We start from the raw sequence: 64435 nt of genomic DNA on the forward strand, positions 1-64435 counted from the left end.
CCTCTGCGTCGCCTCCGCCGCCGCGGGTGCTGGTGGTTTCGATCGAGTCGGACGGCCTGTTTGCGCCGCCAGAGCAGAAGCTGATCCACGCGCTCATCGAGGGGAGCGAGTTTGTCAACATCGTCTCGCCCGACGGCCACGACGGCTTCCTGCTCGAGTTTGAGCAGATCAACCACCGCGTCGGCGACTTTCTGCGGCGCAACCTGCACGACCTCTACCGCGGCGACGGCGTCGGCAAGGCCGAGTGGGGTCGGTGGTCGGTCGGCTGTCCCGCGCCGGGCAGCGAGGAGGAGAAGAGGGCGGCGGCGGGCGGTGGTGGTGATGGTGCGGCTTTGGGGGGTGCGAATGGCGTCAAGGAGAGCGTGTTTGGCGAGGTCGAGGACGTGACGCGGTGGTGAGCGCCGTGTCGGTCCGTGGCGACGGCCCCACCTGCTCGTTTGGTCGTCGGAGCGTCTGCGATATGTCTCTAGACCCGAGGCAGAGGAGTAGAGCAGCAATGGCAACCCTTAGGGCGTCGATGGACCATGCCTTCAACGATCCCTCCTCGGTCTGACCAAGGCGAGGCGAGGAGAGGGACGCTTCTCCAGCAGGGAGCGAGGCGAGCAAGGGGCGCGTACGAGGGGGGGGGGGGGGGGGGAGGCAGCAGCGAGGGACCGGCAACCTCGCAGCGCCCCCCTCCTCTCGTCCTATACCCATCTCGATTTCTTGTCCCACTCACCACCCGACGGACGATGCATCGAACGTCCGTTGAGAAAGAAGGTAAGTTAGACGTCGGCACTGCGCAGTCTTGAGGGCAAGGAGGTAGGGCGACGATCACGGGAAAGGGGAGAGTGAGAAACAGACCGAGTTCCCACATCGCGTCCACCGCGTCGGTGCGTCGGTCGGTCGGTCGGGATGTGTCTTCCGCCTTTTGGACGGCGGCCATCCTTCTCTTCTCTTCTCATCATGGCGTGGTACCGGTACCAGTATGGATGTCGCGCTAACTACCGCCTTCGCCGCTCGATCCTTCTTGCCCTGCCCTGCCCTGCCCTGCCAGGCGCGCACGCCCGGGTTTGGCAGATGCACCTGCGCGTTCCGACGGCACCAATCGGCCGAAGCACACGCACGGCTCGCCGGCCGGGGCATGAGATGATGATGGCGAGTGCCCCTAGGCGGTGTACATACGGTACGCTACAAGCGAGGGCGACGCGATCCCAGCAGCCATGTACAGGACAGAGCAGGGGCGTGCTGAAGCGTCCTCGAGAAGGTCGAAACGCATGTAGTTATGGCCATGGGCGGCGGTAGGGCGTAGACGCGAGCAGGATGGGGTGGGGGCGAAGCGGCTGTCTTTCGGGGCAGCATGATCCGCGTCGCCGCCTGGCCTGACCTGGCCTGGCCATGCTGCGGGATCCAAGGCGAGGCGAGGCAAGGTGCGACATGGCATGGCATGGCAGGTCCACGTATGGCTTCCGACGGTGCGACGACGATGTCGGGATCTCGGTCTCAGCAGCCCCCCACGATGCAGCCTTCGACGACCGCGCCAACCCCAGAGAGACAGGAGAGGAAGATGCGATGGGCACTGACCTTTTGCCAACTTGCATCCGTAGGGCAGCGCGGCGCGTTGGGGACGGTACGTACGTACGCGTTCGTCGTCGAGCGGCTGGCCACGGCTGCCTGGCGCTGATGCTCCGACGGCAGGCTGCCTGTTGCGATGGCCGCCTGGCTGCGCTGCGCTGCGCTGGGTCTGCAGCAGCGTCGTCGTCGCCCACGCCGGCCGCGGTCGAGGCACCGTCTCGGGTTCCTGGTGCCTGCCTTTTGTCCACGCTGATTATTCGGAGCTGCACCTCTCTGGCTGGCGGACTGGCGGGCTGGCGGGCTGGCGAGCAGACGAGCAGGCAGCGGACCTCGTCGAGCGAGCCACGCACGCCCAATGACCGACCGACCGACCGACCGACGTCTGACCGGCGAACCCCTCGCTGCCCACCGCTGTCGTCGTCGTCGTCGTCCATCGCCCCCTTCTTCTTCTTCTCTGGTCAACACAGCAAACCGGGCTCACGACTGCCGGGGCCCCGTTGCCGCGCACAGAGCGAATGGGGAAGCCACCGTCATCGTGGCGCCTGCGATCTTCGCTTCGGCACCGAGGTTCAGGTACCGGTGACCGCAACGCAGCGCGCTTGACGAGGCCAGAGAAGGGAGGGCAGGCCTGGCAGCGGGTTGGCCGGTAAAGTGGTGTGGCGTCTTTGGGTGGCACTCGACCGAACCGACCCCACCCGCCTCTGGGCTGCGCCATCGTCCAGAGCGGTACCGATATCGATATCGGTACTCCCTCCCCCTCTTCCCCCGCCAGCCTCGTCAGGCGAGACCTGCTTGGTCGTTTGCCGTCGAGGGAGGTCCAGTTGCTTGATCCATCGCGACGCGGCGGGGCGCAGGGAAACACGATGGTCGTCTTTCTCCCATCCCCTCGCCTGCTTGCTCGCTTACGGACGGTCATTTCCCTGATTTGCCTTGCCATCCGATCCCGACCCGGCCCGGCCCTCTTCTGCGTCTCAGAGTGAGTTGAGGCCGTGAGAAAAAGGAGCACGGAGCGAACTGAAGATCGTCGTCGTCTCGTCCTCGTTCACTCGCGACGTCGCTTGCCTGCTTGCCTGTCTGCTCTTTGTTTCCATCCGCCATGCATGCCGTTGTCCATCGACCTCGTAGCCGAAAGCATGCCGCTTCAGTACCAACAAACGGCACCTGGTCAGGTGCAATACGAGAGCGGCTAGCGTACCTCGTGTGTATCGCTGCTGGTCACATGTGAGTGCTCCAGAGGGGGGAATGAGGGAACGGGGGGGCGTGGCCGTGGCAGTGGCCTGCCTACCACCACCTTTTGTTCGCGCAATGCAGCGCTGCGGCCGGCATTTGGATCCTCCAACCACGTACTGACCATCCCCGCCCACCGCACCTGTGAGCGGCGTGGGGTATATCCGGAGCCAGCAGGCGCCCCCCTCTGTCGCTCCTTTCCATCTCTTGGCACGTCGACGCTGCGACCTGAGTTCGTGTCGAAACAATCGACTCCGAAGCGACGATCAGAGCAAAGCCGTGTGCGGAGTACGGACAGGTCGGACACGTCGCTCTTCGCTCTTCGCCTGCCCGTCCGCCCGCTCGCCCGACCTCTGGCTGGCTTTCCATCTGAACACCTCGGATCCTGTTGCATTTCATCCTCCGTCTACTTCGGCAAGCTCAAAGGGGCAGGCAAGGCAAGGCAAGGCGAGGCCGTCGCGACCTTCCCATGGTCGGTACGGTACGCTGTGGTTGATGAAAACACGGCGACCGGATCGCTCCTCGGTCTGATCTGGTGAGCAGCGACGAGGCGGCGGAGGGCAAGCGACCGGTCGAGCTGCCTTGGTCTGCGGGGTCGGTGAAAAGCGACATGCATGCTACCTACACAGGCCGGCGACTGGCGCCATATAGCGGCGAGGACAGATAGAGACATCGGCTCCAGATGGCGAGTGCTCGTCTCGATGCGGCAGGGTGGACGTGGTGTATGCGGCGCACCGCACCACGGCACAGCACGCCGCCATCTCACTTGTTTGTCTGGCGGACACAGGTGGTGACGATGCTCGCTCCTCCTGACCGACGACGGAGATACAGGTTGGGCCGATCTGGCAGGGCGTAGACCAAGAGGTTGCACCAGACAGGCTGCTTTCGAGCAACGGAGATCTTGGTCGATCTGTCTCCGTCGCAGCCGTGACAACCCGACCGAGACAGAAAGAAGCAAGGCAAGGCAAGCCACGGCGCCTCCGCCGCTGTCGTCGTCGTCGTCGTCGTCGTCGGATCAAGAAGCACGGACGAATAGATGTTGCTGTGGCTGCGGCATCCTCGGCGGAGACAGTCGAGAGGGAGAAAGAGGGGTCAAGCCGCCGTCGACCTTGACCGGACTTGATCTCTTGCTCGGCATGAGCCTGCCTCTATCTCGCTCGCCCACGCCCGCACGCACGCACGCCGGCGCGCCTACGGACCGACCTGCCGGGCATCTACGGTAGACGTCCACGCCCCACCGCAGCGTCTCGAGCTGGCAGGCAAAGCATGAACGATATGTGTGGCCTCTGGGTTGGGGCGGCGATAGGACGTCCGAAGCGGGAGCGGTTGGGTCGCGCCGACGCGGGCGCTCGGCGAAGGAGCAGCCAAGGGAAGCGGGCCAGCTCAGCTCTGGCATACGGCATTGCGACTGTGCTGCGCTGCGCTCGTTTCTCGTTTGGAGCCCGACGCAGGGCAGCGCAGCCGCGCAGCAGCGGCAGCGGGCGGTACGAGGCTAGGGCCAGGGGCCAGGGCCGAGGCCCCAGTAGTTGCTTCGGCTTCCGCTCTTGCTATGTCCGCTGCCCCGAACCTCCATCGCAACCAACCGGTCCATTCGTTTTGGCGGTACGGTAGAAGATCGATGTTCTCCATTGACATAGGAGGCGTGAGCAGCCGTCTGCTCTGAACCACGCTTGCAATTGGGCGTGCGAGAGAGAGAGAGAGCGCACGTACGGGGCGAGGGTGAAGCGTGGGGGAGCGGGGCGGTGAGCAGCGGGTAACTGGCCGCGTGTCGAAGCAAGGCGTTTGGCGGCGGCGGCGTCGTTGCTTCACCGCCCGCAGGCCCGTACCCGGCGCCTCCGTCAGGCGCCCCCGCCTCGCCTCGTCGGCCCGCGTACAGCTACAGGTAGGCCAACTTAGGTGTGCTGCTATTGCGTACCCGCCTTCTTAGCTTGGACTCCGGGCGTACGGTTGGCGCTCACGTACTTTGCATCTCACCGAACAAACGGACTGCGGACGCGGACCGGAGGCAGGCTTCGACCGGACAGGGAAGGGTACCCTTCCTGTAGCTACGCCATCCACAGGCAGGCTAGGGTGCCGACTGGGAGCTCGCGTGCCATGGAGCCGACTGCCGGACGCCTCTTTTTCCCCCCCTCTTCGTCCTGGCTTGCCACAGAGGGGGAGCAAGGAGGCAGGCCCACAGGCAGGCCAGGCACGGGCAGGCAGGGCAGAGCCAGGCCCGGCCAGGCCAGGCCAGACCGGCCACACAGAGCAGGCAGGCGGCTCGGCTGGCTTCCCGTCCCGTTTTCGCTTGCCTGCCCTTTGGCTGCCTGCCCTAGCCGGCCTGCTGCTTGCTTGCCCTGCCCGCTTCGTCACAGGGCAGCCAGCCACGGCGTGGCATGGCATGGCATGGCCTGGCCTGCATGGCACGCGTTGCATCGGCAGGCAGACGGCGGCTTGCTTGCCTGCCTGCCTCTGGCCTGCTGCTGCTTGCTTGCTTGCTTGCTTGCTTGCTGCTTGCCGCCGTCGGCCTGACTGAACCCTGGTTGCCTCCCCTGCGGCCTCGCCTCCTGCCCCCCGGCCGACGTCTGATTTTTTTTTGTTTCCCGCGTCGACGTTTGCAAAGGGCAGGCGGGCGAGCGGGCGGGATCCGTCGGCGACCGCCGCTTCCCTTCGACGTTGGTTGTCGTTCTTCGCTCGCTCGCTCGCCCGCCCGCTCTCTCTCTCTCTCTCTCTCTCTCTGAGCTGCAGGCTGCCCGCCTGCCTGTCCCCAAATGTCGCCGACGTTGCCGTGACACCTCCTCGCTCTTCTCCGCTCTCGCCCAGGCCCTGGCGCGGCAACCCCTTCCACCCCCCCCCCCCCTTCGGCCATTCCCTCACTCCCCGCTTCCCCCCTTCCTCGTCCTCGTCGTCGTTCTCGTCGTCGTCGTCGTCCTCGTCCTCGCCATCACCGCCACCGCCACCCGTACCACATTCTCGCCCCTCGACGTCGTATTCGTCGTGCAACATCATCGTCGACCACCCATCATCATCCCCATCTCTATTACGCTTCTCGCTCGCCATCGCGCCCTTCGACGCCTTCGCCTCTCCCGACCCTCGTCCCCTAGCCTGCTGTCGATCCGCGCCGGCAACTATGCAACAGCCTCTCAACCTCTGTTAGCCGCCCTCTAGCGCTATACCCACCGTGCACCAGCCCGCACAAATCGCCACTACTCTCCGACCAACGACAAAGGGACCAACCACGCACGCACGCACGCACGCCGGCCACATCCATCAGCGCCCTGGCCGCCTCGCACTGACCCCGCCTTTGCGCCCGCCGATCCCCTGGCCCTCCGCGCGCGACTGCGACTGTCACATATCGCGCATCTAGTCACCATCTCGCCGCTCCAACCGCCCCTTGACCCTCCAGCCAGCAGGGTAGAGGGCACCGCCACGTGCACTCGATCTAGTCTCGTCGCAGCAGCAGCAGCAGCGGGCGACTTCCAGCATAGACAACTTCACGGAGCTCGTCTAACGGACCTTCCACCTCTGCCCTTCCCGGCTCCCCTTGTCCGTCTCCTCGGCGGCTGCTGTATACCAGACTCACTCTCTGCCTCGAGCAGTGATCACCGACCGTCGTCACGACCATCGCCGCCGCATCTCCCTTTCCGACATCATCTTGCCTCACGCCCTCCTCGGCGCCTGACTTATTCCAGCTCTTTCTCCGACCCCGACCAAGAAGAGCAACCGACACCGCTCTCGACGCTCCTCGACATCCCTATTGATTGACCACAGCTGGCCACCCAACGCGGCGACCCATCGGCGGACCATCGCCTCCCTCTCCCCCCTTTCCTCCGCAGATCCTGGCTGGATGACGCCATCACCACGGCCCTCCGCCCTCTCCTTGATCTAGCCCGGCGACAAAGACGCTTTGCCGGCCACCGATCAAACAGTCTCCTCCGGCTCTCGCTCTGCTCGTGGTGGCCAGCAGCCGACGACGCCATTCTCCGGCACAGGCGCCGCCCGTCAGCCGCCATGCGGTTGCCCCCGGATCTGACGGCATCGCTGTCCGTGGGGTCCGCCGCAGCCGCTAGGGATGCGACGCACACCTTTTCTCCTGCCACCGACACCCCCGCCCTGGTCCGCAGGACTTCGGTCTTTGCCATCCAGGGCATCGGCAATGCTGGCAACATTGTCGACCTTGTCATCTGCCTGCTCTCGTTTTTCGGCGCCCTCGTCATTATTCTCCCCTTTCTGCTGAGCAAGAGCTCGAGGAAGCTCCGCCACGCTCTTATCGTCGGCCTGGCTACGAGCGACCTAGCGGCAAGGTGAGATTAGGACATCATGTTCCTCCCGAATCTTGGCTCCGTACCGCGAGCCGGCCGGAAGCAATCACTGACCCTCGTCCCCTTCACGGGTGGTCGCACCTTCCGTCTCTTCTCTCGCCTCTCTCACCTGCAGCATCGTTGTCATCGTCAGCACCGCCTGCCTCTTGGCCGGCGTGGATCTGGCCGAGACGACGGCGCTCTGCAGCTTTCTCGGCTATTCGCTCAGCGTCTCGGTGTTTGCCCAGCACCTCTGGAACCTCGCGTGAGCACCCACGGTCCTGTCAAGCCCATTGCATTCGGGACTCCTTCTTGCACGCTCGCTAACATCCCTCCCTATGCACCCGGCCACTGCATCTTCCGCCCACGCTACCGCCCACAGGATCGCGCTGGTCACCTACATGATCCTCGTGCACCCGCTCTCGTCGTTCACGTTGACGGTCGAGCGCCGCCTGGTGTGGCTCTGGCCGCTCTTCTGGGGCATCGCCTTTTTCGCCCACGGCATCGCCTGGATCTGGGCTGACTACGGCTACGTCGGCGGCTACTGCACGCTCAAGAGCGACACCTCGTTCGGCGCCGTCTTCCTCTTTGTCCCGCGGGCCGTCGTCACCGTCCTCATCATCGTCCTCTACACGCACCTCTTCTTCTTCCTCCGGAGAACCAACCTCTTCAAGGCGGTCTCGAACGTCTCCGGGTCACGGCAACGCTCCGGCTCCAAGTCGTCTAGCGGGCAGGCATCTTCGCCCGCAGACGCCGGCGCGCGGAGCGGACACGCTCGGTTGGTCGCCAACGGCGCCACGGCAAGCGGCGGGACCGTGGGCGACGGCAACTCGTTTGCCACCGCACCTTTTCTCGCCGCATCCTCGGACTCGTCGACGACCGAGGGCGTCTCTGGGTCGTCGAGCAGCAAGCGATCACTGCGGACACGTTTCCTGTCTGCGGCGTCCGGCAAAAAGTCCGGCGCCGCTGCGAATGGAGGCGGAGACGGCGAGGTCGAGGTGATTTCGGACGCAGCGAGGCGGACATCGCCACGTCCCGCCACGATCGAGCTGCAGGAGTTTGCTAGCAGCAGCACGCTCAACCAGCGTCACGCGGCTCAGCAGATGGAGCACGAGAGCGCCGCCGCTGCGAAGCGAGCAGCTGCCGCAGTCCAGGGTGAAGACCTCGAGGATGCGGCCCGAGAGGCAAGGCGAGCTGAAGCCGGTGCCGCCGACTTCGCACTGCCAGGGCAGAGCACGGACCAAGACGTTGGGTGGAGCAACCTCCGCCGCGGCTCGGCGACACGGGCAGATCTGCCGTCGCCGATCGTGGTTGTCGACTCGCCGCGTTCGAGCACGCAAAATCGGCAGTCTCGCGAGTCCCTCTACCGTTCAAGATCAGCATCGGATCCGCCGGCCTCGGCGCCATTGCCATCGGGGCTGGCGACCTGGAGTGGCGCTGCGGAAACCGTTCCGAGTCACGCTGCCGATGGCAAATGCAGCGACGGCAGGCGAGTAGAGCAAAGTGGCATGAGCATGGATGGATCGACGCTAGCATCGGCGCAAGACACTGCCACGTCCTCAGCGGCGCCGCAGAAGAAGTTCGGCGACGGCGCTGGTGCCGACAGCTCGCGATCAACAAAAGCCGACGCTGCCCGGGCAGCACCGCCCCGTGGCCCACCACGGAGCCTTGGCCGCAGCCGAGGCGCTGCCGTTGCATCGAAGAGGCCGTCGACGACCGAGACCTACCAGAAGCGGGAGGTGCGGCCCTCGAGATACCAGGAGACGGGCGAACGGCGCGAAGGATCTTCGTCGCACGCCTACACGGTGGGCGGCAGGGCGGGTCGACGGATGCTGATGCGGCGGGCCTCGTTTGGGGATCTGAGCGAAGGCTCCGACTCTGACGAGGACCTGTACAGCTTCCGACCCATGCGGCCGCGCAAGGACGTGAGCGACTTTGACATGACGAGTGCTCCGCGGGAGCACCTCAAGCACCTCAACGCGCCCAAGATCTGGGCCAACATGGGCGAGATGCTGGCCATGGAGGGCGATGAGCCGCACGCGGGCGGCGAGGCGAGGGCCGAAGACGACGCGCACCGCGCCGTTGCGATCCCGATGCCGCCGACGGCGCAAGACTTTGAGCAGACGTTGGGCGACGACTGGAGCTGGGGCATGGACGTGACGTCGCCGGGCGAGGAGCCTAGGCGGGAGCGGCACGCCGACCGACGCGCTGCTGGGCAGACGGGCGGAAGCCAGCGGAGCCACCGTCTGCTGGCGCACTACCTGCATCGGAGCGAGGGAAGGGCCAGCAAGGGCTCTGGGCATCGCGGCCCGTCGTGCAGCGGCGGGCAGGTGTCGAGCGACACGACGGCGTCGTCTGGGTCCGACGGCCAAGGCGTCGACAGCCTGGGCAGCACGCTCAACCGGCAGGCGAGCCTGCTGATGCTGCTGTACCCTGCGGCCTACGTGCTGCTGTTTTCGCTGTCCATTATCCGGATCATCGACGATCTGGCCAACGACCAGGGGCGCACGCGCTCGCAAGAGGTGCTGCACACGCTGAGCCGCTGGTTCATCTTTGCCCAGGGCCTGCTCGACGCCTTCATCTTCCAATTCATCGAAAAGCAGTTCCGCAAGCGCATGAAGCGGCGGCGTCGGCGCGCCATGGGCGAGCACGTCGACGACCCCTTCTGGACAAAGGTGGGCCGCGACGCGGCGCGCACGCTGCGCCGGTGGCTTGGCCGCGGCGGCGGCGACGAGCGGCCGTCGGCCGAGGCCCAGGAGATGGCCTTTCGGCGCGGGGCGGGTGTCACGTCGACGAGCGGTGCCACGTCGGCCAGCCAGCACGATGGCGGCAGCACCAGCCGGCCGTAGCAGCCGGGGTCGCTGGTAGGTCGATCTGCGATGTTAGGTAGCAGTAGTAGACGCCTGTAGCACCTGGTCACCACCGCCGTCGCCATTGTCCCCCCCTTGTCGCCTCTCGCCTCTCGCCTCTCGCTTCCCGCCTTTGCCCACGCCCTCGATCTGATATCCCCCCCCTCTTCCCCCTGTACAACACCACGTCTAGCCCCCCCCTCTCCTGGCCCCAGCACCATCTGTATTTCGAGGAAAAGAATGGAAAGGGGAAAAGACAACGAGGAGTGCCTACCCTAGCAGATACACAGGAGCGATCGAAAGGGCATGCAATAGCCTGCCTCGGATCATCGACGGTCCAGAAGAGGCGGCGGCCGGGGGTCGGTGGTTCTTGCTGGCTGAGGTCGTGGTTGTGAGCGTGCGTGCGTGCGTGCGTGCGTGCGCTTGGTGGTCAGGCACGAACGCACGGCCAGGCCTCGTCTAGCACGCACGCGCGCAAGTGAGCTGGACGGGCCGGGATGGACCCTGCGTTGGCCCTGCATTTCATCCGCCGGCGGCAGGCAGGCTAGGCAGGCTAGGCGGCGTGGGGCTGGCAAGCCTAGCCAAAGCCAACCAAGGCAAGGCAAGAAGGCAAGGCCAGGTCCACGCCGGCGCTGGCCAGCGTAGGTGGTGCCAGAGAGACAGTCAGCCAGCCAAGCCAAGCAGGCGGCCAAGGGCCAGGCTGGCTGACTGTGCATCAGCATCAGCATCATCATCACCCTGCCTACCTGCCTACCGGCCTAGCAGCCTGCTTGCTCTTGCCCTCAGCCGGGGGTCGCGCCGAGGCCTGGCCTGGTACCGGTAGCCAACCCAACCCGTGCACGGCCCACGACCGGCTCCATCGAGTCGCTTCGCTCTCGACTCTCACCATCGCGCCTCTACCGCCACAACCACGGCAATCACAGCGACCGCAAGACGACCACGATGCCCGAACTACTCGAGACGCTCATCGCGCACAACATCTCGAAGCGCGAATCCCACCGCTCCCAGCAGGCGGCCTCTTCGCACACCCAGTCCGGCGGTGCCGGTCGACGAGGTGAGGCGCAACGAGAGCTCCTCCTCTCTCTCAATGCGTACGTCGCCACCTGGGCCCCCGGGACTCTGCTTGCTGCTACGGTCCAGACTCACACAGACCCGTTTCCCACCCGCCGCTCTGGTACCCCGCCTCCTCTGCAGCGGTTCGTCGAGTCTCAAGTTCAAGGCCTTTGACCGCGCCAAGCTCGCCGGAGCGGGTCGTGTCGCCTCGGCCCTCGTCGTCGCCGGCAGCATCAAGATCAAGGACGACAAGGCCGTACTCCGCGTCGGTAACGATGATCCAGAGGTGAGTATGCCCGCGGGCCCTCGTCTGGTTCGGCACCACACGCCTGTCCATCCGACCAACCTGCCCCCTCCCCACACGGTCTCGCCCCGACGACACCGCAGGAGCTCCCATCAACCGATCTGACCAACGTCGAGACGCTGCACGGCCTGCTGGATCGCATCGCAGCGCACGGGCGCATCACCCACGTCGTACACCGCATCGTCCACGGCGCCTCTCTGCCGCAGTGCATCAGCCTGACGCGCGCCGACGCGTCGGCGCTCGACACCCTCACCTTCCTCTCGTCGTTTGCGCCGCTGCACAACGCCGTGTCCGTCTCCATTATCCGCACCCTCCTCTCGCCGTCGACGACGACGAGGCTCGACGAGGCCGCGGTGCACCTCTGCTGCTTCGACACGACCTTCCACCACGCCATGCCGCCGAGCTCGTACCGCTACCTCGTCGATCCGCAGCTGGCCGGCAAGCACCTCCCCGGTGGGATGGAGATGAGGAAGTGGGGCTTCCACGGCATCTCGTACTCGTCGATCCTCGATTCCCTCTCGCGCCACCTCGGTCCGAGCCTCGGCTGCCGCAGCCGCAGCCGCGACGAGATTAGCGTCATCATCTGCCACCTCGGAAGCGGCAGCAGCATCTGCGCCGTACAGCGCGGAAAGAGCCTCGACACCACCATGGGCCTCACCCCGCTCGAAGGCCTACCCGGCGGTACGAGGAGCGGGAGCGTCGACCCCGTCCTCGCTCTCCACATTTCGCGCGCCGCCTTGTCCTCGTCGTCGGCCTCGACGGCGTCGGACGGTGCCAAGGGCCAGGATCCGTTTTCGAGCGTCGACCTGGGACAGGGGATCAAGGTGTCGCAGGCCGAGCTGGTCCTCAACAAGCACAGCGGCTTCAAGGCCATCTGCGGCACCTCGGACTTCCAACAGGTCGTCGAGAGGCGCAACCAGGGCGACGACGACGCCACCGTGTGCTTTGATGTGTTTGTCGACAAGATCGTCCAGACCCTCGGCGGCTACTACTGTGAGTCCCTCCCTGGCTCCCGCGACGTGATGTGGTATACGGGCGCTAGAGCCTCGGGTCCTCACCTCGCCATCTTCCCGCTCCCGCTCCCGCTCCTTCTACCTCGTTCCGCGTCCTTGCCCCCTCCCCCTTGCGCCAATACCGACAGTCAAGATGGCCAGTACCGGCGTGGACTCCGTCGTCTTTAGCGGCGGGATCGGCGAGGCGTCGGGCGATCTTCACCGCGAGCTCGCACGCCGCCTCGAATCGACGCCGCTCCACGTCGCCGCCGATGCCGATGGCGCAACGACGAACGCAGAGCGCCAAGACGACGACGAAGGCGAAGTGGTGCGCCTCGATCGACGTCGACTTGATCTGCCCGCCGATGTCGAGGTCAATGGCAAGAGAGCGGGCGGTGTGCCCTGGCTCGTCGTCAAGGTACGTCGTCCTGCGTTGCGCTACAGCAAGCAAAAGGGGCAGGACGTAACTAACCCTGGCCGTCTCTCATCTCCGTTGCTCCCAACCCCCACCTCTCCTTGCTGGGCGGTAGACGGACGAGGAGTCGGAAATGGCGCGAGAAGTCAAGTCCTACATGTCCTGGTAACGGGTCGATCGGTCGGTCGGACGCACCATCGGCTCTCCCTCGACACCGACGACAGGAGGGCGGGGGAACCACGAGAGTAAGCGAAAGAAGAAGCGAATGTCCATTCCTTTCGACGAGCGGGGCAAGCTCGGAGAGGGGGTGTGGGAAGAAGCGGGCGAGGATGCGGTCCAGAATACGAGGGAGAGTGGGAGGAGGCCGAAAGCGAAGGTGCTTTGAACGAGACGACACGACGCGAAGATCAAGGAACGTGGTGGTCAAGTCAGGTGAGTGGACGGATGGAAGTGGGCAGAGGAACGAGGAGAGCGAGGGGCGAGTAGAGCCTGCTTATGTTGCTGCGCTGTCGTCTGCTGGCTGGGCACGCGGGCGACGAGGAATGGCGGCGTGCGACCCAAGACGAGCGCGGGGACGAGTCGGAGGCGAACGACGAACGTCGAAACGACGAGGCCGGGGCGGGGGCTGGGGCGGCGGCGGATCACGCCAGAAGCTGGGCGACGACGAGGGAGCGCGCCGAAGCGGCCGCCTGCTGCCCTGCACCGCCGCCGAGTTTGGCGAGGACGAGGAGACGAAAGAGGGCGCGCACCACCTCCTTGATCATGACGAGCTGGTGCAGCGTCCGCCGGTCGGCCTCGTCGTCGGGGCCGTGACCGGGGCCGTCGTCGCGAACCGGCACCAAAGGGGCTCCGAGCGCCGCCGACGTCCAGCTGGCCGCCGACGAAGCCGTGAGCGACGAAACGGCAAGCGAGGCTGCCCAGCCGCCCACGGCCAGCGCCGTCTTGCCCACCAAGCCCCCCAGCCCCGTCCGGCCGCCGCCGCCGCCGCCGCTGCTGGAAACTGTAGCAGCGTTCGACGAGGCCGTTGCTGCCGCCGCCGTCGCGCTGACGCTGGCCCTGGCTCTGGCCTGCCTGGCGGCCACGAGTGCGCCGACCGCCTTTGCGCGCAACAAGAGCAGGCGCCTCAAAAATTCGCCACCACGACCCACAGGGCGCTGCTGCAGCCGGCGAGGACGACGAGGCTGCCAAAGATGGCGGCGATGCGGTTGTAGAGGACGTAGCGCTCCAGCTGGCCCCACTGCCGCACCGCCGCCAGCGGGCCGCGCGCCGTGCCCAGCTGCGCGAGGAGCGCGTGCTGGCTCACCATCGTTTCGGCCGTCCACTGCCGCCGCAGCGGGCGCACAAACGGATGCGTAAACGCTTCGTCGCTGCTCTCCGGCCCGGCCGACGTGGTGGTGGTGGGCGTCGGCGCATCGGTGCGGTGGGCTTGGCCCCCCGCCTCGGTCGAAGCCGCCGTATGGCCACCCTCGGTCGACGAACGCACAGAGTCGGCCGGCGCGTTGCGCGCGGCGCGCGCCTTGGCAACGAGCTCGGCGCGCAACCGCTCGTACTCCTCGCTCTCCTGCGTCGTCTCCTCCATCTCGGCCAGCTGCGCCAGCGGCGTGCCGGCGCGGGAAAAGGAGCGCGACGCCCCGCTCGCCAGGCTAGGCGGGGCCTCGACGACGCGCACCGGCGACTGGTACAGCGCCACCTCGGGCTGCCGGTCGATGAGCGATGCCAGGCTCTTTGTGCGGCTCCGCGGGATCTTGCGCGGGTCGGCGTGGGTCACGTTGGCCGTCGAGGCGGTGCCCGCCGACGAGACAAACGAGGCCGCGTGGTGGCTGTAGTGCGAGTGCAGCGACGCAAACGTGTTCTGGCTGCGCAGCGTGCGCAACGGCGTGTCGGAGCGCTGCGGCGCGCTGCCGTCGTTGCTGCGAGCCTCGAACTCGCCCTGATGCAGCGTGGGCGAGCTGCCAAGGCTCGAGGCGGTCGAGGCGGCAGCGGCGGCCATGCTTGGCTCATGGTGCCAGAACTCGACTCGGTGTTTTGGCTGGCGCGAGACGATGCGGCCATCGGCATCCAGCCACCATCCGCCGATTAGCCAGAGCCACGGCATGCCCAGGAAGCCGGCCCAAAACATGCTCTTGGAAGGCGTCGCGCTGTCGAGGTAGCGGGACGGCGCCGCGAACGTGGCCATCGACGACGCCAGCATGCTGTTGCGTCGCAGCCGGTTGCCGCCGAGGTACGCCGGTCCCTCGCCAAAGGTGTGCAGCCGGCCCGTCGGCGGACGCGTCGCCGCTGCCGAGACGGCCTCTTCGTGCCCGCTGCCTTCCGGCTCGTCGAGGCCTGGGGCCAGCTCATTTGCGAATCGAGCCGTCCTCGAGCGCCGGTGCAGCCCGAAAGTCGGGTCCGGCCGCTGCACCTTGGCCGATGCTGGGCCCTGCTGGTGCAGGGCAGAGAAGCTGGACGGCGCTGAGCGCTCCTGATGCGACGGAGTGGTCTGGTCTGTCCGGTTGGCGAGTAGCCTCAGCCGGGCGCGGCTCCGCTCCACCTCTTCCAACGTCAGGCCCGTGTGCGATGCGTCCATGATGGGAGCCATGGCCTTTGCTGGCTCGGCCAGCGTCGGGCCAGGAGCAGCGGCAGGGACGGCAGCCGCCGTCGAGCCCCAGTCGGTCGGATCGAAGCGCATCCTTGGCGTGAACCCAGACGGGCTCGGCGCGACGCGTGGGCTCTTGAGACCCTCGAGCGGGTTCGACGCCGCAGTCGGCTGCTCTCCAGCCGGGGTCGGATCGACGGCACGCTCCTTGCCTCCGAAGACGGTCATCGAGGTTCGACGGTGGTGAGACGTCTCGACGGCCGGGGGCACAGCCTGGGTAGACATGCGCCGACCATGCGACGGGTCGCTCCAGGGCGAGACGACCTCGCCGTCGTCCTTGATGTAGGCGATGCCGGAGCTGCGCTTCTGCTTGCGCTCAGCCGCGCTCATCCGCCGAGCGGCTTTGGCATTGGTGCTGCCGCCGCTGCTGTTGGCCCTCTGCAGTTTGGTCGCACCCATGTCCGCCATGGCCAACAGAGGCCTGCCAATCTCGGCCCGCGTCAGGCCTTCGAGCTCGAGCTGCCTGAGCGTCGGAGCAGGCGCTGCCTGCGATACGGCGAAGGTGGCCTCGTCGTTGGGCAGCAAGGAGGTCGGAGGGGCAGAGAAGGAACCGTGCGTCACGAGTTGCTCGGTGACGCGCCTCGCGTCTCCGGCCGCCATCTCCCTGCCCTCCGCATCGACCTCGGCGGCCTCGGCGGCGGCGGCGGGGAACGTGGCGTTGGAAGCGCTCGGCCTGCGGCTGAGCAGGGTCAGGGTACGGAAGGGCGGCCGCTTGACGTTGCCCTCCTCCATCGTCTTGATCGAGTGGGCGCGGTTGAGACCAGGCGTGCCCGCCGACCCGACGGCGTTCCACAGCCGGGCTCGCCACCGTCCCTTGCCAGGCTCCTGATGAGACGTTGCGGGCGGGGCGAAGGAGCCCTTGCCCGGGGCCACGTCCAGGTCGAGGTCGACAAAGTTGGAGGGGTGCTCGAACGCATCGACGTACAGCGGCGATGGCGGCGTCGGGTTGTAGATAAACGCAGAGATGTTGGACGCCGTGCTGCCCGACTCGGGCAGGGCCCTGTCGTTGTTGTTCGGACGCAGGTTTGTCACTGCGCGGTGGACGGCCACGTCGCCTTGTGCGCCGATCGACGCACCGATCGCCTTGCCGGTGTTGCCGCTGCCAAGAAGAGCATCGATGCCTCCGGCCGTGTTCGAGCCGTGCTGCTTGCCGCTGACGGTCCTTGGCGACCGGCAATCGTCGGGTAGGACGGGGCTGGCTCCGTCCGCCAAGCCGAGATGGAGCCCGAGCGCTCCAGCAAGGGCCGGACCAGGCAGCGAGGGGTTCTTGTCCGCCATCGAGCTTCGTTGCAGCCGCACCTCGTGCTGTCCGTCCTGGCGCGTCGATGCCGCCGGGTTGGCAAACATGTCGATGGCCAGGTACGGGCTGCCCGTGTTGTCGCCGTCGTACGTCGATCCGGCCAGGCTGGGCCTGCGCGAGCTGTAGGCAAACGCGAGGTCCTGGTCGCTGCGCGCCTTTTGCAGCTTCGTCGCGCCGCCGTCGAGCGACGCCGGATCCAGGGCCAGCCCGAGGCCGAGGCCGAAGCTCAACGGGGGGTGCTCGGCCGGCTTCGGGAGAAGCGCCTGCTCTCCAAAGCTCGTCTGCACCGCCGAGGCCGACTTGACTTCCCGCTGCGACAGCGACGTGCGTCGGCTCTGTGCATCCTCTCTGGGCACGGGGGCCCGCGTCGATCCATGGGAGGCTGGCTCGAACAGCGCCTTGTCTGTGCGCGTCACGTCGACGAGCGGATCCCGCACGTCGATCTGCTCGTCGTCCTCGAGGTGGTGGATGATGGTCGTCCCTGCTGGGCTTGGCGGTGGAAGCGGTGCCGTGATAGTCGCGTCCGGGCTGAGCAGCAGAGGAGACTGGGCCCATGGTCCTGTGGTGCCGCTCCGGTTGCGGACCATGGGAGGCGCGGCCCGCTCGTTGCTGCCATTGCTGGACATGGCGTTCCGATCCATGCTCGCCGAAAGAGGGCAATCATCCCCGGTCGATCCCATCCGGGACGAGGCGGGAACCACAGGGAACGGGTACCGCGGCTGCCCGAACAGGGTATCGCTGGGTGAGCTTGCGGTCGAGATGACGAGCACCTGCTTGGGGCGCGTGTAGTCGTCGCTGCTGCTACCTGCGGTCGACTTGCGGTCCCTCTGCGCCGGTTCAGCGGAATCGCCAAAGCGCTCGAGGTCCAGTGCATCCTTGTCGTCATCCTTGATGGTCGTGCCGGCCCGATTCTGCATCTCGCGATGCTGCAGCTCCGCCCGTCTTTGCCGCTGGGCAAGGATCCACAGCTCGGTCTGGCGCCTCTCCTTCTCCTCTGTCGAGAGGCCGACTACATCGGCCGCAACGGTCGGCCGCCAGTCCGAGGGAGCGACCTCGATAGCAGGAGACGACGGGGGCAGAAAATCCTGCCGAGCGAGGCGTATCGCCTCCGCCGTCAGATTTGAGGATCCGCCAAAGGCCAGCTCCGTGTGCCAGTCAGCAGGATTCGAGACTTGCGGCTTGCCGCTGCCCTGATCGACAAAGAGCGGCGTGAAGGGGGTCATCGGGGAGCAGTGGGATGTCGGGCTGAAGCTCGACTGATCCGAAGAGCTCCCGGACTTGACAGTCGCATCGGAGGCGCTCAGCAGCATCGGCGTCGAGCCAAGCACCGAAGAGCCCTGCCGCGGGCTCAGCTCGTCGCTTCCGACAATGTCTGCGGAAGCGTCGGAAGAGGCAGCGGGGAATGGAAAAGGGTGAGCGCTTGAGACAAGAGGAGCTGTGGCCCTGTATGGAAGGGGCAACTCACGATTTGCTGCGGTCCCCTCGACGGCAAGGGCGGCCTCTGCCTCGTCAACTTCGAGGTCCGAGCTTTCCGCCGTCTGAAAACTCGCCATGCTGCTGCTCTTGTTGGTCAGGTCTGCCAGACTCGGCTGCAGAGCCAGTCCAAACGGGTACGCATGCTGATCGAGCCCGTAGCCTCGGGACAGCGCGGCCGGGCCATCTTGCTTCTCGACCGACGTCCTGCGCGGCCGATCTGGCGCCGCGCCAGCGTCATGGCTCAGGTCCAAAGGCGAAGAAGGAAGAGGCCCCGTCGGCGGGGGCGGGCGAGGCGGACGCGTGGATGCAGAGGTCGAAGCAGTGTTCGATCTCGGCCGTCGGACAGATCTGCTTGGACCGGGCCGTTGCGCCTGGCCGTGCTGCCGGTGCGGTTCGTTCGAAGCCGGTGGAGAGGGGGGAGTGCTGCGTTCGGGAGCGAGATCGCAACCTACCGCCGCCAGGTACGCGTCGAGGTGGCTCGAGGCTGCCGGCTGGTCAAAGTCCTTGGCAGAAGGTTGGAGCCGAGATGCACGACGCGTCGCGCTGAGGGGCGTCAGAGGGAGCACGTCTCCATCGTCAACGAGACCTCTCCCTTCGTCCATGGACGTCGGAGCATCGGGTGTCAGGGGTGAGAAAACACTCTGCCCAAAGAGCTCGCTCGAGTGCGGCGGCAGGCCGATGGTCCTGGATGCCCGTGCGGGGCCTGCCGTGAGTCCGCTGGTCGGCCGCGCGCCAGACCGAGAGCTGCTCGCGTGCGACTGCAGCGGCAACGGAGCTGGAGGAGCCTTCTTGCGCTTCTCCCAGTCTGCGCTTGCCATGCCGCGGATCTGCCTGTGACTTGGCGAAATGGGCTGAGGCGCACGACTGTAGGCGGACTTGGCAACAGGCGGCGGTGATTCGGCGACAGCGTCGGCAGCTGGGACGCCATGGACCTGGATCGCAGGGGTCGTGTCCGGCTCCATCTTGCTGACGTAGTCGAACGAGAGGTCGAGGTCGACCTCGCTCGGCGTGGAATGGATAGAGGTGTCGAGGCCATCGAGTCCAAGCCAGCTCGACATCATCTGTCCGGTCCGCATCGACGATGGTCCTGATCCTGGACGTGCCGGTCCGCCAGCGAGCGTGGCTGGGAAATGGTACATCCTCTGCCCGGCGCGCGGAGGTCCGTCGGACGGCGTAACGCCGCTTGCGTCGGAGGCGCGTTCTTGCGGGCCGCCGTCAGCGGATGGCTTGCGGCTCCCGACCGACGCGCTGCGCCTGGGGCTGCCGGCGAGCCAGAGTCCCGCTCCCGACCCGCTATGGCCGTGGGGCGAACGGTGAGAAACGACGCGTTTGAGGCCGAGGTGTTGGCGGCTGGACGGCTGCGGAGTGTCGCCAGCTTCAGTAGAGTGCGATGGCGGCATTGAGTCCCTGAGGACGCTTGGACCAGCCTGGGGGAGCGGGCCGCCGTCGCGAAGCTCTGCCATCCTGCAGGCCAGCCTCAAGACACGAGCTCAGAACCAAGACCTGAGTGTCTGGAGTCAGCTGTATGGCAAGCCAGCAGTGTCGACGGTGTGTTGATTTGAGAGGTGGACGCGCAACGAACTGATACGGACGGAGCTTCAGGTGCGCCTCAGCATGGCGCGGGTGCTGGTTCCGGCGTGGTGGACGAGCAGAGGGCCGAGGCGCGGCAGTGGTCGATCAGGCCCAGACGAGCCCGCAAAGGATGATCGAGGAAAGGTTGATGGCAAACGAGTGTGTTGACGCGTCGGAAGGAAGCGTTGGTTGGCCAAGTGGACCGTCCGTGGTAGCGAAGGAGAGTATCGGGAGAGAGCGGAAGGCGGATGTCGAGGCTGCTGGGCACTGCGATGCTGGATAAGACGTGGATGGTGGCAGAGAGTGTGTAGCCCTTAGGTCTGAGCAGGTTCGAGTAAGACGGTGGAAAGCTGTCAGGGTCCGGATCACAGAGGGAAGGTGTGGGCCGGTATGGCAAGGAAGGGAGTGGAGTGGGTTGGAGTGGAGCAGTGATAGGGGGGTGGGGTGAGACAGGGAAGAGAGCGTAGGAATGGAGAGGACCTGGATGGAAGAGAGAAGAGAGAGAGAGGATGAGGGCAGGGGCGGGGGCGAGGGAACAAGGAAGGTGGGAGGCGGAGCAGGGAGGAGAGGGGACGGAGGGAGGGGAAAGAGGGACGCGACGAAAACACAGCGCAAAAGCGGCAAAAGCAGGGCTTGTGCCTTGGCGGGGGATGAGACCGACAAACAAGATCAGTCTCGAGTCGAGTGACGCCGAGGCTCCCGTAGTGTGCTGCAGACCAGGAATCCAGACCACCGCCCTTGCCCGCGGTTCCCCGGGGAGCGCTGCGCTAACCTTGACGGTGCTTGAAGCGGAGGCGGTGGCCGGGCTGATATGGCAGTGCCGCTGCACGACGCCGTGTCCACGGGCCGATGTGGCGCTCGTTGGCCGATGGAGCGCTGAGGTGGCCAATGGTCGGTCAGCCGGTCGGTCGGTCGGAACGGCTTCCGGTGCGCTTTAGGCTTCTTGGCGGCACGAGGCTTCCCGATGTTCGGGCGTGTGGCGGGCAGTGGGCAGAGGTGGGGGGTAGGCGACGTGTCCGTCGGGTCGCGTCGAGTGGCTTGGCTCGGGGTGAGGGAGCGACAGGGAGGTTAGGAGGCATGAGGATGAGCTAGAGGTGCACCGTAGGTAGAAGGTGGATGGTCAAGTCAGCGAGTCCTGCATCGAGCGCCACGTAGGGAGAGGATGGGACCATGTGTGTGTGTGTGTGTGTGTGGGCCGAAGCACGAGAATAGGAGAGCGGTCGGGCATGAGGCAGAGTCAGTAGCAGGATGCCATCCTTCGAGGGTCAAGCGCACAGTACGCGACAGGTAGGGCAGGCGTGAGTGACCGGGGCTGAAGCGGACGCCCCGCGCTGTACGGTTCTGGAGCGGGCGCGTGCCTGGTAAGCAGCAGCACGCCAGCAGGGGAGAAATGGAGCAGGCAAGCAGGGCAGGAGTGTGTGGTGCTGGTGGCGATGCAATGACGGAGGCAAGGCATGGGCTGTTTTGGCATTCGCTTTGTCAGGCTGGATCGGGGCTACGGGGGGAAAGGGCCAGCAGAGGGCGGCAGAGGATGCCGCGGAAGAGCAAAGGGACGGACGGCGGCCGAGGTGGTGATGGTGTGCCGGTGCGGGTGTCGGTGGTGCTGCAGGCTGCTCGGCGATGGAATGAAAAGAGGTTCGGAGCGGAGCCAGAGGGGATCGGCGGAATGTGCAGCTTGCGTTGGTGTTGGTGTTGTTGTGGTGTGTTGTTGGTCGTGGTGCGGGGCCAAGAGCCAAAAAGGGTCCCCCGCCTGGAATGAGGCCAGCGCCAACGCCGAGGAACGCGCAGCACCGCGCAGCCCGACAGGCAGGCCAGGCCAGGCTGGGCCAGTGCAGGCCAGGTCAGGTCGGGCTGCACCTCGGCCAGGCCAGGCCAGCTCAGGCTTCTCCGAGCGACAGGTCCTCTCCCGATCCCGGTCCCGATTGCTTGACCCATCCGCTCTCGTCGGTTCCGCACAGCAAGGGCCCCCTTGCCTACTCCACATCCCCGAGACCCTGGACGGTGGTCGGTCCTCGTCCTCGTCCTCACCCTGCCTCCTTCTCGACCTTCTTCCAAGCCCATCTCGCCCGCCCGGCCTACCCGCACCACACACCTGCACGGACACACAAAATGACCTCGATACGCCAACAACAGCAACCAGCCTCGTCATCGTACAACACCGGCGGGCCATCCACCGCCATCAACCCATCCTCCTCCTCCTCCTCCTCCTCGTCCTCATCCACCACCACCTCGGCGACGGCAGCAGCGGCAGCCAACGCCAATGCCAGCGCCAGTGGCCCGTCGTCGCAGCACCCGCAGGTCTCGCTGCTCGGCACCGTCCCGCTCGTCCACCTCGCCGGGCTGCTCGCCCACGTCACCCGCCACCTCACCACCCTCCCGCCCCTCGACCTACTGGAACGCGAAACCCTCCTCGCACGCCACGACGACGTCGCGAGCTCGGTGCGCGAAAAGCACGACAATGCCTGGGCTGCCGTCGTGCGCAGCCGCAGAGGTGTCCGGTTGAGAGTCAAGGAACGCCTGGGCCGCTACGACGTAGGCGTCGACAACGAGGCAGAACACGAGGTAGAGTGCCAACTCGCCCTGCCCCTCCCACCCCTGCCGGAACGCCAATACCCCCGCGTCACCGTACGACCCGCCGTCAACGTCCAGGTCCTCGCGCAACCGACCTCGTCTCGGCTCCACAGCTCATCCAAGGACAGAACGCGGACCACCTCGACCTCGTCGTTCTCCACGCCCTTCCTCCCTCTCCCCCCGTCCTGCCTCGACACCGACGCGACAACGGGCTGGAGGACCCTCACCTCGGCGCTGGGCTGGACGCCCTCCTTTTCCTTTATCCGGTACGGCCTCGAATTCATCCTCGACGACCAGTCGGCACGCGCACGCACCGACAGCGGCGGCGGTGGCTCCTCCAACCCGCTCCAGCCGACGACGGATACGCTGCACATCCTGCGCATCTACCGCATCTTTCGACCCGACCCCACCGGATACCTGCACGGCGACGACGACGACGACGAAGAGGCAGAGTGGGTCCCGCTCGACCCAGACGGCCACACTGTCGTCATCGAACTCACCTCGACCGTTGGGGGAAAGCTGGACGCGACCCACTTTACCCATGCCTCCGTCCTCGCCTCGACGCCCTCGACGGGGCAGGGCAGGTCGGGCGCCAATGCAGCAGCGACGGCGGTGGCGGGTGCACTGGACAAGGACACCAGCCTGGAAGACGCCATCGCCCACATCGAGGCCGTCGCCAAGTCGCTGCGGGGCTTTGTCGACCTCAAGCGGGAAAAGGTGGATTTCTGAGACGGCCGGGCGGGCCCGTGGCATCGAGTCGGCAATCGTCAAGCGCGCCATCAGATGAGGCAGAGGGGAACCACCGACGGGCTACCGACATGCAAGCACCGGCAGGAGGGTATGATGGCGTGTCAGCGCATCCTGGTCGTCTGCTCTCTCTCACCCCTGCAACTCATCGCCTTGGTCTCGGGTGGAAACTCACCGGCCATGGGCACATATGAAAGGGAAGCTGCACTCGGCCAACCTGGCCACCAGCGCCTCGCACTGCTGCCTGTCGAGGGGATCGTTGAACACTGTCGCAATGCGCAGAGACAGGGTCGCAGACGACCCTACGTCAGTCCCCGATCCGACGGTCGAAACAGGAAGACGAGGGAGAGACAAAACGATATGGCCCACTCACTGATAGCGCTCCTGCAAGCTTTGCTCGCGATCCACTCGCGCACCTTCCTCGGAACCCTTTGAGCGATGACAACCGAAGCCGCCTCGTCGTTGGTGGTCGGTCCCTCGCCTAGAGAACCCTCGGGGCGGTGGGACAAGGCGACGAGGTGCGACCGCACAACCTCCCTGACCTCTTCGCGCTCCGCGAGACTGCGACCGTCGCGCTTCAGCACCTTGTCGCTCCAGACCTCGGGTATCGACCGGATCTCGACCGTGACGGTGCGTGCGGCGGACCTCTGACCGGCGGCTCTGCTGTCGATCTTGCCAACTTCGAAGCCCCAAAACGTCAGCTCTTGCTGTATCGTGACGTCGACGTCCTCGAATCGATACGAAAGCGCCTCAACCAGGTCCTGATCGAGGCTTACTAGCACCTCGTCGTCCTGCCGGATCGGCACAGATGCGATGGCGCCGGCCAGGCAGCCCGCAACGTACTCGGCCAGGAAGCGCTCGTACCGCACCCGTTCGTCGGCCGCATGCTGGTCGATGCACACCAGCAGCGGCGAAGCAGCGGTCCGCGACCCATCGCCGCAGCGCATTAGGCCTGGTCGTCCAGCCATGTCGGCGACGCTGTCCTCGGTGGGCAAGGAGAGGTCGAGCAGGCATGCGATGAACTTTTCATCGACCTGGCCGATCACATGGGCTCGTCGCAGCGACGAGTGAGGGATGGCCGACTCGACGTCTGCAAACGTCGATCCGGTCCCCGTCCGTTGCTGCGGGGGCGCGAGGACGGCAGCTGATGCAGCAGATGCAGAAGAGGCGCCGGGCGGCCGCAGACGCCCTGTCCGTGTTCCGCTCTGCTGTCTTGCAATGAAGAACCGGCTTTCCTTCCGGTCACTGCGCTTGCGAGGAGAGGACGAGGGAGAGGGTGCCGCATACACATCTTCGTCGACCCCACCGGCTCGCAACGCCGTGCTTACGGCGTCCATGGTCGAGGCGCCACGGGTCGACGTCGGCCTCCGCGGATGGTCGCGGTTCAACGTGGGCACCTCGCCGCCGTCGTGCCTCGGCAGCGTCGTGTCAAAAGCGGGGTTCGTCCAGCCGCTCAGCGTGGCTCGCAGCCACTGCGGCCGATCGGGCTCGTGACCGATCGCAACAGCCTCTTTGGCCAGGCGTGTCCGATCTGCTGTCGACGGTCTAGAGGACATCGGCCTTTGCCGCCGAGAGGTCGTGTTCGAGGGAGATGAGGATGGGCGCTGCAGCACGGTAGATCGCGGGTAATCGGCCGGATAGCTCGTGCCGGTCCTGCCATCGACGAAGTACCGGCGTTGTGTGAGTGGATCCGTCCAGACGATCATGCCCGCTGGAGCTGGCGGAGCTTCGTAGCGAGCAGATGACCGAGCCGATCCGGCATTCCCGGCAGCGCCTGGACCGATCGTCTTGAGTCTCTTCCTCGACGTGGTGGCGGTGGCATCCAACGGTGATGTTCGCTTGCCCTCATGCGCGGTGTATTTGTCATCGGCCTTGCTAGCAGCGGGCCCAAGGATAGACGCCTCCACAGCCTTGATCAACGCGCCGAAGCTGAGGCGATGCTTTGCCGGAGTGCCAGTCCGGTTCGCACCGACGGGCTCCACGCGGATACGCACCAGGTAGGCCACCTGGTGATCGTCCACGAGCTTTCCAAGTGCCTCGAGCTTCTGCCGAAAGATCGAGGCGAGTGCCTTGTGGGCATCCTGTGGGTTCGCGAACGTCGTCGAGGCCGGCATCGCACCGCTTGTCCTGGGCCTCTTTTCGCCTCGCTCCAGGAGCGGCTGGTGGCTGTCGTCGAGAAGGCCGTACTTGTTCAGCTCTGCGCTCAGGCTCCGTGGCAACGGGCCGAAATGGTCGTCGAAGCCGTCGACGGGCACGTCGCCAATACCCCTGCTTCCTCTTGAAAGCGGAGGCAGGCACTCGTGGTTGAAGAACAAGCGCTGTGCCGAGGGTCCGGCGGCCTCGTACGGCCAAGTCGAGAAGAAGCCGTCGATGACGACGTTGACCTCGCGTCGGCTGCTGACTCGTGAGTTGGCCGCCGCGGTGCTCCCGATGGTCACTGCTGTCTGTGGCCGCCTGTCCTTAACGCCTGCAAGGAGAAAGTTCTGATGGATTTCGATCTCTTGCAAACGTCGCGGGCGGATCAGCTGACTGCCATGGATGTCGCCGAAGCGATCAGCAAGGGAGTTCGTCTGAGTGCGCGAGCGAAGAGCGAATGAAGGCGTCAGCTGCTGCGTCCCTGTGACATGGCTGGCGTTGGCGATATGCATCCTACCTTTGGCAGGCTCAGGACGAGTCTTTCCTCTTCCCTCCTGTCCGTCTGGGCCGGGACGACTGACGTCGGATCGGAGGGCAACGAGGGCATAGCGTAGGTGGCGTGCAGGCGGAATGCGATGCCAGGCTGGAGCAGGCCAAGCTCTTCGATTCGGGCCTTGGTGCGATCAACCTCTTTCTTCTGCGCCGCGAGGGTGCGGAGCGCCTTTCTTCTTACAGGAATCTGTTACGGTGCAAACAAGCTCCTAAATGGTGAGCTCGAGCTAGCGCCTTGCAACGATAGAGAGAGGTGCTCCGAGATAGCGTGAGCGGGGATTCACCTGGCCAAAGATGTCGTGCACGACTACCGTGCTTCCGCCTCGCGTGCTGAGGAGGCGCGGCTGTCCGAGCTCAGCGGCATCTTCTTCGACGCCGTGAATGACATGCGCTCGCGGACTGAGGGTAGGAGTTGGGCCTTCGAACAGGACTACGCCGTCCTTGACCACGCAGCTGATGTCCGTCCTTTGAACGTTCCATGTCGGAGCACCATCCGCGGAGCTGGGCATATAGCGGATGCGGACGAGCCCCAGGAACGATACGAGCTTCAGGGTCGGCCCGTCCGTCGCCGTGTGAGCCCGTGGAGGCGCCAAGGCCAACGCCGAGGTCGAAGGAAAGCCGATGCCGTCGTCTCGGACGGTGATCGACCAGGTCCGAAAGTCGATCGCGACCACTATGGTGCCCGCCACGCTCCTATCGGCCCCTGCAAGGCTCTGATCTGGGCCTGGAGGCTGGCCGCTGCGTCTGGCACATGCGCTGATCGAGTTGCGGACGAGCTCTTCGACGATGCGCGCCGGCGACAGGAGGACGAGGCTGGCCCGAAGACTACCCCTTGTTGGTCCATCTAGCTCTTGGATACGGGAATTGTCCGTCGAGGACATCGTCATCAGGTTCCGGGCGAGGGTTGCGGAGGGGGTGGAGATGAGGCCGAGGTCGAGGTCGAGAAGGTTGGCAGAGTTGAGGGCTCCATCTTGTCGCGCGCGCCTAGTCGTCACTCCTTGCCCGCGTGTGAGCCAGGCTGAGCTCGTGGGCCGGGGCAGATACGGTAGGTGGGCGCTCAGGAGGAGTCGAGAGCATGAGAGAATGAGGCCGTGATGCGGCTTGCTTGCGGCTAAGCTGAGGAGGGGGCGACGAGAGGCGGTGCGGCGAGTCAGCCAGACCTGGCCAGACCAGACCAGGCCAGCAGGATCCTCGCCGGGCGCTCGCTCCACATGGCCGAGTCCCGGACCTCGGGCCAGCCACTGCGGGCGCCCGTCAGCTGCCAATTGCCGCTGGCCAGTCGCGGGGCTCAGATTGCGCCAGAGATGGCCATGCCATCGGCCCCTTTCCCTCTCCGCTTACCCTCACGCCCTGACTGGATCGACGACGGCGACGACGTCGACGACGACGACGAGCGAATGGAAGACGAGGCGAGGTTCAAAGGACGAAAGGGGAAGCCCAGAGTAGTTAATACAAGTCGAGCAAAGAGGGGAGTAGAGGGGGGTCGGGGGGACTGGAGGGACAGTCGAGGCAGCCTGCCACAAGAGGCTGGCCGTCTCGGCCACACGGGTGCCGTCGCGTCGCGATCCAGGTCGCGGGGCCGCGCCGGGCGCCCTCCCCCGCCAGCCTCTCCCGTCCGCTTTCCTCAGTGCTGGTGGAAGGCAAGAGGGGGTCAGGCCGCGACGAGAGACCAGAGGCGGGACAAAGAAGACGAGGCCGGAACGCAAAAGAGAAGCTATGTTGTACAGGAGGGAAGAAGGAGTCGCCCTTGCCTCGGACTCGCCGAGAGTGCCCCAAGCCGGTGGTGAGGACGGTGGTGCGAGCGACCAGGTTGAGAGCGGGAGCCTGGATGCGCATGGCCTCTCAGCGGCAACCGAAGCGAGGGTGGATATACGGCCGAAAGAGCAAGCAGAGACGAAGAGCGCGGGGGACCTCGCGCGTCGTCTAAGCCTTCTTGGCGGCAGCCTTCTTCGCTGCTGGCTTGGCGGCAGCCTGGTTTTTGAGTTGGGTAGGTTGCAGAGGGGCGCGCGCGGTGGGAGAAGCGTCAGCCTTGAGAACGCTGGATTCCAGGGCGGATCGATGCCGGAGGCCGTGGGATGCAGAGGTATCGCAGAGCAACTTCAATGCCTGGACGCAGTCGCAGCGACGGTGCTGCAGCGACCCACGGCCCAAAACAGAGTCTGCAGGGCAAAGCAAGCGCTGCTCGCTTCACGGAACGGGAGCCTCGATGTGCCAAGAACGACAGCGTCAACTCACCTTCTTGGCAGGCGCCTTCGCCGCGGGCTTCTTGGCCTTGGTGGCAGTTGTAGAGGCAGCCTTCTTGGTGCCGGCAGCGGCGGTCTTCTTGGCAGCGGGCTGTAGCAGCCGAGGGTGACGACGGAGGCGACGAAAGAGCGACGGTGGTCAGTTGGCTGTTTCTCCACGGTGAATGATCGCGTCAACGGTGCCGGATTGCAAGGGGCGGCAGCGTCGGAAGCGCTGAGGTCGACGCGTCGGAGAGGGACGCGTCGCCGACCAGCCGTGTTTTTCTCGATGGTGGCGAGCACGACGAAGTGAGATGGTGTCGACGGCGAGCGAGGGCCTCATGAATGATCGCGAGAGCATATGTGCATCGCTGAAATGAGAGACAGTAGAGGCCACAACGATCTTGTCGCGTCTCCGCGCCCGATTGGATCGGGCGGATGCAGGGTGGCGGCGGCGGTGACGGTGGAGGAGCGCTGATGATGACGCCGACGGAGGACACTCACCTTCTTGGCGGCAGGCTTCTTGGCAGCAGCGGCGGCGGGCTTCTTGTCGGCAGCGGGAGTCTTGACCTTCTTCTCAGCGGCGGCCTTCTCCTTGGGGGCGAGCTTGACCTTGCCGCTGGGGCCCTTGGGCAGGACGAAGGTCTTCTTCTCGGCGCCGCGCGTGATGGTCTGGTTGACGCGGGTGTTGAACGAGGCCTCGCTGAGCTTGGCGGTCTCGGGGTAGTGCGACTGCAGGTACTTCTTGATCGTCGATCGGCTGATGCCGGTGCGGGCGTCGGTGGGGTGGGCGGCGATGGCAGCCTTGATCATGGCCTGAGATAAGAAATCGGGAGGGGGGGAGCATGGATCGCGACGGCGGGCAAAACGCGTCAGCGCGCTGCACGACGACCAGAGCGAGGCCGATGGTGTCGACCGAGTGGACGGATGGATGGATTGGCGGGTGGATGGGGTGGTCGACGAAAGGTTCGCCACCGACACCGATACCATCCGCCAATCGCGTCGCGCCAGAGGCTCTGGGCCGAGCTGCCCTGCCCCTGAGACGCGCGTCTTCATTTTTCTCCATCCACCGCCTCGTCGACGGTGGTGGGCCCCAGCGCGCCCGCTGTCGATGGCAGACGGGAGCGATGGGATGGTCGACGCGATCGACGCGAGTCTGTCGAGTGTGTGGCCGAGTACTTACCTCGTAGGTGAGCGAGGTGCCGGACGCGGCCTTCTTGGGGGCGGCCTTCTTGGCGGCGGGCTTGGTGGCGGTGGCGGCGGACATGTTTGCTTGGTGGGCTGGGTTGGGTTGGTGGTGGGTCTGGTTGGAGGCTGTGGGTATGGTGTCGAAGCTTGAAGGTGTTGCTAACGTGAGACTTGGCGAGGTCGATGGTCGGAGGTGGTGGTGATGGTGGGAAGGGAAGGAGAAAGAGAGGGAAAAGGGGGGAGGAGAAGTCAGATGAGGGCAAGGAGGGCTGGACGCCCTCTCCTTTTGGACGCGAGGCTGGGCTCGCCCGCCCTGCCTGCTCGGCCTGGCCCAACCCGGGCTGTCTGGCTGGCCGCCCCCTCTGTCCTCTGCTGCCCGAAAAAGGCGCGCGCCTGCATGGAAACCGGCTGCCCTCTTGGCTGGCAGGCCCTGCGTGCGTGGGTGTTGCTGCTGCTGCTTGCACGCCGTCTCGTCGTTGGTTGCCCGCCTCTGCCTTTCCACCCGGAGGCTCTCGTCTCTCCTCCCGCCGCAACGAGACGCTGCCTTCGTCGTCCTAGCCTGCTGGCCCCTTTGCTCTTTGCCGGCATAGCCTCCAAACACGGCCGCCGCCCAGCCGCAGGGTGTGAGCATCTCTAATTCACGCCGTCGATTTTCCAGGGTCCCCTCGTCCCGGCTTTGCCCCTTTGACCCAGTTGAGCGCGGCGTTGGCAGGGGCCTCGGCCGACTGCTGCCTGCGTGGCATTCTATCTCGAATCTGGGGTCAATGGTCTCGGGCCTTGTTGAACCTTGCCTCTTCACCACCATCATGACCACGTCGTCGTCGCATCCATCGCGCGTCGTTCCGGTGTCGAGTCAGGGAATAGGAAGCCTCCAGTTCGGATTCTCCCTCGTCGCGACCACCACTAAAGGGGCGAGGTCGGGCTATGAAGCGACCGCAGCAGCGAGATGGCATCTGCTCTTCCGTTGCCGTGCCTGTTGAATCGAGAGAGCGTGGTCAGCATGTCCTCGTCAGCTGCCACCTCTGCCCTGGAACGGAGGTTGCGAGGGGCATCGCGAGTGGCAGCAGGCTGGAGAGGCGGCGACGAGACTCCCGGCCGCCGACGACGACGGCCCAGCCCAGCCCAACCAAGCTGAGCCCCGTTGAGTTGGCCCAGGCGCAGTCGAGGGGATGCCTCCACCTGCAGCCGACCCGTTTTTTGACGTGACCCCGGCGTGCCCCACCCAACCGCCCTGCGCCCGTCTGCCTTGAGCCTGGCCTGCTCGAGGCCTGCCTCGTGCTCGCGACCTCCCCCGCCCTGGCTGCCTGCCTGCCTGCTTGGCTCGAGATGGCCGCCCGTCGCGCTCCAGCTCCAGCTCCATCTCTCCCGCCCGTCGGCCTGGCCTCGCTCCTGTACGCTAACAGACAGAAAGGCGGCGGCGAAAGACAGCAGCAGGGATCGGTGCAACGATGGCAAACGGTACGGGGACTGGCCGGATGGGATCGTCGATGCACCCAGGTAGCGAAGGGACGCTCGACGCTCGCTCCTCGCCAGCTCGCGCCAGAAGAGAGGCGCGGGTAGGGCCCACAGGCGAAAAAGGAAAATGCAGGCAGGCAGGTCGCCGCCACGCGTTGAGAAAAAAATAACGGGAGAGCGTCGGATCACAACCAGCGAGCCAGCCTGCGGGGCAAGGGGGGAAAAAAATCACGTTCACCTCGTTTTGATCCGCCATGGCAGATTTCACTCTCCCGTGATTTTTTTTTCCCCCGCCCGCGTCAGTAGTCCTCGCAGAGCGCAGTCAACGAGCCATTGCATCTTCCGACGAGCAGATCGCCCTCGCCGGCGTGCAGCTGGCATCAGCGGCCGGCCAGTACAGCCGCACCTCCGTCTCCCATTTCCGCGCGGATGGAGTCATTCAGAGCAGTACAGAGAATAGCCGGCCCGGGCCGGCAGCGACAGCGATGGAGAGCAGGCGGCGACCGCGAGACGCGAACTCGCCACTCGGCCGGAGCACGACGTTTGCGCGCAGTGGCCTGGCGCAAGGACGCTGCAGATGTCGTTTGCCTTGGTCCCGTCCCCTCGGATGCCCTCGGTAGTAGGCCCTCGTCGCCGACCGCAGCTGTGCGCGGTGCGGCACAGGTGCAGTGCCAGTTTGGTCTTCAGTGGTGGTGCTGCGCTGGTGGTCGTTTGCGACCGTCTTGACGGCCGACCGCGACGGGCAGTGCCGGCGGTCACAGCCTCTTTCTCGCAGTATGGCGGTCGCTGGCGTGGTCAACGTCTCCACTCCTCCCTAGCCTCACTTCACTGCCTTGCGGAACGGCCATCTGAGGGAGGCCAGCTTGCTTCTCCGTTGCAGGCCGTGGCCAGACTGGTCGGATGCTGGCTGAGCTGGTCGACCTCGTTGCTCGGTCGCAGTGACACCGACCTTGGCGGAGGTGGTCTCGGCCAGCTGCCTCTGCTGCTGCCACTCGCGATCGCGTTTGAGCAGCTCTTCGCTGCTCACTCGGAGGCTCGGATCAAGGACCTTTACGCCGCCAGCCGGGACCAGCAACGAGCGCGGCGTACAGGCGCAGCCCTTGCCACTCATGACCGTACCAGGCCAGGGCGGCGGCAACGGACTGAGGCCGCGCCAGTCGGTGCGCAAGCAGTGAGTGCGTGCGTGACCTAGCCTCGCGGGTACGCCCTGGAAAGTGAGGCCGCTGTGCGTTTCAGAGCGGCAGAGTGGCGGACAAAGCAGAGCGATAGACAGCCCAGGGATGACGGCGATGCTGTGGCGTCTAGGCCGATGGGTGATGGAGAGTCGAGGGAAAGCATCGGGACGGATAGAGGTGGAGCTGGCAAGATGCCTTCTTCGGCTCCGTGGTCGTTCCGGCTGGGGATCTTTGCCCTCCCGATTTTTGGAAGGTATCCGAATCGGGAAATGTTGCCAGGCCGATTGGACTGCCCCGCTGGCTGAAGCTTGCTGGCTCTCGAGCCAACTCGCAAAGCCCACAGCAACAGCAACAGAAGCACCGGCGGCCGAGTGCGGGCGGAAAGCGCATCGCCGCTCAGACCTCTTGCAGCTGCTCACCATCTTCTCGCTCGCTATCTCGCAACCTCTCTGGCCCCTCCGGCAACCGGCAGCACCACACTCGCTACCTCATCCAACTCGCCGACAACCCGGTCGACACCGACAGGCGCCGCATTGCGGAGAAGGCCGCGGCTGGACATCTCGCTCACCTCTTCACAGACGCAACATCACTTGCGGTTCCTAGCCCGCCTTTCCACTCACCGCCTCTGAACCAGCGTGGCCGCACAAGATGACGTCCCTTATCGCCATCGTTGACATCAAGGGCAAGTCCCTCATCCAGAGGTCGTATCGCGACGATGTGGCGCCGTCGACCGTGGAAAAGTTCCTGCCGCTGCTGCTCGACATGGAGGAGGAGGCCGGCGGCAGCGCCATCAGCCCCTGCTTCACCTCCGAGGGCGTCAACTACATGTTCATCAGGCACAACAATCTCTACCTCTTGGCGCTCTCGCGGCGCAACAGCAATGCCGCCGAGGTGCTCATCTTCCTCCACAAGCTCGCATCGGTGCTCGAGGAGTACTTCAAGGAGCTCGAGGAGGAGTCGATCCGCGACAACTTTGTCATCATCTACGAGCTCCTCGACGAGATGATGGACTTTGGCTATCCTCAGACGACCGAGAGCAAGATCCTGCAGGAGTGAGTCTCGATCTATCGGCCATGCTCTCGTCGAGGTGCCATGTGTGCGCGCAGGTCGGTGGCCCGCACAACTGACCGCTCCTTGATCACCACCTGTATTCACCTCTGCTGCCGCTGCCGTCACCGCCAGATACATCACGCAAGAATCGCACAAGCTCGAGGTGCAGGTCCGCCCACCTATGGCCGTCACCAACGCTGTGTCGTGGCGATCCGAAGGCATCCGGTACCGCAAGAACGAGGTCTTCCTCGATGTCGTCGAGTCCGTCAACCTGCTGGTCAACGCCAACGGCAACGTCGTCCGGAGTGAGATCCTGGGCGCCATCAAGATGAAGTGCTATCTCAGCGGAATGCCCGAGCTGCGGCTGGGCCTCAACGACAAGGTCATGTTCGAGAACACGGGGCGAGGTGAGTGGACTGCCGAGCCAGTTGGACCTTCGAGGACCTCAACAGGTTCAGCGACTGATCCGCGTCCGACCTGCCTCGCGCGCGCACTCCACAGCGGCAAGGGGCAAGGCGATTGAGATGGAGGACGTCAAGTTCCACCAATGTGTCCGCCTCTCGCGCTTCGAAAACGACCGGACCATCTCGTTCATCCCGCCCGACGGCGAGTTTGAGCTGATGAGCTACCGGTTGAGCACCCAAGTCAAGCCGCTGATCTGGGCCGAGGCCATCATCGAGCGGCACGAGGGCAGCAGAATAGAGTTCATGGTCAAGGTGAGCGCCCCGCCATGAACGAGATGCTCTAGAGTCCGCTACGAGGCTCCCAGCAAACCATCGCTGACACCACAACGCGAACCCACGCCATTCTTCGCTGACCAAACCGACAGGTCAAGGCTCAGTTCAAGCGACGCTCGACTGCCAACAACGTCGAGATCCACATTCCCGTGCCCGACGACGCCGATACGCCAAAGTTCCGCGTAAGTAGCAGCCACGAGCTGCGGTCGTGCGTGGTGCCGCATGCCACAGGCATATCGCGAGCTGGGCTGACGGCTGAACGCTCCTCGCCATTGCTATCTGCCTCTGACACCTGCAGGCGGCGACGGGCTCGGTCAGCTATGCGCCGGAGAAGTCGGCGATGGTTTGGAAGATCAAGCAGCTGGGCGGAGGCAAGGAGTTTCTCATGCGGGCGCACTTTGGCCTGCCAAGCGTCAAGAACGGTGAGTGTCGCTGGCTTTGGCAAAGACGAGATCCTTGCGATGTCCCTCGTTGCTGAACCCTCGTTGCTGAACCCTCGTTGCTGAACCCTCGTTGCTGAACCCTCGTTGCTGAACCCTATCTCGCGCTGCCAAACCCCTGCCGCCCCGCTTCCCCTTCGGACACGGCAGAGGAGATGCTCGACCGCCGGACGCCGATCAGCGTCAAGTTCGAGATCCCCTACTTTACCGTCTCGGGCATCCAGGTGCGGTACCTCAAGATTGTCGAGAAGAGCGGATACCAGGCACTGCGTACGTTCGACCTCGCGCGTTCTCTCTGGCACAGCTCGAGGCTCAGCGCTGATGTCCTTCCTGCCTCTCTCCCTACCACCCTTCTTTGCTCGCCTCCGGAATAGCCTGGGTACGCTACATCACACAGCACGGCGAGTACGATCTGCGCACGCAGAGCGAGAAGGCCTCGGCGCGGCTTGCTCCCTTTTCGGCATGAGGTGAAGTCGACAGTAGCTGGGCGAAGTACGGGTTCGGATGCTCAGTTATCCGGCTTGGCAGCGCGAAGACCGGCAGACGGGGGATGGCGTGTTGCTGGCGAGCTGCTGCGCCACGGCTCTACTTGCAATCGACCGAGCATGACCGATTGCTGCGGCGTAACTGAGCGAGCGGCCTGGAGCCATGGAGCGTTTCGGACGTGTGAGCTGACGGCCGAGGCGAGTGTACCGGCCGAGATTGTCGAAGGGCTGCCGCCTCCACTCGTCGGCGTCTTGCCAGGCCAGGCCAGGCCGGGCCGACCCCTGCAGCGGCGAGGTGAGGCAGATTGACCGGCGGCGGCGGCTTCGAGGGGGTGGGGAGAAGCGGGCCGGCAGAGGAGAACCCTGCCCACCCTAGCCTCTCGCCATCTAGGCGTCATCGTCTCGTCTCGCCTGGCCTAGCTCGTGCCCGGATTGAGGGCAAGCCAAGGTCCAGCGGAAGACCCGGCGTCATCGTGTCTCACGGACGGACACGGACGGACACGGATGCAGCCTCGATGGGGCACCTCCCACCTAGCGGCCAGCTCGGGAAGGGCGGGCTTGATCCCCAATAGCTATATAGATCGGGAGCACTTCTTCGTCTCCCTGGTGCGCCGCTCATCAATCCACCCAACGGCACAGCACAGCACAGCGATCCCCTGTCAAACTGAAACAAGGACATAAGCACGACCGACCGACACGATGATCTGGCCACAGGAATCCCAGCAGACAAAGGAGGCGTTCGAGCGCGACATTGCCAACCGACACCTCGTCTACTTCTACAACGCCAAGAACCCGCAGACGGGCGCAGACGAGAAGTGGAAGTACGAGATGTGGTTCCACTCGCACGACCGTATCGTCTACCACATCCACGGAGGTGAGCGAGCGAGCAGGCGGCGAGCCGAGCCCAGCGGAGGGCGAGCAGATCAGAGCTGCCTGTGCGCCACGTTGGGACCAACGGATCGCTGACAAGTGGGGGCGCGGTCGTTCGTTCCTCGTTGCGTTGCTCGGGCCGCCGCGCTTCAGGTCCCATGGCCGGCCGTATCAACTACCAGAAGGCAGACTACCAGTGCATCCGTGCGGGCGAGCTGTGGCAGTGCAACTGGCTCGAAGGTGTGTACGAACCTCTCCGAACCGACCCGCTGCCGTTCCGGCGCGCGCAGCATCCACGCTCACTGCCGACCCTCCGCTCGCCTCTCGCCCGCCCCGCCTGCGACCCGACAGAGACGGGGACGATCTGCTCGCTCGTGTACGACATCCCCAACAAGAAGATCACGACGCTGCTCGGCTTCTCAAAGGGCCACTGGGAAGAGGCCGAGCAGGCGCACGGCGACAAGCGCAACCCGCACGACCTGGCGCGCTGGCGCAAGCTCGCCGAGATCGGAAAGCAGACCGACCGCCACCTCCTCCACGACCAGGCCGACATCGCCCAAGACTTCCGAGGCAGCGGCGACCTCGAGGACATCAGCTACGACGATCCCGTCCTGTGATCCCGTGCTCGGCCCGCCCCGGGCCCGAGGCCGAGCAAGCCGTTTCGCGACCTCGATACTTCGATCCGTCAGACAGTGCCACGACCTGGGCAGTGTGGGGGGGATCGTGCGCGTGCTTCCATTGCCAATGTCAGTACGAGAGGACGAGGGAGGGGGCGGTGGTGGGGAAGGGGAATGGGGGACGAGACGACTGGGGAATGGGAGAGGGGGGCGAGGGGGGCGAGGTTGTGGGAATGAGGGGAACTGGTGCGGACGGGACGAGGCCAGAAAGGGCCAAAGGGTCAAGAGTCTGGGGATGGTTCGGCTTGGTTTGCGGCGATGCCGGGATGAGAGCGGACGGCTTCGACGATGCTTCAGGCTTCCTGCGAAGACGTCTGGTGCGTCAAAGCGATCCGTGCGCTCCGCAAAGGGGCCGCTCAGGCGTAGGCCTTCTGGCCGCGGGTGATGTCGGCGACGATGGCGTTCTTGAGGGCAATAGCCTTGGCCTTCCTGGCGGCGGGCGTCTTGGCAACGGCGGCGTTGGCAAAGGTGTTGACGGCGGTGGCCATCTTGGAGACGTGGCCCTGAACAAGGCCGAGGACCATGGCCTTCTGGTAGTTGGGCTTGATGGCGATCAGGCGGTTGATGGCGATGGTGGCCGTCCTCTTGGACACCTGCAGCTTGCTGAGCACCTGGTCGGCCTGGGCGACCGAGACGACGCGCATGGCGCCGATGTCCTTGGTGGCCTTGTTGAGCGACGTGACCAGCTTGTCGACGTCGCCGCCCACGGCCAGGTCGGCAATGTAGTTGGTGCCGTCGGAAGACTGCAGGCTCTTGTTGAGGACGGCCAGCTTGGCGTTGACATCGTCGACATCCCTACGGCGCGGCGCGGCGCGTCACGGTCGCGCGGGTCGATGAGAAAAGAGATGGAGCGGAAAGAGGGGAGGACGAGGGTGAGCGGAAGATCTGCCGGTGCGAGCTGCGCAGATCCAAAGGCAAGCGGGCCCTTGCTCCTACACTCACCTGAGGACGGTGGCAATGTCAGCAATGACGAGGCTGACGAGGCAGGCAAGGGCAGCGAGGGTGATGAAGAACTTCATGGTGGGCTGTAGGTTTGGGCTTGGGGTTGTTGGTTTGGCTTTGGGCTTTGGGCTTTGGGCTTTGGGGCTTTGGAGCTTGGTGCTGGTGCTGTAGCTGATAGAGGCTGTGAGAGATGAGTTGGTTGGATGATGATGAGAGAGGGAGGGAAATGGTTCCAGGCCTCGCCCTTCATATACCTCTCCGTCCTGGCCCCATCGTCGCCTTGACATCGCTGGGCAGACACTCGAGGTTGCAACGAGCAGCCGTGGCCCTCCCCCTCACTCTACAGCGGGAGGCGGCTCGCTGTCCTAGGCCGCTTCCAGCAGAGTCGCTGGGCAGCCTGTAGCCAGCGCCGCCACAGAGCACCAAGCTGCGTTGCTGGCGCACCACCGCTAGGCCCCCCCTCGTAGCAGCACTAGCGCAAGAGGGTCGGCAGCAGGTCGCCCTCGGTCGCGGCCAGGGCGGAATCGTCACATCGGTCAAACCTTGGTACAGTGGCGGCATTGGACCAGGGGTCCGGAAGGTCAGAGAAGAGGCAGCGAGAGAGGGGCAGACCATCGTCAAGTCGTCGATATTGTTCCGATACACTCACTCGGCGGCGGGCGACCCCGAGCGAGGCGATGGTCGGGCCCTCGTACGCCCAGTCAAAATGGAGCTAGGGCGAACGTGCCGCCGACCAAGGGGGGGCAAGCGCCTGTAGGACGATGGCCCGCGACTGCTGCCTATGGGATGGCAAAAGGTGCCACTGGCGCCTTGTAGGAGTAGCGCCAGGTATGTACAGTATTCTCCGGTGGCGCCGCAGGTCAAGCCAGGCCCATCCTTGGCGCCAGTCGACGCCCCATGCCCGTACCATTTCTTTGTCACGGGCAGCCGTTGGTCCGCAGGGAGGCCAAGCTGTTTGTCTGCACAAGCTCGAGCTTCCCTGAGTCGGGTAGGCACGAGCTCGATGGACGTCTGGCGGGCCGGCGAAGCCATCAGGGCGTCTGGTGTGCTGGCAAAGTCGGGGCAGGGGCGATGTGAGGTCAAGGCGGTGGACCGACGCGTCGGTCCCAACTACATACGTCCAGCCTAGACGGCTAAGTGCGGGTCGGGGAAGCTGGGAAGGCGGCGGACAATACGCTTGACCGGTGAGGCTACAGGATACCGCTACTGGTAGGCTTGGTGGGCGCTTCCACAGGCACGCCAGCATGCCAAGTCTTCCATGGGGGAGGCAGGGGCGAGCGCACCATGGTATGGAGCGCCAGCCGCGCCGCGCCGCGGTCGGTTTGACAGCTTCGGCTGAGTTGTCGGTCGCATCGTCGAGGCAAAGGCAACGAAAGGCAACGGCGCCGCTGCCTAAGTCCGAGGTTGGGGCGCTTCCCAGCTCCACATTAGATTGGTTGCCCCCCTTCTTCCTGACTCTCGATCTATCCCATTCACCTCTCGACCCTCGCTCTAGAGTAGCCCGCCCACCCCCCGCCACCATCGCCATCACAAGGTCCATATAGTGAACACCCTCCCTTTTCTCACCGACATCGTCACATTCTAGTCGATCACCGAGCACGCACCTCTGCATCCCTTTGGTCTGACCCGTCGTCGCCCGCACTGGACGTCCGCCCACGCCCCCCCCCCCCCCCTTTTCCTTTGCCAGCATGGCGGCCAGCCCTTCGACCCCCGGAGCTGCCACCGCGGGCGTATCGGCTTCGGCCTCGCACCTCGGCGCGGATCCAAGCATCGTCCGCCGCCTCTCGCAGGTGCGCAACATCATCCTCGTCCTCTCGGGCAAAGGGGGCGTCGGCAAGTCTTCAGTCTCGGCCCAGCTCGCCCTCTCTCTCTCCTCGACGCCCATCACCGACGACGATGGTCCCACCACCGGACCCTCGTCGTCCTCCTCACCCTCCTCCTCATCTCCCACTCCCTCCTCAACGCCGCGCACGCCGAGGGTGGGCATCCTCGACATCGACCTGACGGGTCCCTCGATACCGCGCATGCTCGGCCTCGATGGCCAGACGGTCAAGCAGTCGTCCGACGGCTGGGTCCCCGTCTACACCGACGCGTCCCAGTCGCTCGCCGTCATGTCGGTCGGCTTCCTCCTCCGCTCCAAGAACGACTCGGTCGTCTGGCGCGGCCCCAAAAAGAATGCCATGATCAAGCAGTTTCTCGGCGACGTGCGGTGGGGCCCGCTCGACTACCTCGTCATCGACACGCCCCCGGGCACCTCCGACGAGCACATCTCGATCCTCGAGTACCTCCGCACCTTCCAGCCCTCCGCCGTCATGGTCACCACCCCGCAGGCCGTGTCGCTCGCCGACAACCTCCGCTCCCTCGACTTTACGCGCAAGACCAACCTGCCCCTCCTCGGCCTCATTGAAAACATGAGCGGGTACGTCTGCCCGCACTGCGAGGAGTGCACAAACGTCTGGGGCAAAGGCGGAGGAGAGGCCCTGGCGCAGAGGGAGCGCATCCACTTTCTCGGTCGCATCCCCATCGACCCGGGCCTGGTCAGGGTGCTCGACGACGCAAAGGAAGAGGCCCAGGCCAAGGTGCAGACCCAGAACGGCAGCGACGCCTCGGCCGCGGCGGAAATCATCAACCAGCCCCTCGACGCACATGAGACCGCCGCGACGAGCTCGGCACCAGCATCAGCAGCCGCAGCAGCACCAGCACCAGCATCAGCACCGGTACCAGCGTCAGCGGCAGCGGCAGCACCATCGGCATCGGCAGCGGCATCATCGACCGGTCAACACGACGACTCGGCCACCCCAGCGGGCACCATCCTCAGCCGCACCACGATACAGAGGTACCGCGACAGCCAGACGTTCCCCATCTTTCAAAAGATCACCGACCAGATCCGCGACCTGGCGAGGCAGCACCGCAACTCGTCGGCCGCGGGTCAGTGAGCCATCCCGCGTCGGCTGGCCCCTCTGCAGAGCCAGACGGTGGAGACGAGGTCGCGACCAGCAGCAGGCGACACCACACGGAATCGCACAACAGCACAACGTGGCGGCAGCGGTGAACATAGCCCGTGACGTTTGGCTCTCTTGTGATTGGGTCGGCAGGTGCGGAAGAAAACGCAGCAATGGCTAGGTACAGGCATGCGCTTTTGCTGGGCCCCACCGCGTGTGAGAAGGAGGCGGCGGCGGTTGAGGAGGGCGCAGGCATGAGATCGAGGATCGGCAGAGACCCATCTAAACGCGCGGTGTGAGAAGAAACGATGCGAGGCAGAGTGTCCATGTGCGTGTGCGTGTGTGTGTACGGGTGCTGGGGAGGGAGCTCGGCACGGGCGTGCTCGCGCGCCCATGTTTGCTTGGCGGACTCAGCGGCCGCGCCGGTCTAGAGACTATGCAGAGACACAAGGGTTGTGGTTGGCCTTCGGGCGGATCGATGCTGCAGCGGAGCGGGCGAGGCGAGGCAGTGATCTTGGACTGCCAGGGATCCTTCCCCTTTAGATGCGCGCCGGCGACTTGTACGTTTTGCCCGACGACGACAGCAGTCTGCTCTGTGCCGTGATGGCATCGCCCTCGTCGCTGTCGTACGACTTGTTGCGCGGCATGTAGCTGCTGTCGGAGACGCCCATCGCAGACGAGGGACCGCCGATGGGAGTGGCGTAGCCCGTCTGTCGAGGTGACGAGGCGCCGCTGCCGAGCTGGCCGGCCAGCGAGCCCATCGAGCCGTGGCCAAACTGCGGCGAGCTGAGCGGCTGCAGCGGCTTCGACGTGGCGAGGCTGAAGGAGCCCATGCGGCTGTTGGCCATGCTGTCGTTGAAGCTGTGCGCCTCGCTGCTCGTGTTGTCGTAAAGCGAGTACGAAGAGTTGCGCCTGCTGTTCGACAGCGGCACGCCGGTAGGGTCGGTGATGTGCCTGCGCAGGTCATGCGAGTGGTCGAGCGGGTGGCCGTACTCGGCGGTGGCGTAGGTTCTGTCCATGGCGCTCGGATTGACCGGTATGCTGCCGATAACGCTGTTCCTCGACTTGAACAGGTCGGCGCCCAGCCCGACCGAGCTGCTGGTGCGGTAGATGTGCCGTGTCCCGAAACCAGGAGGCCGCCCACCGACGACGGCGCCGCTGCCGCTGCCGCCCGCGACGCCGGTACTGCTGCTGGCTCCGCTGCTGCCGCTCACGCTGCTGCCGTTTGACAGTCCGCGACCCTGGACAGCGAGCGAGCTGGCCCGCTTTCCCGCGACTATGGAGAGTGGCGATCGCGAAGCTTCGCCCGTCTCAAGGTCGTTGGGGCTGATCTGGAACGAGGATCCGCTCGACAGCCCGTCCGTAGCCAGCACCGGCAGGCCGAGCGTGCCGACCTTGGCTTTGCTGCTCCTCTTGCCTGCGTCTGCGAGCGAGAATGACGTGCCACGGTAGCCGCGGCTTTGCCTCCTATCCAGGCCGCCGATTCGCGGCAGTACCGACCCGCCGCCGACCCGCTTGGGCACCTTGTTGGGCGGCAGCTTACGGCCCGCCGAATCGAGACTGCTGCTCGAGCCTGGCGTTGGCGAGCCTCCAGGGCTGAGTGCAGAGCGGGAAGCGCCACGGACGCGCAGGTCTTGCTTTGCTCGGGACCTCTCCTCATTGATCTGCCGGCTGGATCTCGAGAGGCGGCTGGTGCAAAAGAGGTTGATGAGAGCGTACAGCAGCGCCAGCACCGAGAAGCCGAGCGCGCAAAAGATGAGGAGCAGAGGCGTGAGGGGGATGTTGGTCTTGCCGAGCGGTACGAAGTCCTTGCCGCGCATGATGGCCCGCTTCTGGATCCAGTGTGTGCCTCCTTCCGCGTCTGTCGTTGGTAATGCCGACACACCGGCCGTGGCGGCCAGCAGCAGCACGGCACATGCCAACCTTGGCGCCTGTGTCGTTCGGGCCATGGTGGCGATGATGGCGGATGTGGTCGCAGGGATCTCTAGACGGAGAAAAGGCGAGAAGGCCTGTCCAGGGCTCCGAAATGCACGGCCGCGCAGAAGCAGCCAGGCTCGCAGTGGTGGGTTGAAGGGTGGTCTGAAGGGGAGCAGCGCACGTCGGCTACAATCTAGCAGAAACGTTGCGCGAGAGCTGGAGCGGTGTCGCTGGTATAGATTGGGTGCTGATGGGTGCTGAGCTGTCAAAGCATCAGGCGCGGCTGAAGGGGATCGATTTTTACGGGGGGGAGACGTTGTCAAGTCTGGCTCAGGCCGACAAGCAGGGCCAAGAATGGGTCTGATGATGGTGGTGGTCGCTGGTGAATAAGGGCGAGGCCAAATGGCAGGGCAAGATCAGGCGCAGGAGCGGCGGCGGCGGCGTGGGCTTGTGCAGCTGGAAGGGGCGAAACGAGCCTCGATGCTGAAGCTGAGTTCGGGGCGTCTCGGGGCGGGAGCGCGGCCTAGAAGGTTCGCTCTGGCTCTTGACCGCTGAGCTTTGCCCGCTCAAAGTGCTGCTGGGTGGTGCCGCGAGTGCGCTGTCGTGGACCACGGCGTGGGATGGCTTCCTGGCGACTAGAGGGGAGACGAGCGGCGTTTGGACGATAGCAGGTCGTATAACGGACGGCAGCGACGGCGAAGATGTATGGGCGAAGGCGCTGGCGCTGGCGGTGGCGTTGGGCCTTTGTGCGGTGCGGTGGATGGGGCTAGAGAGGGCGACACGGATACGGGCGAGCCAAAGGTAGTTTGGCTGCAAGCTCGACGGAGGAGAGATGACGGCGAGGTTGTCGATGGTGGAGCCGATGCCGATGCAGGAGAGGTGGTGACGAGGGTCGAGCGGTACGTGGTCGTCAGGGAAGGGAAGGTTGAGGTCGGGGCGCAGAGACGGAAGCCGAGATGCCGGGCCCAGGGGGAGGTGAGGCAGGCAGGCAGGCAGGCAGGCAAGCTGATGATGCCAGCGTGCGGGCGTAGCGGTTGTCGAGGCGGCGAGCGGGCGGAGCCAGACCTACGACAAAGCGGCGTGGCTATGTCGACTGGCAGGCGGCTGCAGAGGGGGAAAGGAGAGCGGCGGCGCTAGGCGTGGTTGGTGGTGATGGTCGACCGAGAAGAGGTGGGGCGCTGCTCGACGATGGCGATGGAGCAGGCAGGAAGACGGACGGCGTCTACAGTAGGAGGGGTCAGGCGCTGTCAATCGAGCTGGTGCGCGTGCCCTCTGGTGGCGGTTGCTTGGTGGGATGGGGGGTTGGTTGCCTGCCTGCGCTGCCTCTCTCCTGTCTTTCTCTTCTCTCTGTCTTTGACTCTCTCCAGAGAACAGGCTCTAGGTCAGGTTGTGAAGTGTCCGCCCAGCTACACAACAGTAGGCCGGCAGGCTCTCATGCATATGGCAAGTCGATGGCCCGACAGGCAGGATGATGAAATCCGATTTCGCCTTTTCGTTCGGATCGAGCCATGCTGGGCGAGCGGAGCGGCCGGTCCCCTTCCTGCCTGCCTCGCCATGCCCTGCCTTGCCATGCCCTGCCTTGCTGGCCAGGGTTCTGGTGGCGCGGCGGGACTGTGTGGCCGCAAACCCCCTTTTTGGGATGGACAGCCAGGCCCCGAGCAGCGGCGGCGGCCGGCCGGCCGGCCGGGCGGGCGGGCGGGCGGTGCGGCTGGAAGGGGCACGAAAGCCAGAGACGCACTCGGCAAGCCGAGCGGCGGCTTGCCTAGCCTGCTGAACTTGGCCTGCCCTGCCTCCTGCTGGCTGCCTGCCTGGCGGGCAGAGCCTAGCCTGGGTTGGGCCTCTTCCTCCTTTCGCTTGCCTTGCGCCCCGCCCCGCACCGAGACGGCAGCGGCAGCCGAACCCATCGCCCTCATCGGCTCGTCCGTCAGGTTGGCAGGCTGTGCGGGGCCTGGCCAGGCCGGCCCAGACTAGCTGGCGCTGACCCCACAGCGGTCGTCGGCACTACCATCGCCGCCGCCGCCATCGAGCGAGGCCCCCCAGCCAGAGGGCCGGAGGCGTAGGCCGGACGGCGTGCAGCCTTGCTTGCTGGCTTCGACTCCGTTCAACCCACATGTCATGCTGCCCGGCCTGCCTCTGATCTCGACTGGGGGCCCATCGCCCGCGATGCGTTGCAGTGCGGTGCGTGCCCGCGTGCTGACGCCGATGTGCCGGCCTCTTTCTTGTTTTCTTGGCCCGAAACTTTGGCGGCCGGAGAAAGCAAGCCAGGGCAGGCAGGGCGAAGCAGGGCAACGTTTTGCCAGCCAGGGTTCAGGCCGGCGTGCTGCAACGATCTTCAAATTGCACCCGCCAGCGCCGCCAGAGAGTCTGTAGCTCCGCCCGTTGGCTCTAGCCTGTTGGCCATCGCCATCGCAATCCAACGCTAGAGAGTCGTGTGAGAGCGCACCAGCAAGCAGCCAGGTCGTTAGCGCTCGAGAAGCAGACGCACGGCCGCACCTACCCATCGAGGGCAGAAGACGAATCGGCAGGCCAAGGGCAGCCGACCAGCAGGACGGTGTTGGCCGAGGCAGGATCGTGTCGACGCCAGCCTTACGCCCGGGCTGGGGTGTATGGCAGGCTCGGCGAGAGGCACGATTTCGGCCCGCGACCTTTGCCTGGTCTGCTTGCTTGCGGAACTGTCTGCCGTCTTCGCCGCACTCACATCGCAAGATCACGGCCACGGCTCGACCTCCTGCCTGGCCGTCGAGGGAGCAGGAGTGTGACCGCATACCTGGGCCATTCGCCGCCGCGGCATCCACTCCTCGCCCCGATCGACGACGATGGCGACAACTGCGGCGAGGAAGGCGCCGGAAATGCAGCTCGTGGCGGTGCAGGCGGCGCCAAGCGACGCGACGCTCAGAACCGAGGGTTTCGGGCGCCGCGCGGGGGAGAGAGGCGACGGTGCAACGTCGATGCTACATCTCCTGTCTCGTGTCGACAAAGTTCACAGGGGGCCTAATGTGGCGAGAGCAATGAAATGCAAATCGAGAGGCCCAAGAAAGAAACGCGATGCTACAGAACTAAGGAGGAAGCTGGAGCAGGTGCTCAGCACGCCGCCCCGCTCGCCGCCGTATAGACGTTGCCCTCGATCGTCGCTCGACCTCGCCTCGCGCTCTCGCCTCGTAAAACGTACCCCGGACGTTCGGACGCAGCCGACCCACGCGAGAAAAGGCCAGGCGGGGTCCTTCTCGAAGATGATGGCGGTGCCGGGGAGGAGGCTGGCAGCGCGCGCTGCTGAGCTGGTGGGTTGTGAGCTTGCTTGCGCCACCAAAGGGTAAGGGCGGCGCAGTACGACCTCCCTACCGGTAAGGATGCCGCCATCATCAGCGCCATCGGAACACGCCCAGGAGCACGATTATCATTGTACGATCAACGAAAGCTCTCCTCCGCAGAGCCTGCCTGCTGCGTTGCCTGCGAGGATTGGCACTCTTCCGCTGATTCCGAACCAGGCCTTCGCCGTCTGCCTCGAGCTTCGTCCGCCCATCCGGAACGAAATTGCCGTGCGTGCCACGGCAGCGGCGCGCCCGACCGCAGGCGAAGGCCGGTTGCGACGTTGCTAGACATGGTGCGCGGTGCGCGGTGCGCGCCCGCCTGTTCCGAGTGGGTGCGTGTTCCTCGCTTTGTGTTCAGCGCTGCCGTAGCCGTCGCTGTGAGGCCAGACCAGGCCTAGCAATCTGGAGTGCGCACCGCGGGGCCCTCTCCAGCGTACGTACGTACCTCGCGCTAACTACTGTAGACGGAGCCAGGCGGCCGGATGGGCTACGGGGACAATAGGCCACAGGCACAGAGCTCTCGACTCAAGCTTGTCTATCTCTGCCTCTTCGCCCCGAGCCTGGCGAAGATGGCGTTTTGAGCTGCGCTGGGCTGGCAGGCTGATACGTCCGGTGTGCTCTGATGGATCCCGAGCCATAACATGCCTGCGCGGCGTTGTCTTCCCGTGTGGACTTGCTTGGTGGCGAGCAAGCGTGAGCGGGACCATCAAAGAGTGGCGAGCACCGAACCTCGGTCTGCCGGCGTCGGGTTAGAAGACCGACGCATCGCGGGCTCTTTGTCCATCTGCAGATCGCCGTTTGGCGGGGTCTGAAACCCAGGCCGATCCGCGGGCGCCCAGGAGGGCGAGCAAGGCGTGGCAGACAGGCCAGGCCTGATCAGGGCGTCACGCCTTGGGGAGCGCGCGGAGTCTGGCAGTCGGGTCGGAGCGAGAGAAGTACGTGGTCAGCCGGCTCGCCAGGCTGCTCCAAGACCTCATGGCCCGTCCCCGTCTTCGTCATCTGTTGCCTCTGCCCGCCCAGGCCCGCGCCGCTTCTTGTTTTGATGCCGGCGGTTCGTCGTCGTCGTCGCCGCCCGCCATCCTCTGTCCCGACTTACTTGGCCTCGTTGACATACCGCGTGTGAGGCTGTCGATATCGACCGCGTCCTCCCGTCGTTTGATTGCTACAGAAGCTTCCTATAGCCGCGGAGTCTTTCATCCTTTCGCCCGCTTTGATGCGAGATGAAGAGGACCTCGCGGCCGAGATCAGCGACAGCTCGGGTGCCAAGATCAGTGTAGCGGCTCGGAGCTCCGAGGGCTGACAGACGAAAGCCGAGGCGACCTTGTGGTCCCCATCGCTCGCAAGATGGTCGCTGGGATTACTACCGTACTGTGGGCAGCCCCACTCCGTGTTCGGCACAGCAGGGCGTCGATACCAGACTTCGAGCCATGGGTCGATGTGCCGGATCAGCTCTTCCCCGAGCGCGGCCGCGCGTAATGTCGGCCGCCTGACTTGAAGGGCTACTTCCACGTTGAAGGCGACGTAGGGCCAGGCAGGCTCTTCCGGCGGCTCGGCGGGACTGCTGACCTGCTCGACGGAGCTAGACGCTTCCAAAGCAGGGGCGAGGGAGTTGGGATCACGCTGAGGGTCCGACGGTCAAGGAACGTACCAGGTGGTAGACCCGTGGGTCTCGTCGGAAGCGACGTGTCTCGTCCTTTGGAATGGACGCCACCGCCCCCGACTTGCCGCTGGCCAGCGGTTGCGATCCTGCCGAAAGGGGTGGGTGAGGCTAGATCAGCGTCCAGTCAAATGCAGCGAGCCGGGTCGCTGCGGCGGAGCACGGTACTCTAAGCAGCTCAGGATCAGGGGAGCTGCTCAAGGCCCGGCTCGTCCATCGACCTGTCTCAGCTCGATATCCTGGAGCAGTCGGTCGCCGGTTTCGGCACAAACATGGCGACGGCGACGGTGGATGCCCACTCGGTGTGCTGAAGAACGTGACCGTCCTTTGATGGCCAAGGTACGCCGCGTCTTGCCTTGTTTCGTCCGCCCGGCTCGCCACCTGGGGCCCACATTTGCCTCCAAAACGTAGGTGACCTGCGCCCGTGACCAGGCTTTGCGACCGCGCCGCTGCGACGAGACGGAATGACGGCGAGCTGCGCGGGGCAGCGTGGAGCATCTGATGTGCTGCGGTCCTGCTTGCCCAGCCCGATCTCGCTGCCGGCCGACGGCTTGTCTGGACAACTGCCGATGTCGACCGTACATACGCGTTCGTTCGAATGACGATCCCTCGAACGACGTGACGAAGCATCGTGGGGCGTGGGAGTGCGGGATAAGCACTCGTGCTCTTGCTCGGACGGCGGCGTGGCTCCTGGCGGAGTTCCTTCCGATCTGGGGCGCAGGCAACAGATAGAGAGACAGCGAAGCGCGTGAGACGCGACCTGGCGGCCGAGATCGTTGCCGGAAGCGGCAGCATCGGATGGACGTGTAGACCCGTGGCCTGATGCGCGATGATGCCTCGCCAGAAGCGTCTGTCCTTGCCAGCCATCGGTCCTTGACCAAGGCGACGGGTCCCGCGGCAGCAGCTGGCGTCGCTTCTGGTGCCGAGGAGGCTCCGGAACATGTGCCATCGACCGTCTGCGGCCGGCGCCACGCTACAGGCTCTCCTCGAGATCGTGTGCGTGGTCTGTTCGGCCAGGTCCAGCCGCCGGTTCGCTTCAGCGCAGGTGGACGAACCTTGTAGTAGTGGCGGTAGTTACAGTACCGGCGGCAGCAAAGGTGCCGTCGCTCCTGGTCGTCTCGGTGCCGACATCCTGTTGGTAGCAGCACCCTCTACCGCAAGGCGAGGAGCGTGAGCGAGCGAGCGAGCGAGCGAAAGATATTGGCGTCGGTCATGGAAGGCGTCCTGCGCCAAGTGGGGACCAGGCCAGGCTGGACGACGGCAGCCATAGATTTTTGGCCCCTTTATTCGAGGCGAAAATGACCCGCCAGGCCTGGCAGGCCAGGTCAGCCAGCGATGTCGGCCCGCCACCTTGGTGTGGTCTGTCCGTCTGTCTGGGCGAGCGAGGATACTCTTGATGGACGATGGACAGCGATGATGCCAGCCAGGCATGCTCGAGGTAGTTAGCTGCCAAGCCCCCAGCTCGAGCCATCCAGCGAGCAAGCAAATGGGACGCGGCCGCCGGCGGATGGCGGTCGGAGGTGCGGGTGCGAACCAGCAGGCCAGGGCAGCGGCCACGCCAAGACCCCGAATTCTCGGCTCCGAAGTGTGTTCGAAGTCTGCCAAGCTGGCATCCAGACAAGTGGGCGCACAGGGCGCCTCTCGGGCTGCAGGTCCAACCTCTCTCTACCTGGCCGGCTCGCCTGCCTAGCTTCCTGCTCTCGACCCGCCACGCCCACCTAACGACCTCGACCTCGACCTCGACCTCGACGACCACCACCGTCCCGACAACCTAGCAACGGGTGCCATGCTCGCCAAGTCTCTACACCTGCTGGCCCTCGCGGCGCTGGCCTTCTTCGCCACGGCCCAAGCAGTGAGTAGCCAGGCCCTGCCGTCTCACCGACCGACGAAGGATCGAGTCGACTGACCATGTTTCCCGCCGCCACGGCACCGCACATCTTGCGTTCGACTGCAGCTCTACTTCTATGTCGACGAGGGAACGACGAAATGCTTCTTCGAGGAACTGCCCAACGACACCGTCGTCGTCGGACACTACATGGCCGAGGAGTGGGACAAGGACCTCCAGCGGTTCGTCATCAAGGACGACTTGGGCATCCAGATCAGCGTCAAGGTGCGTTCGCGCTCCTGTTCCTTCGTCTTTACTTCACTGTACAGATCACTGACCACTCAGTTCCGACCATGACGACCAACCCAACAGGAAGTGAAAGACGACCACATTGTGACTTCGACGCGGGGACCTCCAGAGGGCAAGTTTGCCTTTACGTCGCACGAGGCGGGCGACCACCGGATCTGCATGACGCCCGTCTTTGACGGGCGGCCGCACCCCAACACGTCGGTGCGGATGCACCTCGACATCATCATTGGCGATGCCAAGCCCGACAACTCGGTGCGCGACCGCAGCCACGTCCAGGACCTCAGCAGCCGCGTGCGCGAGCTCAACGCCAAGCTGCGCGACATCCGCCGCGAGCAGCAGTACCAGCGCGAGCGCGAGGCCGAGTTCAGGAACCTCAGCGAGGACACCAACTCCAAAGCCATCTGGTGGAGCAGCCTCCAGCTCATCACCCTCCTCGGCACCTGCGTCTGGCAGCTCAGGCATCTCAGGGTGAGTGCGAACGCTGCTCAGTCCCCAGGCGCGGTCCTGCTACCATGGACCCAACGGGCGAGAGATGCCGTGCGGTCGCTGACACCTTGGCTGTATTCCTATCTCCTGCTCCGCCCTCAACCCCAATTCTGCGGCGACAGGGCTTCTTTGAGGACAAGAAGCTGCGCTGAAGTACTCGTCCGCCCGCCAGACATGCTCGTTCGGCAGCGGTCGAGCTGGATGTGGGCAGGTCCCGCCCGTTCGCCCGCCTTCGCACGCGCGGAAGCGGATCCTGTAACGCCTGGCTGGCAGCTGCTTGTCGTCCGAATGCAAAGTCCGCTTCGGATCCGCCTGAACGAGACCGCCTCGGTGCCTCGGCAATGCCAAGCGTCCTTGTAGTGATACAGCAAGTGCTGATCGCACAGCAGATAGAGAGAGGAGGCGAGAGAGAGAGAAAGGCCGAGTCGGTCACTCATCGCCGAGGACGAATTGAGCCTGCTCGTCGTCGTCCTTTGCGTCGCCGCGCGCCCCCCCGTCCCTTCCCCTGCGCGGCGCATCCCGGCTGGCCGCACCATCGACCGACGACCGCGTCGAGTCGAGCGCGATGCCGCTCTCTTCGGTGTCTTCCCCGCCCAGCTCGGTATACCTCGCCCTCCCGCTCGGCCCTCTCCCCCCGCCGCTGCCGCTTCGTCTCGAAACGCCGCTGAGACCGAGGCGACTCAGGACGGGGTCGATGTGAGGTCGTACCGCCTCGTACTTTGCCCGCACCCATTCCGACGCCTCGTTGAGCAGAGCCTCGAGCTCGCCGCTGGGAACGGCGTCGTGCTGCGCGAGCCCCATGCCGTGCCCCGAGCTCGTCGAAGGCAGACGCTGGGCGGCGGCGGCTGCGGCGGCGGCAGCGGCGTTGGCTTCCGCCTTTTCCTGAGCCGCAATCTTCTTGAGCACGTCCTTGACCGTCACCAGGCCCGACAGTCGGCCAAACCTCGCGACGAGGATGACGCGGGGTCCGAGTTTCTTGAAAAGATCTGCGAATCAAAGAACGACGCGCGCGAAGAAGCAAGAGGGAGAGAGAGAGAGAGAGAGAGAGAGAGCACGCCAGAGCCGGTCAGCCAGAGGCAGAGCATGCAAGGAGCCTGCCTACGCGGCGTGCACTCACCCATGACCACCTCGAGAGCCATGGCCGGCTGGACGATGAGCGGCGTCTGGTCGATCCAACCGGCCAGCTCAATCACATCCTCGTCGCCCTCGCCATCGACGCCTCCGCTGGCCTCGCCCAGGCCGTCGTCGGGACGACCGAGGCCGTCTGCGAACCCGTCGTCATCATCGCCCATACCGTCCTCGCCCAGCTGCCCAATCAGACTCTCGGCCTCGCGCTGCCGTCTGTCGCCGCTCCCGCCGGCCGTCAAGCTTGCACCACGCCCGAGGTGCTGCAGCATCGAAGCTGCGCGCCCGGTGCCAGAGCCGTGCGAAGCCGCTGCCGTCGTCTCGTTGGACGGTACGTCGTTGAGGTCGTCGTTGGGCCGGAGATGCGCCGACAGGTCGCCATCGTCGCCGTTGTCGATCGGGATCGTAAACATGCAGATCGTCTGCGGCGACAGCGCCCGCGCCCGCCTCGCCTTGGCGATCGCGTAGCGCAGCTCCATCTTGCCGGCGTATCCGAGCAGCGTTGCGTCGTTCCGGCTGGCGACGACGGGGAAGCCCTTGTAGCTGGCCTGCTCCAGCTTGGCCTCGAGCTCGGAAAGCGGCATGCCGTCGGCGTTGAGCGTCACAGGGTCCGTCTTCATGACGTCGTGGACCGGGATGCCGAAGGCGTGCTCGTCCTTGTCGAGGAAGGGGTAGCCGCTGAACTTGATCATCTGCTCGGCGATGCCTCCCTTTCCAAAGTAGTCGCCGACGCCCTTGGTGATGCCGACGACGAGCATGGTGGGCAGGATGTAGGTGAGGGCGCCCGTCAGCTCAAACATGATGACGACCACGGCCACCGTGATCCGCGTGACGCCGGCCAGCGCGGCGGCGGCGCCCAGGAAGGCGTAGGTACCCGGCGTGATGCAGGGCACGTCGGGTCGGCAGGCGGAAAAGAGGCTAGCGTCAGGAAAGGCGTTGTAGAGCGCCTTGACGAGGATGCCAATCATCCGGCCAAAGGTGGCGCCGATGGCCATCGACGGCACAAAGATGCCGGCGGGCACCTTGCAGCCGTACGAGATGATGACGAGCGCGATCCGCAGCACCGTGGCGAGCAGCAGCGAGTTGACCATGCGCCACTGGGCCCACGACTGGCAGAGGTTGTCGTAGTCGCCGCCGCCCTCGCACTCGCGGAAGAGGATCTCGAGCGACTCGGTCATGTCGATCCGGAGGAACTTGTTGCCGTAGCCGATAAAGGCCGTCAGGGCGGCCAGGACGACGGCCTCGGCGAGTCCGTGCTGCGCCAGGTTGCTCCGGCGGAAGCTCTGCACCTGCAGGTTGTACTTGATCACAAACGCGCCATAGAGACCGCCAAAGACTCCGATGATGATGTAGAAGAGGATCTCGAAGTAGTGCCAGTCGCGGTCGTACGACACCTGGAAGAGGACGAGCTTGCCGGTGCGGAAGGGGTTGATGAACGACAGCGTGACGGTGGCGGCCAGCGCGCAGAGGAAGCTGCGCCACATGGTTGAGGCCGGGAAGTTGTGCGCCATCTCCTCGAGCGAGAAGAGCACGCCGCCTATCGGCGAGCCAAACGCCACAGCGACGCCGGCAGCGCTGGCGGCCGTCAGCAGCTCGCGCATCTTGGCCTGGCTGCGGTTGAAGCTGCGGAAGTAGCCCGCCACCACGTTGCCGATGCAGCAGGCCACGTGCACCGCGGGACCCTCCTTGCCGACGCTGAGGCCCGAGGCGATGGCGAGGGGCAGCGTCAGGCTCTTGATGGCGAGCGTGCCGAAGCCGAGGTAGCCGTTGATAACAAAGCCAGCAAGGATGCACTTGATCTCCGAGATGCCGCTGCCCGCCGCATAGGGTGCGAACGAGCGGACGAGGTGGGCGCCGGTGGCCGCCAGTAGGCAGGCAAAGACGAGGTAGACGAGGAACGCGGGCACCGTCCAGTGCGACCACGGCACCCAGTCCGTGCACGTCTCGCTGAGGTCCATGGCTGGCGTTGAGACCTCTTCGGCGCGGGAAAGCAGCGACAGTCCGCCGCCGAGCCCACGCCGCACGACCTGCCTGCCCGTGTCGAGGAGAAGATCGCCACCGGCATCGTCCCAGCGTTCGACGAGCCGCGCCGTGAGGTTGGCCGCCGTACCAGAGGTCGCCGCTGTGCCAAGGGCCGACTTGGTCGCATCAGCAGCCAGCGAAGGAGCTGCTAGCGACGCCGTTGCCGTCGTTGCCGCTACCGCCTTGGCGGCCGCGGGTATTGGCGCTCCTCCCGGGCCCGCCGGGTCCATCATCTCCCAGCAGCAGAATTTTTGGTTGAGCCACCAGCCCGACGAGCAGTAGCCCTGCTTGAGGTCCGATGCCCACTCTGTGGCGAGACTGATCATGCCCATGTTGAGGCCGATGATGATGCCTGGCATGGCAGAGGCAGAAGTGTCAGCGGCGACAGGCGGAGAGAGGAGAGAAGGCAGAGACGGGCTTGCTGTCAGCGTCCGGTCGAAGCCTGGCGCGTCATCGTGAAGTCGCAGAGCGCCGGCCGACTCACCGACCAGCACCACGACGCCGCTGTCTGTGAAGGCGCTGAGGGCGCTCTTGACGACGCCCCAGATGAGCCACAGCCTCCGACCCCAGGGCCCTCTGGACCACCACCTCGGGGGCAGCCCTGCTCTGCCGAAGCCGAAGCGGCCCCATGCGGCCTCGCCTCCGTTCGCGAGCTGAGCGTTGGAGAAGTAGATCGACTCGGCTTCTCGCTCCCGCGCCAGGCGGTTGCGCTCCCGGGTTCCATCGACGATCCAGTCTACGGTCGAGAACTGTCGAGCAGCGCAGAGGTAGGCGGCCGACGTCAGCCCCTCTTGAGCTCATGGCAGCGAGAGAAGCCGGAACTGCAGCCTCCTATCTGCTGCTACTTACGCTCTCGTACCTGCGGATCTCATCTAGTGCCTCGTCGTCTTCGTTGGCCCTGGCTGCGGTGGCATCGTTGCGCTCCGCTTCCGGGGCCCTTGGTCTCCTCCTCGAACCGGGTGGGAAGGTCGGCGTGGTTGGCGTCAGGCCTTGCGAGTCTGACATTGTCTCTCCCCCGTCCGCCAAGGGAGGACTTGATGGCGCTGCGGAGGAGTCTGAAGACTGTCCACGGACGAAGCGATGCGATGCAGAGGGCAAGCCGCCGAAGGTCGGGTCGGAGGAACGTTGGCGGTCGACGGATCGCTGTCCAGATGGGTCGGGGTCGCCGTGCTCGCGGCGTGGCAGAGAGAGCACCAGCAAGGAAGTTGTTTGGTAGCAGAGGGAAAGGCGGAAGCGCAAAGAGCGCGAGTGGTATGGTGGAGAGAAGAAGGCCTCGGCACAATCCCGGACTTCGGCAGCGCCGACGCACGCACGCACGCGGCTTCTTTGGCGGCGGCGTCCGCCAGCTTCCGCTCAAACGGCCAACGCACGGTGCACCCGCCCCACCACCCAACGACCCACACACCATCCCTCGCCCATTATTCCTACCCACCCCCACCGACCACACCTACGGCGAGCAGCAGCGGCAGCAGCAGCAGCTATGGGTCCGGATGTCTGGTGTTGACTAGCCCTCCGGCCTTGCCGCTCTCATACCGTCTCATCGCAAGGGCGCTTGATCTAGAGATGAGCCGACCCGGGCATCCTCTGGTCTGGCGTGTCGTATCAGGCCGGATGGGAACGGCTCGGCTTCCGACCGACTGCGATCTGGGACAACAAGGCACCGCCTACTGCCCTCTAGCTGCCTAGGTTGGCGCCGAGGTGGGGGGACGAGCCGTGATTGATGAAGCGCTCCAGCTGGCGTGCTGGCATCAGAAGCAACGACAGGGGCAGAGGCAGAGGCAGAGGCAGATGCTGTTTGCACCGTCTCCATCTTCGCCCGCTCAGCAGCATACATGCATGTACGGCCCTCTCTGGCCGGGGCGTAGCCGGTATAGGCAGCGACGCCGACCGACCGACCGAACGACCGACCGACCGACCAACCTTCAAGAAGCCAGCATCTGGTCGACCATCCCCGGTCTGCCTTCTGTGTCCCTCCATCAACGCCCTTGTCCTCGTCGTCACTCCCTTATCAGCAGGTCTACGCCGGCGGTGGACTTGACAGCCTCTTGTCCCCGACCTCCGCCCCCCGCCTAGTCTGTCAGTCCAACCTCTTGCCTTCTTGCTCGCTCCTCTGCGCAGCTAATCTCAAGCCCTGCCGCCACCCTTCGTCTCGGTCGTCGCCATGGCCAAACAACTGGCTCTTCAGCTGTCGCTCCTGCTGTGGCTCCTCTTCGGCTTCTCCGAAGGCAGCAGCAAGGTTGCCGGTCGGCCACCTTCCTTCATTTCTCGCCGCGGCTGGTCAGCGCGGCGGAGCGTGCCGCGATTCCTCCTCCTCCTCCTCCTCCTCTACCACGTCCTACGCCTTGGCTGCCTCCCCGCCTGGCCCTCAACGAGCATCTCTCTGCCCCGCTGGATCCGAGTCGAGGTCGGATCACTCGCGAGCAACCGCAGCATCAGGGTCGGCGGCAGCACGACGGGCACGACGGCCAGCTCCATCCCGCCCACGCCACCTCCAGGACCCGCGCTCCCAGGCACCGCCCCCCTCACGGCGTCGATGCCACCGCCGCTTTTGGTCCTGCGGCCCGTGAACCACTACGAGACGCGCAGCGACGCGCCGACGATGGCCAGCCAGTCCAACAGCTCGCGCGACAGGCCGACGATGCCCCCGATGCCCTTTGGATCCGTCAACGGTGCCTTTGGGTCGGTGCCCGGCATCGTCGGTGGCCCCCCCTCTGCGCATCGCAAGTCGGCGCTCAGCTCTCCCGCCGCCATCGGCACGCTATCGGCGTGCGCCTTTATCGTCGTGGCCGTGATCACGGTGCTCATCTTTGGCCTTCGACGCGCTCGGCGCGATCCCGTTCGGTACGGACCGCGGGCGGCCGACCCGGAGCATCCCGACGGACCGATCCCGCCGAGGAGCCGTGCGGCCGGCCTGACCAGAGCGGTGCTCGACACGTTCCCCGTCACCACCTGGGGTGCGCTGCGGGCATCCCCTCGAAAGTTGCCAGAGGGCAGCGTGGTGCGCCGCCCGCCGTCCGCAGACCAGCGGGCCGAAGTAGCAGCAGGCCACGCCGTGGCTGCCGTTGAGTGCGCGGAGCTGCCGCCAAACACACCCGCTGCGTTCGGGTTGGCCCACGGTCGGACAGAGGCAGCAGCGGGGAGCACAGAACATGAGGGACAAGCCGCCACAGGGAGCCTTTGCCGCCCGCCCGTTACGCTATCACCCGACGACGACCGCATGACGACGCATGCGACGACCGACGCACTGGCTGGCGAGCAGAACAGCTCTGGCCGCAGCAAGGCTTGGACGGGCAACGGGGCTCACGACAATGACGATCAAAACGATGACCAGGCTTGCACCGCGGCCATGGTAGCAGACGAGAGGACGGAATGGTGCGCCATCTGCACCGAGACGTTTTCGCACGGCGACGAGGTGAGGGTGCTCCCCTGCCTCGGTCGGCACCACTGTAAGTCGTCATTGCCGGCCTCGCTGCCGATGTGTTCTGGACTCGCCACCCGCCTACTGACTGCCTCGTCCTGCCCTGCCTGCCGACCGCCGTCAGACCACGTTCAATGCATCGACTCGTGGCTCACCATCAGCCCAATGTGCCCACTGTGTCGCGAGGATCTCCAACCCCATCCTCCGCCTCAAGACGCGGCCGGCACCAACGGCACCCAGTCCATCCGAGCCTCTGTGGACCGCACCGCCGAAAGGACCCTGGTCGAAGGACTGAGGTGACCAGCCAAGCCGTGGACCGTCGGATCAGCGGCGGGTCCTCGGCAGCGCGGCCGCTTGGACCGTGCCATGTTGCGCCCGAGGTGGTCGGGCCAGATGTCGAGGTGGTAATCATACAGTGCCACGGTGGCGTATCAACGCCTCGATGAGTGGTGAGACGGACGGTGATCCCGCATCGGACTGCGTGAGCGTGGGCGGCCGTACCGGTCGTCGCGTGGCCGATGGGCATCCCGGTCCCGGTCGCGATCTCTCTCTCGATCCCGATCGCCACGATCCCTCATCCTGTCCCCGTCCCTCCTGCCGCCATCGCGATCCCTCCTCTCGTCGCGAGGATCGCGTTGGGACGATCTCCTCTCATCCTCGTGCCGCCGTCGATCGCGGTCGTCGTACCTCGGCGCATCCCTTCCGCTCCCGCCGTCCCGGTATCGGTCTCGACCGTCGCTTCCACGGCCGCCGTTGCGATCGTCCCGTCTCGAGTTTGGCGCAGGCGGCGGCGAGCGCGGCCTCCTGTCCCGATCGTCCCTCCTCCTGTCGCCCCTCGGACCATCCTCGAAATCGAAGACCATGTCGCCGTCGTACCTCCTCCCGCCGCCACCACCACCGCCGCGAGCTCCCCCTCCCCCTCCTCGTCCGCCAGCGCCACCGCGCCCGCCCTTGCCATCGTAGTAGCCCTCTGGCACCTCCCTGCCCCCGTTGCGCGTCTTGATCCAGTCGCCATGGAGCTTGCTGACGCTCTGGCTAAAGTCGACCCAGATCCTGCGGTCGTCGACGAGGACGTTCTGCATCTTGAAGTAGGCGCGCTCGGCGTCTTCCTTTTTGTCAAACTCGATAAAGGCGTACTGGAGCGAGTCGCCGGTGCGCTTGTCCTTGATGACCTGGCACGACAGGATGCGGCCGAAGCGCGAAAAGATGAGCTCCAGGTCCTCGGACCGCGTGACTGGGTTGAGCTTGCACACAAAGAGGATGTTTTCCGGCGGCCGAATCTCGGCGAACGGCAGGTCGCCCACCATCTCGAGCGTCAATGCTGCGGCGGACGAGTCGGCCAGCCGGCGCGACTCTTCGATCTCGGCTGCATCGCGCGTCTCGTTGATGTCCTCGTCGTCTGCCAGCCGCAGCGCGCGCACCTGCTCCGGCGTCGGCGATGGGGAGCGAGATGGCGGGACGAAACCTTCTGGGTCCGGGAAGGGGTCCTCTGCGGGCGGGAAGGAAACGCGATGAGCGGCGACGACATGGTCAGCGGGGATGCAGCTGGATCACTGGACCGGCGATGCCGAAAGTCCACTCACCGAGCACGACGACATGCCTGATGCGGATGTCCTTGAGTGGCCGCTGCTTTTCGTCGGTGAATGCCTGGTTGATCTTGTCGAGGGTGCCGCCGGGCTCCTGGCCCTCGACGACGGTGCCAAAGGGCGCGTGCCTGCCGTCGAGGTAGCCGATGTCGTCCTTGAGCGTGAGGAAGAACTGCGAGCCGGCCACGAGGTCGGCGTCTTCGCCCGCGCCGCGCGTGCAGGCGAAGCTGACGGTGCCCTTGCTGCTGTGCTTGAGCGTCGGGTGCGTCTCGGGCGTGAAGTAGGGCGAGGACGACTTGGAGGACGAGGACGAGGGCAAGCGGGACCAAATCGACTCTCCACCCTCGCCCGTGTTTGTGGGGTCGCCGGTCTGGGCGAGAAAGTCGCGCTGCACCGAGAAGAAGGCGTTGAGCTTGTAGTAGTGCGCCTGGCAGAGCTTGAGGAAGTTGAGGCACGCCTTCGGGCAGAGCTCGGTCTCGAGGTCGATCTGGCGAGCGAGGGTTCGTCGCAACAGAGAAGAAAGAGGATCGGGGCAAGGACCTTGTGAGCTGGGAGGTGATGCGAAGGTGGAGGTGGGCAGCCAGGTACTCACCACGATATCGCCCAGTGAGGTCTCGAGGAGCACGCTCATTTTGTCGGGGCCGCGGTCCGCAGTGGGAGCCCGGAGGTGCTGCTCGGCTGCCTGAAGCAGATGACTCGCGGTGCGGCTTGCGGCTCCCAGGGACAAGGGAACAAGGTGGAATGGCGATGGAGGTGGTGGTGGAGCAGGATGAAGGCAGGCAGGAGGCCCTCATCTGCCTTTCTCTTGGCCTTTTGAGCCCTCGGCGACGCCCTTTCCGATTCCCGACGGTGTCCGGGAGGGTGCAGGCGGACGGCGACGCCTCCACCTCTGCCAGCCCGCCAGGCCGTTGCGTAGCGTTGCGTTGCGTTGCGTTGCGTTGCGTTGCGTTGCGTTGCGTTGCCTCACCTCTTCCTCGCCACCCGTCCCCTTTGTCGAGGATCCTTCTTGACCAGATCATACACGTCTTGCTCGGGCCAGGCTTCTCGTGCGGCCGGCGGCGCAGCTCATGGCCTTGACCACGCTCATCTACGGGACGCTGCATCCGCGCACGTCCCCCTCCGCCCGAGCTCGGCCGCGCAGTGGCGCAAGCCCCGGCCGGGTCATTCCGCCTGGCTAATCGGACTCAAGCAAGCAAGGCGATGCTGGCAACCGCAGCGTCTTCGGATGGGTGCCAAGGGGGGCCGAGCGCGGAACCACTCAACCTCGAGGCGCTGTCCTGAACAATCGTTCGCTGTGCTCTTGTCCCTTCATCAAAGGGGAGCAACATGGGCGTGGCCCGATTCGCAACCGTCCGAGCCCTCTTGGGACCACGCAGCCTGCATCTGCCCGGGTACAAAAAGCCATGGCCTCGTCCAGCTCCTCTGTGATTGCAGACTGTCGCCGGCCCTTGCCTGTCCTTCCTTCCTTGAGCCCTTCGATCGATTCCAGACCTCCTCTCGGCATGTCGGATCGTTTCACCTTTAGCTTCACTACTCCAGCACCGCAAACGACGCCGGCCAGCATGTCTGAGGCCCTCGTCAAGACCGAAGACGGGCACGCCGGCTCCCCCAGTAGCCTCGAGTCGTCGTCGTATGCCTCGACGGCGCAGGAGCACACCCAGCTCATGGACGAGGTGAGCTCGCAACGGGAGCCTGGGCGCATCCCATCTGGACGATGCTGACCATGCCACGGCCCCATCGTCCTCCTCCGCTTCGAGTTAGCTGCGAGCGTGTGGCGCGTCGCTCGACGTCGATGTCCCTCGCGTCGCCATTATTGGCAACCAGTCTGCTGGAAAGTCAAGTCTCATCGAAGGCATCTCTGGGGTAGGTCGAGTGACTCCCTCTTCCCTGCGCGCCTCGGCCTCGAACGACGACACATCCACTGAATCGCTGCTGGTCGTCGATGCAACTCCTCTTCTCAGATCACGCTCCCTCGGGCCAAGGGTACTTGCACGAGGTGCCCGATGGAGATTCGCCTGTCGCCGTCAACGCAGCCCTGGCAGTGCCTGGTCAAGCTGCGCCTAGAAAAGGACGTGGATGGCGCCTTACTCAAAGACATCAAGGAGACTCCCTTTGGTCAGCCGATCAACGACAGGGCATTGGTCGAGGAACGGCTTCGCCGGGCTCAGCTCGCTGTCCTGAATCCTTCGAGTGATTCCACAACCTTCCTCTCTGCCCACTGCGACCTGTCCGCCAAGCCGCAGCTCAACTTTAGCACCAACCTGGTTTGCGTCGAGATCACCGGCCCCGGCGTGCCCAGCCTCTCGTTTGTCGACCTGCCTGGCTTCATTTCCAACGCCGCCAAGGGCGAGGAAGACAGCATCGACCTCATCAGGAACCTCGCCAAGGAGACCATCAAGGGCGGCAACTGCCTCATCTTGCTCACTCTTACAATGACCGAGGATATCCAGACCCAGTACGGCGCAATGCTCTCGCGTGAGGTTGACGAGAAAGGCGAACGCACCATCGGTGAGCCCCCTGTCGGCGAGGACGAGCAATCACTGGATTTCCGCGTCTAACCCGTGCATCTCTGTGTCACACCCTCCGCAGGTGTCCTCACCAAGCCCGACGCGGTGCAGGAAGGCGACCTCGGATACTGGCAGGACGTGCTGCTGGGCCAGGTTCAGCCGCTACGACACGGCTACTTCGTCGTCAAGAACCCTTCTACCAAGGATCTCGATGAGGGCATCACTTACGGGGAAGCCCGAGCCAAGGAGCGCCTGCTCTTCCAAAGGTCCGAGTGGCTGTCGCTGCCGTCCTTGTCGCGCGAGCGTCTTGGCACTGAAAAGCTAGTCAACCGTCTAAGCAGCCTGCTGGAAACCTTCATCCGCAAAAGGACCCCCAAGCTGACCGAGCAGATCCGCAAGAGCCTCAACGACGTCCAGGTCAAGCTCGATGCCATGCCCACCGAGATCGGCCAACACGAGGCGATCGCGCATGTTGACAGGCTCTGCCGCGCCTTCGCCAGCAAGCTGCAGGACTGCGTCGCTGGTTCCATCAAGGATCCAGAGCTGATCCAGAGTCTTCGGCGCCGCATTTTTGCCCGCTTCAGGAATCGCATCCGGTGAGCGTCGGGCTGGGATCGAAGACTCTGATCGCCTTGTCAAGGGGACTGTCAGCTGACTTCGCTTCGATGCTCGGGGCTTCCAGCTTGACCGCGCCCATCATTCTTCCCGTCACCGACGAGGAGCGGGAGGAGCACGACGAAGCTTGCGAGTCTTACACGCCGCTCGAAGACGATTCACTGGAGGACATTTGTCAGAAGATGGACGATCTCTTCGAGGGCTTCCACCTGGAAGACGACACGCATGACCACGAGGAAAGCGATGCCGTCCCCGAGATCCTCACTCTGAGCGATATCCGCCGGAGGAAGGAAGAGTGAGTCTTGACCTGCCTCGCCGAGCCGGAACACGGTGCCCAGCGCTGACCAGTCCCTATGCGCCACAACCAGCTCGATCACGCGAGAGCTTCCGGGCAACACGCCGTACCCTGTCAAGGTGGCTCTGATGCAAAGCTCGATGAAAGCATGGAGGGCCATCACGACTGCCTGCTTCACGGCGACGAAGGCACTCCTGCTCGATCACGTCAAGGAGCTCATTGGCCTGCATTTCGGCGAATACGAGTCAAGCCCGCTAAGGTCACTGGTCACGTAAGTGCTGCACATCCACCTCGCTTGGATGGCTCGTCATCGCGACGGCGAGAACCTTGCTGACGGTTCATGGCGGGCACTTGATGAATCTCTCCTCGGACGTAACACCTTCGAAGGTCGAGCCTGTGCGAGCGGATCGACGAGCGCGGTAGGATCGCCTTCACTGCGCTCATGCAGATCATTGATTTCGAAGAAACGGTGGACACGGCCAATCTTCACTACTTCGTCTCGACTCGCGCATCGATGGTCGAGGCCCTGCAGAATCGTCGAGACGACATAGTAGGGTGAGTCTTGATGGTCCAGAGAATTCATGGAGGACATCTGGCGACCTTGCAGCCATCTGATCCAGTCACATCCCCCAATCCGCCTCAGAACCGAGGAACGCGAGCAGGCCGACGTCGACTACCACAAGCAGCAGGCAATCTCGCATCTCCGCTCGGCCGGAATCAACGTCGAGCTCAGCGCGCTCGTGCGGCTATCGGAGGCGGGCGAGTACCACGAAGAGCTCGAGCTGTGCGCCGAGATGCTGGCCTACTGGAAGGTGGCCTACAAGAGGGTGATTGACATGGTGCCGGGCATGCTCGATGTGCACTTTGTCCGCAAGGTCGCCGACGAGGCCCTCGAGTGCCTGCACGCCAGCCTCGGCATCCAGCAGAAGGACGCAATGGAACGCTGCGTCAGGTATCTGCAGGAAGACGACGGCATCGTCGTCGCGCGCAACGAGCTCAAGGCTCGGCGCGCCCGTCTCCAGCAGGGCCTCAATGCGATCTGCAGCTTCGAGACGCGACTCCGCGCCGCCAACTGAGCACCCTCGCGATGGCTGAAGTCAGCAGGCCTGACTCCCAATCAGCATCGCGTCCACATGCCAAAACGCTTCAACAGCGACCGACTCGACCGCGCCGCCGCCGCAGTATCGACGTGCGGCAACCTCGACCGCACCCAGCGGCATAGATCGCGTTATCAGATTCTCCCATCGCGCAAGTCAGACGTCTTCAACAGGCGTCGACGTTACACTGCGCCACCGACGACCGCATCCCAGACGTTGTGTCCTGTCGTGTCTCTCGACCAGAATCCAGATCCGAATGATGGTCTGAGCTTGACCTCCGCCGCGAGATGTGGCGACGAACGATGCCGCGGCCAGCGCCCAGGCGGTTCTCGCACCTAACGTCGCTATCGGCAGCTCGAGACAGATGACCAGATCGAACCATCTGTGCGCTTCGGTCTCCCACCACCTTGCATCTCGGCGAACTGACTATGCATGCGTGGGCGGACGAGACGGGATGGGCGGCACGCGACGGACAGCGGCGATGGTTTGGAGTCGTTGAAATCGCCAGACGACGAGGGTGGTGGTACATGGTGCTGCTGCCGCAAAAGTGTTTCGTAGAGGGTCAAGGCGGTCGCTCTCGAGTCGCGCTCAAGGTCGTTCGACTATGCTCGGCTGCGCTTGTTGCGCTGCGTCGAACTGGAGGCGCCAGATCCGATCCTGTCGACAAAGCGCAGTCGGCGGCGTACGGCAAGATGGCGGTGTAAGTCATGCGATACCGAGCTGCGATGCGCCGGCTGGGGAACATGCTGCTTCTACTCACTTTTTCCTCGAGCCGCCTCGACCACCCGCAGCCTGGTCGTCCCAGCCGTCAAGATCCATGCCGTCTGCGCCGGCCCACGCGGCCCTCTGACCCTTGCCGCCAGCGCCCTCCTGGGCCTGCTGGAGGGCGAGGAAGAGGGCCTGGTTGTGTTCGTGCCTGACGGCAGCGCCTGCGGCCTCCTGTGCGCGGATCCTCTCGATCTTGGCCTCGAGGCTCTTGAGCACTCCATCGGCCCTGCCTCCCCATCCCTGGAGCTGCGTCAGGAGCGCATCGATCTCTGCGGGGCCGCGAACGTCTCGGCCGATGACGGCGTCGACCTCGAAGCGGGATCGGATCTGGTTGAGCTTGCCGCCGACGAGGCCGGCGTAGATTGAGTCGATGATGAGGTCCTCGAGCTCGCGCATGTCTTCGGTGGCCAGGTTGAGCGAGGCAAAGAGGGTGGCGTAGGGGAGCACGCGGGTGCCCGATGCGAGGGAGACGAGGGTGAGCTGGCGCAGCTTGAGCAGCTGAGCTGCCGTGAGCTCTGGAAACGACGAGGGGGACGCGGTGTAGTCGGGCAGGGTGCCGTATGCAAACAGCTCGAGGAGGCGGTAGAAGTGGGCGTACTCTTCCGAGGTGCGGAGCTGTGTTGATGGAGGGGATGGACAGCGATGCGGGGCAAGGAAAGGCGGGTTCAGCTCTGGCTGCACGGGCCGAGCACCTGGGCGACTAGACGGGCCATTGACTCACCTCTGCGACGCCCGGCACGTCAAAGAGCTCAGCAAAGGCGTAGACGTCGTTTGCCTCTGTGACCTGCTGGACGAGCTTTGCAGCGGCGGCGCCACGCGGCTTGGTGGAGCGAGCGAGGATGAGGAAGGGCTCGAGCTTGGAGCCGGAGCCAGAGGGGGCGGCCGATGCGCCCGCAGTGGACGGGGCAGGTGCAGGTGCCGCCATGATGAAGGCGTGGGGCGGCGGAAGTAGAGGTGCAGGCCAGCGATGTGGATGAGCCGAGTGGGTGGCTGTAGCCGATTGGTATGTTAGTCGGAGCGAGGGATGGTGGTGGTGGCGGCGGCGGCGGCAGGGGAGGCGAGGTGGTCGAGGAGGGAAGGTAGGGTGAGGGTGGAGGGCCTGACGGGCTGCTGAGCTGTGCGCACGGACAGACAGAGCAGCTTTGAGCTCCCAACCTCTGCTGACCCCCAGAATTTGTGGACAAGGCGGGGCCTGTTTTCACACCACCACCTCCTCCAATCTCGCCACTGGCCAGCAGCCTCAGCCTGCCGCCGTAGAAGCACCGATCGACTGCTTATCCATCCTACTCTGCGGCCTCACACGCAACTCCCAACGCTACACCCAGCCTCGTCACCATGTCGGCAGACAGCGACTCGGACCTCACTGAACTCTCAGACGCGGCGCCCCCCACACCTGGTCGGCCCCAGACACCCAACGCATCCCCCGACGACGCCCCTCAGCTCGCTTCTGGAGAAACATCAGCCCCCAACGCACATACAGGCGCAGCTCCTTCCGCGTCAAAGGCAAAAGGCCGCACCTCGTCCCGCAAGCGCCCCAGGGCCGATCCGACCGATGCCGCCAGGCCAGAGGACAACGCAGATGCCGCCCTACCCCCCACACTCAACTCAGAGGCCACATCGTCTCCTGCTGCAGCCGCATCCACGCCGTCAAGGG

At 65.1% G+C, this 64435-nt stretch overlaps 21 protein-coding genes across 21 annotated transcripts in view; 11 read left to right on the top strand and 10 right to left on the bottom strand.

Moving 5' to 3' along the window:
• PFL1_02264 (uncharacterized protein) overlaps positions 1-398 on the top strand; it is a gene marked incomplete at both ends in the record, with an annotated part of 2593 nt that extends 2195 nt beyond the window's left edge. The window contains one exon of the mRNA XM_007879777.1: positions 1-398. This exon is cut by the window's left edge and continues 472 nt beyond it. Within this exon, the coding sequence (XP_007877968.1) occupies positions 1-398 (398 nt within the window).
• A 6373-nt stretch (positions 399-6771) lies between these two features.
• PFL1_02265 (uncharacterized protein) lies at positions 6772-9910 on the top strand (the record flags this gene model as incomplete). The annotated part of the gene is made up of 3 exons (XM_007879778.1): positions 6772-7064; positions 7198-7326; positions 7444-9910. The coding sequence occupies 3 exons, from the start codon at positions 6772-6774 to the stop codon at positions 9908-9910; spliced, it is 2889 nt and encodes a 962-aa protein (XP_007877969.1).
• A 942-nt stretch (positions 9911-10852) lies between these two features.
• PFL1_02266 (uncharacterized protein) lies at positions 10853-12843 on the top strand (the record flags this gene model as incomplete). Its single annotated transcript, XM_007879779.1, has 5 exons — positions 10853-11001; positions 11105-11249; positions 11351-12260; positions 12409-12677; positions 12790-12843. 5 exons carry the CDS (start codon positions 10853-10855, stop codon positions 12841-12843), a joined length of 1527 nt encoding a protein of 508 aa, XP_007877970.1.
• A 472-nt stretch (positions 12844-13315) lies between these two features.
• Positions 13316-19548, bottom strand: PFL1_02267 (uncharacterized protein; the record flags this gene model as incomplete). The annotated part of the gene is made up of 3 exons (XM_007879780.1): positions 13316-13745; positions 13823-17981; positions 18075-19548. 3 exons carry the CDS (start codon positions 19546-19548, stop codon positions 13316-13318), a joined length of 6063 nt encoding a protein of 2020 aa, XP_007877971.1.
• Positions 19549-21766: 2218 nt separating this feature from the next.
• On the top strand, positions 21767-22957 carry PFL1_02268 (uncharacterized protein; the record flags this gene model as incomplete). Its single annotated transcript, XM_007879781.1, has 1 exon — positions 21767-22957. One exon carries the CDS (start codon positions 21767-21769, stop codon positions 22955-22957), a length of 1191 nt encoding a protein of 396 aa, XP_007877972.1.
• A 320-nt stretch (positions 22958-23277) lies between these two features.
• Positions 23278-26544, bottom strand: PFL1_02269 (uncharacterized protein; the record flags this gene model as incomplete). Its single annotated transcript, XM_007879782.1, has 3 exons — positions 23278-25545; positions 25629-25850; positions 25948-26544. 3 exons carry the CDS (start codon positions 26542-26544, stop codon positions 23278-23280), a joined length of 3087 nt encoding a protein of 1028 aa, XP_007877973.1.
• Positions 26545-27586: 1042 nt separating this feature from the next.
• Positions 27587-29152, bottom strand: PFL1_02270 (uncharacterized protein; the record flags this gene model as incomplete). Its single annotated transcript, XM_007879783.1, has 4 exons — positions 27587-27634; positions 27899-27997; positions 28390-28701; positions 29069-29152. The coding sequence occupies 4 exons, from the start codon at positions 29150-29152 to the stop codon at positions 27587-27589; spliced, it is 543 nt and encodes a 180-aa protein (XP_007877974.1).
• Positions 29153-31348: 2196 nt separating this feature from the next.
• Positions 31349-31639, bottom strand: PFL1_06853 (uncharacterized protein; the record flags this gene model as incomplete). Its single annotated transcript, XM_007879945.1, has 1 exon — positions 31349-31639. One exon carries the CDS (start codon positions 31637-31639, stop codon positions 31349-31351), a length of 291 nt encoding a protein of 96 aa, XP_007878136.1.
• Positions 31640-32351: 712 nt separating this feature from the next.
• PFL1_02271 (uncharacterized protein) lies at positions 32352-34396 on the top strand (the record flags this gene model as incomplete). Its single annotated transcript, XM_007879784.1, has 7 exons — positions 32352-32755; positions 32886-33160; positions 33255-33469; positions 33583-33672; positions 33789-33912; positions 34081-34200; positions 34305-34396. 7 exons carry the CDS (start codon positions 32352-32354, stop codon positions 34394-34396), a joined length of 1320 nt encoding a protein of 439 aa, XP_007877975.1.
• Positions 34397-35114: 718 nt separating this feature from the next.
• On the top strand, positions 35115-35902 carry PFL1_02272 (uncharacterized protein; the record flags this gene model as incomplete). Its single annotated transcript, XM_007879785.1, has 3 exons — positions 35115-35289; positions 35439-35525; positions 35637-35902. 3 exons carry the CDS (start codon positions 35115-35117, stop codon positions 35900-35902), a joined length of 528 nt encoding a protein of 175 aa, XP_007877976.1.
• Positions 35903-36318: 416 nt separating this feature from the next.
• PFL1_02273 (uncharacterized protein) lies at positions 36319-36981 on the bottom strand (the record flags this gene model as incomplete). Its single annotated transcript, XM_007879786.1, has 2 exons — positions 36319-36757; positions 36905-36981. The coding sequence occupies 2 exons, from the start codon at positions 36979-36981 to the stop codon at positions 36319-36321; spliced, it is 516 nt and encodes a 171-aa protein (XP_007877977.1).
• A 1611-nt stretch (positions 36982-38592) lies between these two features.
• PFL1_02274 (uncharacterized protein) lies at positions 38593-39840 on the top strand (the record flags this gene model as incomplete). The annotated part of the gene is made up of 1 exon (XM_007879787.1): positions 38593-39840. The coding sequence occupies one exon, from the start codon at positions 38593-38595 to the stop codon at positions 39838-39840; it is 1248 nt and encodes a 415-aa protein (XP_007877978.1).
• Positions 39841-40385: 545 nt separating this feature from the next.
• Positions 40386-41795, bottom strand: PFL1_02275 (uncharacterized protein; the record flags this gene model as incomplete). The annotated part of the gene is made up of 1 exon (XM_007879788.1): positions 40386-41795. One exon carries the CDS (start codon positions 41793-41795, stop codon positions 40386-40388), a length of 1410 nt encoding a protein of 469 aa, XP_007877979.1.
• A 5044-nt stretch (positions 41796-46839) lies between these two features.
• Positions 46840-47670, bottom strand: PFL1_02276 (uncharacterized protein; the record flags this gene model as incomplete). Its single annotated transcript, XM_007879789.1, has 1 exon — positions 46840-47670. One exon carries the CDS (start codon positions 47668-47670, stop codon positions 46840-46842), a length of 831 nt encoding a protein of 276 aa, XP_007877980.1.
• Positions 47671-48514: 844 nt separating this feature from the next.
• On the top strand, positions 48515-49500 carry PFL1_02277 (uncharacterized protein; the record flags this gene model as incomplete). The annotated part of the gene is made up of 4 exons (XM_007879790.1): positions 48515-48580; positions 48683-48838; positions 48926-49330; positions 49471-49500. 4 exons carry the CDS (start codon positions 48515-48517, stop codon positions 49498-49500), a joined length of 657 nt encoding a protein of 218 aa, XP_007877981.1.
• Positions 49501-49777: 277 nt separating this feature from the next.
• On the bottom strand, positions 49778-53500 carry PFL1_02278 (uncharacterized protein; the record flags this gene model as incomplete). The annotated part of the gene is made up of 4 exons (XM_007879791.1): positions 49778-50334; positions 50466-52847; positions 52980-53244; positions 53345-53500. 4 exons carry the CDS (start codon positions 53498-53500, stop codon positions 49778-49780), a joined length of 3360 nt encoding a protein of 1119 aa, XP_007877982.1.
• Positions 53501-54656: 1156 nt separating this feature from the next.
• On the top strand, positions 54657-56213 carry PFL1_02279 (uncharacterized protein; the record flags this gene model as incomplete). The annotated part of the gene is made up of 2 exons (XM_007879792.1): positions 54657-55941; positions 56038-56213. 2 exons carry the CDS (start codon positions 54657-54659, stop codon positions 56211-56213), a joined length of 1461 nt encoding a protein of 486 aa, XP_007877983.1.
• A 351-nt stretch (positions 56214-56564) lies between these two features.
• On the bottom strand, positions 56565-58130 carry PFL1_02280 (uncharacterized protein; the record flags this gene model as incomplete). The annotated part of the gene is made up of 4 exons (XM_007879793.1): positions 56565-56717; positions 56774-57402; positions 57497-57986; positions 58092-58130. 4 exons carry the CDS (start codon positions 58128-58130, stop codon positions 56565-56567), a joined length of 1311 nt encoding a protein of 436 aa, XP_007877984.1.
• Positions 58131-58902: 772 nt separating this feature from the next.
• PFL1_02281 (uncharacterized protein) lies at positions 58903-61992 on the top strand (the record flags this gene model as incomplete). Its single annotated transcript, XM_007879794.1, has 8 exons — positions 58903-59172; positions 59261-59362; positions 59461-60007; positions 60089-60602; positions 60689-60916; positions 60990-61187; positions 61304-61471; positions 61560-61992. The coding sequence occupies 8 exons, from the start codon at positions 58903-58905 to the stop codon at positions 61990-61992; spliced, it is 2460 nt and encodes an 819-aa protein (XP_007877985.1).
• Positions 61993-62615: 623 nt separating this feature from the next.
• PFL1_02282 (uncharacterized protein) lies at positions 62616-63706 on the bottom strand (the record flags this gene model as incomplete). Its single annotated transcript, XM_007879795.1, has 3 exons — positions 62616-62670; positions 62774-63396; positions 63503-63706. 3 exons carry the CDS (start codon positions 63704-63706, stop codon positions 62616-62618), a joined length of 882 nt encoding a protein of 293 aa, XP_007877986.1.
• Positions 63707-64116: 410 nt separating this feature from the next.
• The window catches only part of PFL1_02283 (uncharacterized protein), a gene marked incomplete at both ends in the record, with an annotated part of 1872 nt that continues 1553 nt past the window's right edge, over positions 64117-64435 (top strand). Inside the window, one exon of the mRNA XM_007879796.1 lies at positions 64117-64435. This exon is cut by the window's right edge and continues 1553 nt beyond it. Within this exon, the coding sequence (XP_007877987.1) occupies positions 64117-64435 (319 nt within the window).

The sequence above is a fragment of the Pseudozyma flocculosa genome (assembly GCF_000417875.1).
Source record: "Pseudozyma flocculosa PF-1 unplaced genomic scaffold scaffold00006, whole genome shotgun sequence".
NCBI classification, from domain to species: Eukaryota; Fungi; Basidiomycota; class Ustilaginomycetes; order Ustilaginales; family Ustilaginaceae; genus Pseudozyma; species Pseudozyma flocculosa.